This window comes from Diadema antillarum, unplaced genomic scaffold (genome assembly GCF_040938485.1).
Source record: "Diadema antillarum isolate AM-2024a unplaced genomic scaffold, OU_Dant_1.0 scf00000039, whole genome shotgun sequence".
Taxonomy (NCBI): Eukaryota; Metazoa; Echinodermata; class Echinoidea; order Diadematoida; family Diadematidae; genus Diadema; species Diadema antillarum.
The window spans coordinates 745018-817106 of record NW_027270928.1 but is presented as its reverse complement, the minus strand read 5'-3'; the positions used below and the strand labels follow the sequence as shown (position 1 = coordinate 817106).

The 72089-nt window shown below is 36.4% G+C and overlaps 3 protein-coding genes across 3 annotated transcripts in view; 1 reads left to right on the top strand and 2 right to left on the bottom strand.

Moving 5' to 3' along the window:
* The window catches only part of LOC139710836 (uncharacterized), a 3940-nt gene extending 3078 nt beyond the window's left edge, over nt 1-862 (bottom strand). Inside the window, exons 1-2 of the mRNA XM_071622758.1 lie at nt 838-862; nt 26-280 (exon numbers count right to left, since the gene is read on the bottom strand). Coding sequence (XP_071478859.1) covers nt 26-280; nt 838-862 — 280 coding nt within the window. The remainder of the gene's footprint in view (nt 1-25; nt 281-837) is intronic.
* A 34208-nt stretch (nt 863-35070) lies between these two features.
* Nucleotides 35071-51690, top strand: LOC139710612 (uncharacterized). Its single transcript, XM_071622539.1, has 9 exons — nt 35071-35156; nt 38897-38955; nt 41747-41783; nt 44071-44169; nt 45339-45521; nt 47371-47583; nt 48480-48523; nt 48726-48783; nt 49784-51690. Exons 2-9 carry the CDS (start codon nt 38933-38935, stop codon nt 49799-49801), a joined length of 675 nt encoding a protein of 224 aa, XP_071478640.1. The 5' UTR covers nt 35071-35156; nt 38897-38932; the 3' UTR covers nt 49802-51690.
* Nucleotides 51691-58948: 7258 nt separating this feature from the next.
* Nucleotides 58949-63089, bottom strand: LOC139710777 (apoptosis regulator BAX-like). The gene is made up of 5 exons (XM_071622692.1): nt 63047-63089; nt 61662-61902; nt 60821-60956; nt 59887-60003; nt 58949-59078 (listed from the first exon to the last, which is right to left on the bottom strand). Exons 1-5 carry the CDS (start codon nt 63087-63089, stop codon nt 58974-58976), a joined length of 642 nt encoding a protein of 213 aa, XP_071478793.1. The 3' UTR covers nt 58949-58973.
* Between the last annotated feature and the right edge of the window lie 9000 nt (nt 63090-72089).

Below are 72089 nucleotides of genomic sequence, written 5' to 3'. Positions count from 1 at the left end.
CTGGTAGGACAATATCTACGTGTACGCGTTGTCAGTCCCTGGCCGTTGTTTCCGATACAAGTTATATTCGCGCACGTGTCGGGCCGAGGTGAAAGGACCACAGTTTTCGAGGCAGACACCGATTCTTCATCCTTCTTGATAGCGTACGTGTGGATGGGGGGAAAAGGTTGGTCCTCCGGACTGACGTTACATGTTACATTGAGGTCGATTTGCCCCTCTCCTTGTACGCGATCCCCAAGCTCCTCGAGAACGACTGATATAGCATCTGTCGCTGGATGCGCTGTTGACAACAATGTATCAAGAGAGAACTATTTGTATCAGGACTGGTGTTAAATACATGTAGAAGAACAAAAAGAAACGTGCAGATTTTAATATTGTTGGCATGGTACACTATCAAATTTCATGTCATATCAAGATGACCGTCAACAATATCTCGAGCCGGCCTTGACTGAATGAAATTAATTTTTTTTAACGCTTGATTTCATTAGATCCCAACACTAATGTGTCATTCTTTTTGAACTGAGAAAAAAAGCAATCATAATTATCATCATTCATAGCAAGTTATTGATATAATTATTAATCTTAAATATTCTAAAACTGGAGTTCACGTGGCTAAATTACCGACAAAAATTATTGTTACATCATCACATGCATGGACAAGAAGTTGAAAAGAATATGATTGTATGAGCTGTGTAACATCGATCTTACTTCAATTTCATCATGGTTTGAGTAGATGTGTAAGAATTTACGTCAACAAAGAAGAGAGATAAAGAATTCACTGCTACCTTTGGGACAGTAGATGGCGCCACTCGTTGTATCTCCAAGTCCGTTGCTCACCGTACATAAAACTTCGATGCACCATCGAGGCCTCGGGGAAAGCCGAGCACGCGAAGAAGAAGACTGGGAGAGTGTGACGTTATCAGCTTTGATAATGTAAGAATTGATTGCCGGATACGGTTGCTCGCGAGTAGTCACGTGACATTCAATCTCCACAGCAGTACTGTGGTCATGGAACTTGATGGATATGATATCATCCTCAGGACCATCTGTGTTGGATGTCGGAATCAGAACATTTCTCAACGTATTGCATGTTTTTAATTCTCTCTAACTTTATGACAACTGCATTAAGACAAATCATGTGGCCTGAATAAACATTCAATCTCCGAAAAGGTTGTCCTCGACAGTTATCCTTTAAACAGCACAAACTGTTCATATCTTAAATAACGCGCAAAACGTGGATATAAAGTATGTGTATATATAATTTAAGTGCACGTTGTTTCATAAGGCACTTGAAAAAAAAAATAAATGGAAGGATGCTATTAAAGTTGTATGATGCAGGTTTCTCAACTGCGGTACATTTTTTTTTCTACTTTTTTTAATTCAAAGTAAATACACATAAAGCAAAAAAAAAATGCCAAAAGACACAACTCTGGTGACATGACGAGCGCATACTCACGCACAGACATACACACACACGCACATACAGACACATTAGAACAGAAAAAAAAAGAAACACACCTGTTCCTGTCACCTATCAAAGAACAGTCCGGTGTGTGAAGGAAAGGAAGCGAAGAGCGAGAGAGGGAGAGGGAGAGGGAGAGAGAGAGAGAGAGAGAGAGAGAGAGAAAGAAAGGGGGGGGGGTAGAAAAAGTCAGTATATCCGGGATGCACGAACAGTTCAGAGTCAGAGAGACTCAAGTATATAAAATTATAAGAAAATTTCTCCAAAATTATTTAGAACTAGGAAAGATTTCTTTTTTCCTTTATGGAGGAAATTCTATAATCAGGGCGACTATTAAAAAAAACCAATACGTTGATGAAATAGCGAATATCATAAATAAAATGTATCTATCTGTTTGAAGAGTGGGGTGTTTGTGAACACTTTCATTATTTTTTTCTAAACACGGTTTCAAGAAATGAAGAACGGGAATTGTTATTATAAAGTATACATGAATTGGCCCAGGTAATGATAATAAAAATCCATGTCTTTCAAAATATCATAATTCGATGCAGGAGCATGCAATGTATACCATTGCTATACGGAACAACAGATCGTCAACCCTACAAAGATTCCACAAAATAAAATGCTGTAATTTTGCAGTTCAGGAGTCAGATAAGGACATTTTGAGATGAAAAAAAAAAAACCCAACAACAAACACAAACACAAAAAGCACACACACACACACACACACACACACACATACCAAAACCAAACGAAAAACAAAACAATGCTCGCCAAAAACATCAACCACAAAAGACAAACTAAAAGTCCTTGTCCGCGCGGTCTTCCCTTTAACACTGTTTAGGAGCAAATTGAAAAAGCAATATTTCAGTCTGAAAAAAAAATAACAACCGTAAAAATATATCTCACATTCGAAGTCACTTTGACAACTAAGAAAAATATAGATGCCAAACCCAAACGTACAGGAAAGGTGAAAGAACACGCAATGTGAAGAGTTTGTTCGTAAAAACCGATAAGTCCATTTTTGAAAATGTTGAAGTTTGGTCTCTGTCATAAAGTACAATATAATACCTTTTAAATGATATATTGGTTACTACATTATAAAGGTACATTTTTGAAGTTATGGTCAAAAGAAGCAAAAATTTTCTTATCATTCTCTATATTTTTCTTGACCTTTAATCGAAAATATCTCCATTTGGCAAATATGGACTTATCAGTTTTTGCGAACAAACTCTTCATGTATACTATATCATAATGGTAATTCATGATAGAGTTACAAATGCCAGGAAAAAAGAATAAGCATACGAATTTTAGGTGATTTATGTGATCATTTAACAAAAATCAATACCAGTTATAATCATTTTACTTTGTGACTGGCACAATTACGTTGTGATCAGTGTGATAAATTAAACAACATATACGATAATAACGAACAGCAAAGGCTAAAGGCCCCCCCCCCTCTCTCTCTCTCTCTCTCAGGGTGATTTTAAAGTACATGTACCAAATTATAGATTCTACAAAAGAATACGGGTATTGCAGATTATTCTTTGTGATAATGCAGAACTTGTCATTTCTTTTTGTTTGATATTGGTGAAATATTTCCGACATTGTCCTAGTTTTTTTTTCTTTAGGTAACAACAATTTGCTGATTATTTTGTACGCACGTACACCTTGAAAAGGAAGATCAAAATTCAATCATCAAATGCAATCATCCTAATTTAGGTTGATTTCAAATTGGGTAACAACATAAACGTACTTTAGCAGACTAACCTTTGGGCAGTTTTGTCGATTTCTTTTGTTTAATATGTACCAAAATGCTTGATTTACTTTAAAATACATTTGATTTAAACTGGAATACTGTCCTGTGCTCAAGTTAACCTTTCTCCTGTAACTATTCAAGTTGTATCAAAATACAGACATTGAAGTTGTCATTTTTGTAAGGACAGATGAAATGTAATGAAATTATTGGAGAAAGCGTAGCTTGCATACTTACGCCTGACGTTTAGGACAGATGACTCTGCAGTACCGGAAATCACACACTGGAGAATCTCTCCGTGATTGGTAGAGGAAGGAGTGAAGGTCAAGTCACTTTCGATATCGTAGTATCGGTAATAGATATATGTACGCGAATTACAATACTAGAGAATCCGCCATCACCGCAAGTGAATGTGCCGAGTCGTTGTACATATATATATGGAACGCAGTGAGCGTAGTGGAATCTCAGCCCGAATTTTGTTAAAACCCGAACCATTTCTTCTGTTTTCGATTATTTCCAAAGAAAACATGAAAATACGTTTTATGTAATCTCTACAATTTTTAAACGGCGGGAATTTACCCCTCCATCTGATCTAGTGAAGGTTTGGATTCTATACAAGGACTTGTAAAGTAAATGTTAAAAAAATCCAAAAAGTAATACTTTCAAGGAAAGTATTGCCTTTCAAACGTCAGTGGTTATCGTTATGAGTCTAATGACATAACTTGAACATATCTACCAAGATAACGTAAGTGATTTGAACGTGAACTTCTTATATCTAACTCTCTTAAGAGTCGATTTATGTCACTAATATTCTGACAGTACTCGTCGGACAATTTGTAGTATGTGTTTAATGCAATGAACTGGGAAGAAAATAAGTCAGTGATGCAAAACAGCATTCGATAGTATGCATGACATGCCTAACATGAGAGTGAATTGTACTCCCAAGCTTACATTTCTGTTATCATAATTCAACGACTATAAGGGTAAGAAGTGATTTTTCGATTTCCGTAAATTTTAACGGATTACTTATGTCATAGGTTAGGAAGACCGCTGGGTACGTCTGATCATCTTCCTACCGCTAATGAACTGTTTTTCTATAACTAATTGTATATCCATGGATGTTGCTTCTCAGTGAGTGGAGGTTAGCATGTTTGTGGTCCCAAAGGTGAAAGCTTGACTTTACCTCTCAAACCATTGAAGTAAAACCAGTTAACGAGGATCAAATTCTGCTTTGACGACGGCTATCATTCGCAGGTCCCAGCATGATCAAAGTGTACTTCCGTCGCACTGTTTTTAGAAAGGTGAGAAAATTTAACATTATTTACAATAATTCCTGAGGTAGATTCATTTAGCAAATTTCCTTTGCCCATTATTGTTATACAGCTAAAACAAGTATGTCATACAGGAAGTGCATTTGCCAGAATTTTACTATGAATCACTTTTACACTGTTCCTACAACATGGCAGGAAAGTATCGTGAGGACGATCCAAGTACAGGAGAAATAATACTCGAGAGAACGACCGACATTAAATCATTGTGGTAAAATATTGTTCTTCTGGGCATACGTTAAAAGATGAACACAGGTTGAGGGCACTCACTAGAAGAAGTATATTGGGTGAGGATACGCTACCACAGATAGCGTGGTCGATGAAGGGATCTTGTTGTCTGCCACCTGCTGTCTCTGGTGGAAGATATGCTCCTACGTCCGTCGTTTACCAATGATCACGTTTTGGCTCGTCATTGCAAAGTTTATTTTTCACCTTTTGGGGCATATGACTGTCTGTACGGTCTGCATGTTGTGAAAAGCTGGTTAGACATTGCTTGCTATGCATTTCTTCTTCTTTACTCTAGCTGGTAAAGCGCCGTTTTTATCTCGCTGAAAGGTGACTTCCGTCCATACGCAGGAAATATGGAAGCACTGATTAAAATAAGCTATACTTACCGAAGTCATGTCATTAACAAAAGTTAAAGTTCTTTGTTCTGCAATAGAAATAGTGCAAGAAAGTCACAATTCAGGAATGGTTTGCGCCCAGCTACTGAATTTGTAGGAGGTCGCTGTACAAAGACAGGGGAAGGAACGATCTATTTTGTGTCAATAAGGAATTCGTCGTTGTAATGCAAACTTTATTTTGAAATCATCAAGCATTGTATGAATTAAAAAATAAACGATAAAATGCAATAGCCAGTACACCTTTTGAACGCGCATCACCACAATATATAAATTACATAGACATTCTATTATATGCTTAGAGTGTACGCTGACGTACTTGGTGATGTCTGCCCCTAGGGATGTCGTTTGATTTTGGTGAGTTCTCCACGAAATCACTTCCTTGGGTGGATTTAGAAAATGAGAGGAGTTTGGAAGCTCTGCATTTTTCAAAAGGAATATATTTTCAATTCTGTCCGAGGAGTTGCATGGGAATACTCAGCTAGAAAGATGAGTAATGTGGATGTGTATCAACCAATGTTCTTTTTACGATCAAAGGTCATTTCCGTCTCTTGAACTTTTCTGGCATTAAGCATGATCAGCGACTGCACTGCACATGACTACAGGAAATGAACATTTTTATTCAAAATACAGGAAAAACAAAGACTGTCTAGTACGACAGTGACGTTACTTTTCATTCTTTCTCTAAAATGTACAAAGACATGATATGCGACGTATCCTTAAGAAACATTGAGTATTTCATTTACCAGGACTAGTGTTATCAAGTGTTGTATGTCGTCCTTGTGACATGTGGAAGAAATTGTTGCATTTTGAGCGTTGCTTTTGGCCATTTTTCCACGTGGACCGTATTGCACTCGCTGAATTGCATTAGTGAGGTTATTTTGAAGTGTTTCACTCTGCCGTTCTTGCATGATTGAATGTTCTAGTGTTTGCATTATAATGTTGTGGTCACACTATCAATAAGAAGAATATGCTGTCCCGTCACAGCCCCATCTCTTGTCTTGTCTGTCTTGTGTACTCGTTGTATCAACTCCGCTCGTAATCTGGACTCCATCCAAGTACCATTTCGCTGTCTGAGTGTTATACACAGCGTCAGCGGTACACCTCGCAGTGATTTCCTGACCGGCGGTCAGTTCACTCGGTACAGTCAGAGTCACGGCATCTGGGGATAAGAAGATGGAAGAGAAGAAACGTAATCAATTAGATGTATGCACAATCACAACAACATCTGAACAGGCTAGTTCAACATAAAGAGCAAAATAAAGCGAAGGAAAAAAAGAACAACAGTATAGATCATCTCTTTGTAACAATGACATTTCTGATATTACCTGAAGTTTTGTCAATATCTAGCAAGATGAAAACATGATTCTGTAATGTTTTGAATACAGAATAACATGTAGAATTATATACTGATATTTCACATTGCATAGTGGGATTTCGTTTTAAGATTAAATGCATCATAATGAAATAACGGCAAAACTGACGAACTTTTTATTCCTGACTCATAGAACAGTGACCTTTTAATTGATAGAGCTTTTTCGCTTTTGTAAGTTTTTGTTTGTTTGTTTGTGTTTTTGTTTGTGTGTGTGCTTTTTTTTTTGCTTGCTGGTTTGTTTCTTTTGTTTAATCGCAGATAAAAAGGCTGCTTTTAGCTACCGTTGCTGGTTTCCTGCAAGACCGTGAACATTTATAACAAATTTGTTTTCAAGCTATTTTGTATTTTCAAGCTTCCTAGATCGACAATGGAATTATGGATGAGGGATATTAAAAGGAAAACTCACCAGAGACACGCAAGGACACCATGAAGACTGCAACTATGCATACTGGTAAGTTCATCATGGTTGCAATATAAAGCGACGATCCGGAAGAAAAGCCCTTACTCCTGCAAAGGATCGAAAAGATTACAACACACATAATGATAATGATATTGCAATATGCAAGGGAGACATTTCTCTACGGCCTTGCAGTCATGTCGGTAGTACTTAGTAAGTTGTATACCAACACACTCCTCAAACGAATTTAACTTTATCAGGTCAAATCGTAACACATTTATCATTAAGATACGGGGATAATCTTATATTTACGACTGTCGAATAATGCAGTAAATACGTAAACAATTGACTAGTTACTGTGAATTCAGAAGAAGATGAACGTCATGTGTCCACGTGCTTGGCAACAAATGATTTGCAGTGGCCAGTCAATTTTATAGAGAATGCATGCCAAAGCAACTGCACGTCCCTCTGCGTGATTGTAACGCATGCGCAGCAGTGTGAAAAAGGCGCGGCTTATGAGAAACGGAAATTTGAGAGCTGGAATGAGCTGAAATTACACTACAGGCTTCGTCAAATGATCTTTAGTAGTGTCCTTCCTCAATTTAACATCTGATAGGTTTTGGTGTCTCTTACTATCATTTCAAATACATCGTTACAACGTCTATTGTGTACACCAGCAACACTTGCATCTATCTGTTCAACTTGGGAAAGTCGAAAAAATATTCATATATAAAACGATAATAGAATGATAGGGAATATTCATAGATGTGCACGAGACGATGTGCATATACGCAAACACACACACACACACACACACACACGCACACACGCACACGCGCGCACACACACACACACACACACACGCACACACACACACACATAAGTACATACATCTTCAAATTCATGAATTTCTTCCGTCGAGATGTTTTCATTGCAACTGATTGACAAATTGCCCTACATCGACGTAAATAAATCCTGCAAAGGATCGAAAAGATTACAACACACATAATGATAATGATATTGCAATATGCAAGGGAGACATTTCTCTACGGCCGTTTCTCATAAGCCGCGCCTTTTTCACACTGCTGCGCATGCGTTACAATCACGCAGAGGGACGTGCAGTTGCTTTGGCATGCATTCTCTATAAAATTGACTGGCCACTGCAAATCATTTGTTGCCAAGCACGTGGACACATGACGTTCATCTTCTTCTGAATTCACAGTAATCAGGAGGTCGTAGGAGGTCGTAGGTTCAGTGATCAGGAGGTCGTAGGTTCGAATCCTGCTCGAGTATGTACGCCCATGATTTTTTATCATGGCTACTACTAAACACTGATCAATTCATTTATTTACGTCGATGTAGGGCAATTTGTCAATCAGTTGCAATACATACATCTTGTTTGAGTTCGTCTTAATATCAGTAGGTGCGTTGGAATTATCCATTCAGATTTGTGCAAGACTTTCAAAAATTTTGAACGGCCAAACTCTGCTGTTTTTCAGTGCCCATGTCACCGTCAGAAATTTATGCATACATCGAGCTAATGAAGACATGAAAGGTAACATGAGGATTTGGTCTCTCGTCTTTAAAAGACAAGCAAAGTGTGTTTGTATTGGCTCGGATCATTGTTTCTCTTCCCGTTTCCTCATGGCTCTCTTATCATTCGGTCTCACGAAAACATCTCAACAGTGACATGTTAACAGGAATCAAATTCATAAATTACTTTAGAATAAATCAAAGCAGATGCGTCATGAAATTTCGGACCAGTATCCACCAGTGAGCTTTAGATCTGCGACAGGGGAACGCTAGGATGATGACGCCTCCTTCCGGGTTGGACAGTGGAAACGGCTGTCTCGCGCATGAGCACAACAACATTTTGGGCTTAATAGCGTCGTCTTAGCGTTCGTATCACAGATCTATTCAAGCTCGAGTCTTAATAACGAGAACTCCTGTGTGTGAATATATTTCAATTTTCACATTGTGAACGTACCAGATCGTGAATGTGTAGTGTTACTACAGACGAAATCATTCTAACTGTACGTACCATACATGAAGTGAAAATAAGGTTCATTCGCACAATCGCTTCAACTCAGAAAAAAAAACACAAGTGAGAAATAACAAACAATCTGTCGTTCTACTCATCTACGTAGCGTGTAATTATATTTAGAGTAGCCAAGCTGTATGAAGGGCAGTATCGTTTCATATGGATATACGGAGCATATGCAATTATGCTCGAGATTTTAGACACAAATTCCCGCACTGTTTCTTCACAGACGATTCTACCGAGGCCAATATAGGACTCTCTAGAAAAAGAAAAAAAAAAAACATCAACAACAAATCTTTCGTGTACCAGCAAAACCCATTAAAGTGTGATTTAAAGGGCGAATCCATCTATTCTTCAAATTTAGAACTAGATTAAAAATGATGATACTGACAGAGATATCACTGAATCAAAATTGGTCTTTTAATGATTCAGAAATTTAAAGTTTCATAATGGTCGAAACATCACTTGGAAATAACTAACGTGGTGATATCATGAAGTCACAAGTCCCCTATATCTCTGGTTCGTAAACACAAATGCCATAAAAAGGAGAGTTTGAGGTTGGTAAATTAAGGAAGTATATCACTTATATCTTATTTTGTCTTTAAGGTCTCGTTTTATGCACTTATTACAAAGAGACACTCTGACCTTTCATTGCCTTTGCACCCATTCACTTGAGTAGGACGCACTTGTAACACGTTCGGACGATATGCTGAATTAACACTGTTAATTATTTGAAGAGTTTGTTTGCAAAAACCGATAAGTCCATTTTTGAAGATTTTGAAGTACGGTCTCTGTCATAAAGTACAAAATAATACCTTTTAAATGATATATTGGTCACTACATAATAAGGTACATTTTTGAAGTTATGGTCAAAAGAAGCAAAAATGTTCTTATTATTTTCTTTATTTTTCTTGACCTTTAATCGCAAATATCTTCATTTGGCAAATATGGACTTATCGGTTTTTGCAAACAAACACTTCATTTGTAGATTTACAGTCCAATGAAGTATAGGAGTCATAGTGTTTGATTATATAGATTAAAAAGAAAATCTTTTACCCGAACATTTCTGTTTCATGTGGAATCTTTGTTCGTCCATCTGTCCAGTAATATACAGTAGGAGATCTCTCACTGTCTCATTGGAACTTTATTTTCTCATTCAGTTCGTCGAAAGAGACCAAGCCGTTTGAGGAACCAGCCATCCAGCCCCATAACTCCGCCCCATCTGCCTTCAGGAAGGTCCAGGAATAAGATGTGTAATACACCACTCAAGGTGTCATGTCCTGCTAAACTTGTGTGTGGATATAGGTTCAGATTGAAAACTGTACTAACGTTGTTCGCAGCTGCTGCGATGGTAGATTTCATACATTAGCTCCCAGCCGGAGACTTTCTCAGATTGTGAGATGATTGATAAAAGCAAATAAAAAGGGCTTCTAAAAATGTAACGTTTTTCTTTTTTTTTTTGTTAGACATAATGTGTAAAATGATAGTGAAGAATAATCACACATGTTATAGAGTCATCGTCTCAACACAGTGTACTGTTTTGTAAAATATGTACAACATTAAGTTTTTTTAAAATTATTTTCATAATTGTATTGATATATAATCATCCCATTTTTGGTGATAGCAATATAATCAATATGATAGGTTATGGAAAGATCACGGATGAATGGATTAATGGTAACAATCATATTTTCAGCACTGATTTTACTGGATTTCCGCTTATATAAAGAATTTGTGATCACGTTGCTTCGTATCATCTTAATCATAGAGGCAACAAAACTGTCTTAGTAGTTGGCAGATTAGAGAAAAGAAGTAAAGAAAAAAAATATTCCGACCCAACAGGTGTGAAAAGAATATTTCATTTTCCCACTAGTGCAATATCAGATTCGTTTACCCTAAGCTTCATATTGCAAAGATCAATCGTTAGAAAAAAAGATTTTCAGAGAATGTAATAAATGTTTGGGATGGATATACAATGTAGTATGGTTATGAAACAATACACTTTTAAGGAAACCGTGATGAAAGTTATGTTTGGTTAATCAAATAATGATTGGAAGTGCGTATATCGTTGGCGATCTTAAAAATAATTAAGTTTTTTTGTGTCCTTACCTGTGACTTCCAACAGCCATACACACACGCACACACACACACACACACACACATAATACACACACACACATAATACACACACACATATATATATATATATATATATATTATGTGTAATTATTATGTATATTTGAAATGTGTAATTATTCCGTCTGTAATTAATCAGAACCGACATTAAACTTAAACAACCATCATTCACATGGTTGTTCAAGTTGAATGTCGGTTCTGATTCATTACAGAGGGAATATTAATACATGTCAAGCAGGCAAGTTTGTTATTGGCTACACACTAATGAAGTATAAACAAAATACCACAGTGCAAGTTTAATGTTTTCAATATTTATTGATATTCTTCAATTCCTCTTCCGGAAGTTGTACATTCAAGAGAAATAAATTCATTTTTTTATTCTATGAGAAGAGCTGTCAAAGCCTAATTACATTTGCGTATATTCAACTCAAACAAACAAACAAACAAACAAACAAAGCGTTTGAGGTTTCGTCAAACTTCTGAAATTAGAAAGTTATTGAATGTATTACTTTGAAGTGCTCGCAAAACACTGAAAACAGTTGGAACCAATTCAGGCAACTTCAAAAAGAGGTGATGTTGATCACATCTTACCTTATTACACATTCAGAAGCATTCCTCTGACATCAAATTCAAAAGACAAAGCAGTAATTTCGCGCTGGATTGTTGGCCTGCGTTGTTCAATCGACAATGGCGACTTTGAGGCCGCAATGGTAAGGTCGGGGTTTCTTAATTATTGGCTGATAATATTTACTTTGTGGATCACTGGAGATATTTGCAGTACAGATATCATTACGACCAATCACTACGATACCGCAGACATGGCAGAGGGCAATATGAAATGATACGGCCGAGAAAATATAAACTAATATAAAGTAATATCTTGCTTAGTTTCGAAGTTTATGAATGTTTAGAATTCTCTAATGTATACAGTGTTTGGAAAGCTTTAAAATCAGCCAAAAAAAGTAAATTGCAAGTGCAAGATAAAAATGTCTTGTCGCTTTATCAGCTTGCGCATGCTGGCGGGCAACAGCAATGAATAAAATACAGTACGTTATCGTGATATAACTGACGATCGAGACTTGATTTCTCACGGGTAACAATAGTCCAGAGCCACTTTAGGTTCAGACAAAAACAGCAACAGAATTTAATGATTTTGAACTTGATGAAACAGGCTTTTATTTAGAACAAATGTTAATACCTCTTTTGTTCAAGATACCCATCATTATGCATCAATCATCAACATTGTTCCTCCAAGGTGTTGATTACTATCATGACTATATTGTAAATAATGCATAACGGACCTGCGTATTACGCTGAATAGATTACATTGGAGCAGCAGAAAATAAAAGAACCAATGGAGTCGCTTGGCTTTCTGTTTCATAACCATCATGCAAACACGCAGAGACGCACCCACACATACAATACAAACGGGAAATTAAGTGGCGTATGTTTTCATTAGTATAAACACAGAAGATGAAGCCTCGAAAATTGTGCCCGTTGACAAAATGTTACAGCACAAACTAGAAACATCTTTGAATCCCCTTGGAAGCAATTCGTGTCCGTTTAGCGGCTGAAACTGTGCAACTGTACAAACAGATTACGAAAGAAAGAAAATGATTAAAATTATGTCGTTTGTCAAATAATCAAGAAAGTACGACAAAAAGATAGTTAATGCAAATCTTCGATTACAACTGAAGTGAAAAGACGTACCCGAAGTCTTTCCATATTTCAGATGTCAATTCATGCCGTCTTCAAAAGCAATGGTCCCGAACATGCAAAGTACCGAATTACCTCATCGCTACGGAGTTCACAAATGTATGTAACCGGTGCCTTTGATTGAATATTCCGACGTTAACATCGCATGATATAATCTTAGACATTGAGCATCAAAGACGATTAACTTGCAACCATTAAAAAAAAATGTTGTTTAGAAGGAATAGAGTTCCATCTTTGTTCCTACATATCCTGAAGATGAATGTAACTAAAATAATTGTGTACAGATAAGAATTAATCAATTTGATAACTTCTCCTTTTTACTTGATAAGATCACAAATTTGTGTGTGTGTGTGTGTTTTTTTATATTTAATGTGGGGTTTTTTTCACTCAAAATACCTCTTCTCCGAGTGCAAATTTTCTCCTGTTGACGAAGACGACGCAGAGAATTCCAGACATAACGAATACGACTACCAGCAAGGCGTATGTCGTCGACGACCGATAAAGAGCTCCTTGATGTCGCTGAAATTCTGCAATTATCTCCACTGGTTACGTATCAATAAGACAGACAACAGTACGGGAAAGTTAGTTTGAATGAGAATGATAGAAGAAATGCTTCTGACATATTACGTACAATGTCGTAAACCTTCCCAACTTCCCTACTTAGTAGGTGACAATAGTGAAATCATTTTAACACACTTTTGATCACATATGGTTAGGAGACCTCTATTATCCTTCATGTGCGTTTGAATGCCGATTGACACAAACAGTCTAAAGTCCATGTCGCCAAAATTGTTATTTTTTGAGGGGGGTGGCCAGGGGTGTTCTCTAGAACATTCAGTATTTAAGCAGGACTTTGAACCAATCATGCGTATGAAGCATGTTAACCCGTTTTGTACAGGAACCTTCTGGCCTGCATATCTATGGGTATTTGAAAATTCAGTATGGAACGGGTAAATATAGATTGGCGTACTTGTTGGGTTTATTGCTAATACACAGCCGTGTCGTATCTTACCTGACGGGCAGAAGGTCTTAGTTGAAGTTGTAGAGCCAAAATCGTTCCATCCCGTACATGAGACTTCGGTGCCCCCGTTGGCCCGAGGAGTGAAGGCAGTCGACGGAGAGCGGGAGGATGAGAGCGTGACGTTATCGGCTGTGATGAGGAAGGTATGGATACCTGGAGTGGGTTGGTACCCCTCGTCGATGTCACAGACCACTGTGTAAATTTTCCCGTTGTTCATTCCCACGCGCTCGCTGAACTGAACGTCGATTATGTCCTCTGTTGTGTGCAATAATCAAGCAAGAAGGAAATCGCAAAGAAGTTAAAAAGAATTCAAATTGAGTAGGCCATAGCAGTGAGTTTCTTCACTCAGATTAATCTTTAGAATGCAATTCATTAAAAAGATACAGAACAACCCTCACTATCAATAACCTAGCCTTTTGTCAAGGCCCTCTCGCTGTAATAGGCGAGCGTATCAGCACGAGGGCCTTTTCAGATCTGCTTCACACATTATCATTCATGACACATGAATTACTTTATTGAATACTAATATCAACCGGTTCCGGTCTACCAGTGGAATGGAGTGCTCCCCGCATCCTTCGGCGTGGCGTGTCTGGCCTGTTCGCATGCCACCATGCAGTGGAGGTCTGTGGTATGCATTCGCCGTATGCAAATAGGGCTCGGGCAGACAGACAAGCTGTGGTCGACTTTTGCTCACGAAATCGGGGAACAAAAGTCGGTAATTCAAAGGGCTATTAAACAAAATGATGGGAAGCAGATCTCAAAAGGCCCTCGCGCAACCCCACTCGACTGGGCTCTCTTCACCATACAGCGAAAGGAACTTGACAAAAGGCAACGAATAATCCGACTTCACCTCTTAATAATTCTATGCATGTCTGAGTATGCATATAACATTATTGTTCCTAGTGACAATTTACCTTTGTGACAAATCAGCTCTGTAGCGAAGGTTGAGCCGTGTCTGTTACTTCCTTTACACCTGACATTGATACACCTGTTAGGCCGAGATTCTAGAACCACGGACGGGTTAGCTGACGATGAAATGGTCTGGCCGTCAACCGAGATTTCGAACGTGTCGATTGGAGGAGTCGGCTGGTCACGTGATTCAATGTGGCACGTGATCTCAATGTTTGTGACAGCACCCTCTGTCTGTTCTTCGAATCTAAGTGACATGATATCGTCTCCTGGAGGATCTACAAAATATGGGAAATGAACATTTATTCAATGTTGATATGAAATAAGGATGTTGAACTGAAATTACAAGGAAAACACATAAAACAATATGGAAGTAAAAGACGCACATAGATACCAAGGCATACGACGTTTTCTACATCTTTACTTCTTCTCAGCGATTCTGTAACTGTAAGAGTCCATTAAAGGGGATGGCTAGTAACTGATCAGTGGGAATGCTGGAGATGATTGTTCCAATCCTTGTGGGATTCATTTAAGAGTACATTATATGTCTATTGTGTCAAAATTATTTGCTTCAGAATGGTCTCATATTCAAGTAGTGTGCACTTTAATGTTTCCAGGTTAGCATGCATGTACAGTGACGGGGCGATCGTTAATGTTCGCCCCGTCACTGCACAGGCATGCTAACCTGGAAACATTGAACTGCACATTACTTGAATATGAGACCATTCTGAAGCAAATAATTTTCACACAACAATAGATATATAATGTACTCTTAAATGAATCCCACAAGGATTGGAACAATCATCCCCAGCATTCCCACGAACCATCAACACGGTTCTTGAAGCCTCTCGATTCCTCTTAAAAGTCTTTGGAGCTTTCAGAATCCTGTAGGTAGTAGGATGATACTCATTACTGGATAACTGCCTTGCCTTTATTTTTGTTTGGTTTTGGTTATTGTATTTTGCCTGACATCATCTTTGCATTACCACCTCTGTCCATATTTATTCGCCACAGGTATTCTAGAAGTTATATGGAATGAATAACACCGCGGTTACTTCAAAATGATGGTAGCAACTGATAAAAAGCGTTTAGCTTCACCTGAGGGGCAAAACTCTTCCGTGGTCGAAGTAGAGTCAAGAGTGTTTGATCCGGTACAAGTGACTTCGGTACACCTATCGGGGCGTGTCGAGAGCGTGAATGATGACGAACTCGAGTTCGATGCCGACTCATTTCCAACTTTGATGTCATAATTGTGTAGGGGAGGGAACGGTTGATCTGCATCGTTCACGTGACAAGAAATTATGACAATAGCTCGACCATCGTTGTCCAATCTCTCGTCGAACTCGATGTCGATTATACCATCCCTCGGCGGATCTGGGCGGAAGTCATGCCAAATATTAATCACATCGAATTGGTGAAATGTTACGGGCTATGTAACGTTTGATTTATTCTATTAATGCCTACGATCCAAAATATTTGAACTCGTTAATATCCAATGAGTCATTTGAAAAAGTGCAGGGATTTGTCATAAGTCATTACTTCTCACGTGTAAATTGTGGTTATTGAAGGGAACGACAGTTTGGCAAGAAAGTAGACCAATTGCATTTGGTTCAATTATGTGTCTTTGCTGTCTCTCTGCATGTTCGACAAGATTATTCTAATAAGAAATATATTACATTGTACATAACACATAATACATACAGTGTTACAATGAATGTGGTAATTCAGAAGAACATTCATTTTTCTTTTTCACAGAATTCACTGCAGAATTAAATATTCTAGTAGTTGAGAGGTCACTTCTCTACTTGTTTACAGTCGATGGTACGAACTTCAGGATGCAATCTGTATTATGTTCATGTGTCTCTGCCTAATATTAGTGCAATTCAATGATGAGACCTACTAACGGCTATTATGAATGTCAATCCTTCAAGAATTAATTGCCGAGTTCAAATGTTGCTTTCACCATACCCCTGCAACAGGTCATTTTAACATATAAATGGATTTAGAGAGAGCGGTAACGAAAAGGTTAATAATTGTAGAATGTAAATTAGTCATTGAAAGGATTTTCACAAAATGTTACCAACAATCATGAACGGTTAGATAGAGATCGTTTACTCACTTGTAGGACAGTATCTATGTGTACGCGTTGTCAGTCCCTGGCCGTTGTTTCCGATACAAGTTATATTCGCGCACGTGTCGGGCCGCGGTGAAAGGACCACAGTTTTCGAGGCAGACACCGATTCTTCATCCTTCGTGATAGCGTACGTGTGGATGGGGGGAAAAGGTTGGTCCTCCGGACTGACGTTACATGTTACATTGAGGTCGATTTGCCCCTCGCCTTGTACGCGATCCCCAAGCTCCTCGAGAACGACTGATATGGCATCTCTCGCGGGAGGGGCTGTTAACAACAATATATAAAAAGTGTATTGCTTGTATCAGATTTTCATTACATGCAGAAGAACAAAATGAAACGTGCAGATTTGAATATTGTAAGTATTCTACCCAATCAAATCTCATGCAATGTTGCGATTACCGTTAACAATTCCTCGCGCAGGAGAATGTAATGAGATATTTGTTATGGGGTTTGAAATTTCATGCAGATCATCTTTGCAGATCTCATAAGAAAAGACCATTAACAAATCCTGCTAGTGCATGTTGTGTTGAAAAAAATGCAGACTTTGAAAGCTAATTCCAATCTGTGAACTGTGTTGAGTAATTTTCAGAAAACAGAATTATCGGTCTACTCGTCCATTAAAAAGTTGATTTTTCTCCAATATTTTGATTATTTTTTAATGAACAATGATGTTGCCAACATTGACCACATCACAGTCAGTCATGTTTAATGATATTATGACACTCCGTTCAAAGTTACATTCTATTCTGTCGTATACGTTACCTTAAGTTCATAGGAAGCAGTGAAACAACAAAAAATCCCACTCAGATCTATTGTGAAAATCAGGAATTTACCATTTTTATTTGAAACACTTCAGTAATATGGTTCACATTTACGATGTATATCATGTGTTGTAGTGATGATGTAATCAGGTCACCACACTAAATTTGCCATTCATTTTGATGAGAAAAAAAAGCAATCATAACAATTGTCGTAATCGTTATTGATCTGTTCATCATAAATATTTAAACTGGGAGTTTACGGGGCTGATTTACCTACAAAAAATTATTGTGAAATCATCACATGCATGAACAAGAAGCTGAATGGGATGTTAGTTTAGGAGAGTTTGCAACATCGATGTCTCATCCAAGTTTCCTTAAGTTTTGAGTAGATGTTAAAGAATTTACGTCAACAAAGAAGAGAAATTTTTTCACACTTCTTTCACACTTCTTTTGTAAGCCAGTGGAGGGTAACACTTGACCGAGAAGGTTGTTAATCTACCTTGATTCACGCAAGTTCACCCATCCTGTAAGAATTGGATTGTATATCAGGGAGGTGGGACTGTGTTTAATCAGCCTCAGCATTTTACATGCTGATTTTTTTTTTTTTTCGACACATGCCTAGTATGAAATATTTGTCTATAACTCCTCCGCCCTCATCACCCTCCTCAGCAAAACACTTTGTTTGTATGATTTTTTTTTTTGCTCTTTTTACAAGTGAGCGCCTACAATTCCACTGTTTTTTTCCCACGTTGTCAAACAAAAGAAGCTATACTGTAGTTTCCATATGATATATGCAACCAATGCGATGAACTCCGGGAGGGTTGAATCAGGAGCGAAGGTAGGATACACAGTACACCTTTTTTTTTCGAACAATAGCCCGGTTTATTCGTGCATCCAAACAATAAATGACGCTTTCCCTAGGATTTTGGAATGAAGTGTTCTTTTTTTTTTCTTCTTATTTCCTTGTCACCTTTTGTAAGCATGGTATCTAGTTCACATAGAGCTGTTGCCCCGTCTGCCACTGCGAGGGCTGTCAGTGTTACTATGTTGTTCACTCATTTCAGCAGTTGTCCGACATGCGTAATGTCAGCAGATTATTTTAATTAGTTATGCCCCTTGTGTATGATGTATAATGAATGTTAGACTTCCGGGCCTTGATGATATTATGATAATACATAACGATCCAAGAAATGAAAGGGGTTTTATTTTTTTTCACACATTTACTAAGCATTCATTATATTTTCATCCTATAAATCAATCACTATTTCCTATAAACAATGAATAATTTTTCCAAATTCGGGAGCTATCTCTATCTCCATGTCCGTTTATATGCTTTACACCGGTTCTGTCAAAGTTCTTTTACAGGCTTTGACTATTTGTGTGTATGCTTTCTTCCTGTGTTGTTTATGTATTCTATGTTCTTTGATTATGTTGCCTAAAGTCTATGTTTTCGTGAATTTGCCTACTCGCTGTACTATCCGTGAACCCGGAATTGTTCGTGCATCTTTTGTGCCAAAATTTTTCATTCCTCTAACTCGTCAGTTGACATGCCTTCATATACGTTATGCCTCTTATGGCTTATCGATTTAATGTAGCATTTGATTCCCTTGATGATGATGATGATGAACTCTTTGATTTGTTTAGACGTTCCCCTTCGGAATTAAGTCGGAATAAGTCACAATCGTCTGATTTTTTTGACGATCTTATTGCAAATAATGTAAATTCATTTTCACAAGATATATATAATGATTTTGATTTTGAATATGACTCCCCTCAAAGTCCTTCTAAATATGTAACTGTTGATCAATTTAAAGATTATGCAAAAAGTTTTTCACAAAGTTTATTTCCCATGTTACATTTAAATATAAGGAGTATTAATAAACATTTATTACAGATATTATTAGATAATCAAAATAAACAACAAATTTCAGTAATAGGTGTAACTGAAACATGGTTATCATTTGACGTTAATTTGCCGTATGCATTAATTGTTATGATTTTATTTTTAATAATAGAGTAAACAGGATGGGTGGTGGAGTCGCTTTTTATTTATCCCCAAAAAATGAATTTAATGTTTGTGATGAATTAAATGTAATGAATGAAATTGTAGAGACTTTGTTCTTGGAAATTTGCATTCCGCAAAGTAAGAATATAATAATTTGTATTGTTTATAGACCCCTAAGTTCAAGTTCCAAAGATTTTTTGAATTGTATGACAAATTTATCAAAAAGTCCTCTATTCATCAATAAAAGCATTTTCATAATGGTTGATTTTAATATTGATTGGATTAAGAATGATGATAACACATCTCAAGAATTTCTTGAATTTTTTTTTGTCAGCCTCTTTCTTGCCATTAATTTCGAAGTCAATTTGTGTTACAGATCACTCCGCAACCCTCCTTGATAATATTTTTCTAATTCTGTGCAGATTTTAAATTCTGCTATAATTTTATCTGATATAACTGACCATTTTCCTATTATAACATGTTTTGATCTTAAACATTTGGTTAATAAGTTCCTTTTTTTTCATTTAGACGTAGAGCTTCACCGCAAAATTAGGCTAGCCTTGGTGCTTGCTTAGATAGGGCTGACTGGTCTAGTGTTTATGATAATAATGACGTAAATGCATCATTTGAAAATCTTTCAGGGATTATGAATAAATGTCTAGATGAATATGTTCCTAAGTTAAGAGATAAGTCAGTTAATTATAAAACGTCTCCTAAGCTTCCATGGATTTCAAAATCTGTTCTTCGTTCAATAAATGGGAAAAATAGGTTATACTATAAATTCAAAATGAAAAAAACTGAGAAGTTAAAAAATAAATACACTTCGTATAAAAATATTTTAACGATGATTATACGGTTGGAAAAGAGAAGATATTATATGATCCAGTTAGAAAAATATAAACATAATATAAAGAATACATGGAAGGTATTGAAAGCAGGCTATGAATATGTAAAAAAAAAAGAAATCAAATATTACAAAGTTAAGATATGATAATAAAATTGTTGAAGATCCTAATAATATAGATAATATTTTTAATTCTTATTTTTCTATGATTGGGGGAAATCTGGTAGAAAAAGTACCACAGTCAAATACGCATTTTTCTACATTCTTAGGTCAACCTAATTCTATTTCTATTGTTTTTTTGTTCCAACTACCAAATATGAAATAATAGATATTGTTACTGCAATGAATAATAAGCGAAGTGCTGGTTGTGATGATATAAGTAATTTTATTTTAAAGGGAATTATATCATCAATTGCTGACCAACTTTCACATATTTTCAATAGATCTATACTAAGTACTGTTTTTCCTGAATTTATGAAAATAGCTAAGGTTTTTCCTTTATTCAAAAAAGGAGATGAATTTGATGTAAGTAATTATAAAACCATTTCTTTGCTTTCATCCTTATCTAAAATTTTGGAAAAATTGGTGTTTGTAAGAACTATTAATTTTCTTAATTTTCATAATGTTTTTTACAAATTCTCAATTTGGGTTTCGTCAGAAACACAGTACCATTCATGCCCTTTTGAAGTTTATTGACCATGCCGCGCATACTATTGATAATCATTCTCATCTTATTGGTATCTTCCTGGACTTCTCCAAGGCCTTCGATACGATAAATAATGACATTTTATTATATAGATTGTCTCATTATGGAATACGGGGGAAGGCCTTGGAGTGGTTCAGGAGTTACCTACAAAATCGAAAACAATATGTATCTCTGAACGAGAATGACTCAAATCTAGAATTTATTAAATGTGGCGTCCCACAGGGTAGCTTATTAGGACCTTTACTTTTTATTATTTATATTAATTGCTTTTGTAGATCATCTGATATACTCTCATTTATACTTTTTGCTGATGATTCCAAAGTTTTCTTTTCTCACCGAAATCCAGATACTCTCGTACGCATTGTTAATTCCGAATTGAAAAAATTACGCAGTGGATAAGAGCTAATGAATTATCACTTAATCTCCAAAAAACTAAGTATATGCTTTTTAGCAATTCCGTAGGAGCCTTGCGAAAAAATATCATTTTTGATGACACTCTGCTAGAACGTGTATCTCATATAAAATTCCTTGGTATCACAGTGGACGATAAACTTTCATGGAGACCGCACATTATTAACAATAGTACCATAATTTCACGTAATATTGGTATCATAAATAGACTCACGTCTCATATTCCAATGTCCTCTTTGTTGACCTTGTATTTTTCTCTAATTCTACCGTATCTTAATTACGGACTCCTAGCATGGGGGTAGTGCCCATCAAATTTTATTAGATAAACTACTGTTACTGCAAAAAAAAGGCACTTCGTATTATTTGCGGCTTCCCGCCGAGTTCCCATTCAGAGCCATTGTTTACTAAAATATAAGATTTTGAAAATTAAAGATTTGTATTTCTTTTTCAGCTTGGTCAGTTTATGTTTAATTACAATGCGGCAAATGCACTTCCCACTATTTTCAATTCAATGTTTCCACGGAATCAGTTTTTTCATAATTATCCAACTAGACAATCTAATAAGTTTCATTTGGCCCTCCTGAGTACTTTATTAGCTCAGAGTACATTATATACACCGGTCCTAGATTTTGGAATTCATTAAGCTGTGAAATAAAAAATCCCCCTTTTTTTGCGTTCTTTTAAGCGCAAGTTGAAATCATTTCCGTTATTAAAATCCTCTCTGATACATTTCTTTATTAGTTAGATCTCATCAACCTCAGGGTACATCATCCATCGACCAATCTTTCGATCACTGACTTCATTATTACGTAATAGATTACGTGGATTATTATGTAATAGCCATCAAATCCTTGCACAGCTGCGTGCAGTATCAGCCCTTTGAAGCACATTCTCAATCACCTCCTGTTTCATTTCCCTAGTTCAGCGTGTAGGTATTCTCTGTTTTTCTTTTCCTTTCTCTCTCTCCATTCTTTCCATCTTTTTTGTCACGTCGTGTCATGTCTTTTGCATTTCTCCTGTCTTGTTCTGTTCTTTCGTAAATCATATCTGTGATAAGTATTTGTAAATAAGTAATTCATAAGTTTGTTCATTTTTTTTTAGTGGTTCACAACATACAAGCTTGCTTTTTAGTGGACCTCTCAGTTCTCTTTTTCTCAACTTTTTTTTTGCCGGTATGCATTCTTTTGTTTATCTGTATCATTTATCTTTTGCAAAGTCGAATGTTTATGTTAATGAAGTAATTCCAAATTTATTATGCTTTATGTTTTGTTGGAAAAGGAAGAATGAAAAATAAATGAATTGAATTGAATTGAGATAAAGAAACTACTGCTACCTTTGGGACAGTAGATGGCGCCACTCGTTGTATCTGCAAGTCCGTTGCTCGCCGTACATGAAACTTCGATGCACCACCGAGGCCTCGGGGAAAGCCGAGCACGCGAAGAAGAAGACTGGGAGAGTGTGACGTTATCAGCTTTGATAATGTACGAATTGATGGCCGGATACGGTTGCTCGCGAGAAGTCACGTGACATTCTATCTCCACAGCAGTACTCTGGTCGTGGAACTTGATTGATATGATATCATCCTCAGGACCATCTGTGTTGAATGTCGGAATCCAAACAATTCTTTACGTATTGCCTGGTGTTTTTTGATTTTTGATTTTTGCTTTTTGTAAAAAGTCTAACATTATGACAACTGCATTAAGACAAATCCTGTGGCCTGAATAAAAGTGACATTCAATCGCCAAAAAGTTTGATCTCGACAGTGATCCTTTAAACGACACAAACTGTTGATGCATTAAACGTGACATTATAATCATTGTGTATATCTATATGTGATTTAAACGCACTTTGTTTCATAGAGCACTTGAAATGAAAATGGAAGGATGCGAAATTAGATTTTGATTTTATTTCTGAATTTCTTTTCCATACATATAGGAAAGCCCTCATACATATATGAAAGCCCTCATGTGTGATGCAGGCTCCTCAATTACGGTACATTTCTACAATACATAATTTATACAGAACCTTTTTTTTCTACTTTTTTTATTCAAAGTAAATACACATGAAGTAAAAGAGTACGAAAAGACACAACTCTGGTGACATGACGAGTGCACACTCAAGCGCAGAGACATTAGAACAGAAAAAAAAGAAACACAACTGTGCTGCCCCCAGTATAGAACAGTATGGAGTGTGAGGAAAAGGAAGCGAAGAGGGAGATAATTTGAGAGAGAGAGAGTGCATGGGGGTAGAAAAAGGCAGTACATCCGCGATGCAGACCGGAACACGAACAGTCCAGAGTCTGAGAGACTCATGAATATAAGATTATAAGAAAATTTCTACAAAATTATTTAGAACTGGGAACGATTTTCTTTTTCCTTTTTGGAGGAAATTCCATAATCAGGGTGAATATGAAAAAAACAACAACCACTGAACAATACTTTGATGAAATAGCGAATACAATAAATAGATGTATCCATCTGTTTGAAGAATGGTGTGTTTATGAACACTTTCATTTTTTTAACACGGTTTCAAACAATGAAGAACTGGAATTGTTATCATAAAGTATACGTGAATTGGCCCATGTAATGATAACAAAAATCCCTGACTTTCAAAATATCATAACTCAATAACACGCTAAAACTGTTAAGCAGCTGCATTAGATATCATTCGAATTGTCTCTCTCTGGAGAGAGGAGAATTATTTAATCTAATCAAGTCTAACGTGTGCTATATCCCATGCTATAACTATATAAGAGAAGTAAAGATTAAAGCAGAGTTTATTCTAACATACTTAACTTTTTAACAAGGAAACAAAATGTTACTTAATTTATCAGGCATTTCCAGTAGGTACACGACATAATACATTACACAATCTAGGTGTTGTTTCCAAGAAATGCTGTTAATCGGAGAAATTTAACAAAATTAACCTGCTTTCCCGGTACACGTGGTTCAGTGAAGAGTGTCCGGGCATTAGCATTGGTATTCTATTTTTATTTTTTGATTTTTCCCGACCTGTGTATCTCAAAATAACTAAATGTATATTTTTATAAATGACTTAAATAGCCTTTATTAAATACAATAGCGATAAAAAAACCCTCGAATAATATACCATTTACTCATTATTTATCTAGCGATCCACGTTCGACAAGCTTTGCTTTTTTTTTAGTGGATCACTATTTTCCATATCGAATTTATTTTCCGCTCGCCCACGAAGTATATATATACATTGTTCCTCCTAATTATTGTATATATATGTTGTTTGAAACTATGATTGAATTAAAAAAAAAATGACAATAATTACACACACACAAAAAAAAAAAAAAACAGGACGGGCAAAAGTGAAATGGGTCTACAGTTTTAGACATTTTCATAGCATATGGTACCCCTCCTAACGTCATTGATAAGATTTAGCATATAAATTACAGAGATTCGACAATATGAATATATTACATTCTTGACATTATATTAATTTTATGTCATTTTATTTCCGACGAAAGTATATAGTGTGATAATTCATATTGTCATATTGTATACAATATTGTCTACAATATCATATACAATAAACAAAGTAAAATACAATGTAACTTTTCCATATCCAAATGAGATTTAAATTCACGTCATTTGTTAACAATGAGACAATAATACTTTAGATGAGGAAAAATATGAACTAAATGTGACTGAATCATAAAGAACGAGTCGGAAATAGAGGGGATTGCTAAAAAGCCAAGCTTGTAGAATGCAGTCCTCCCGTGAATAGCAAATTGCAGTAATAATGAAACGAAACAATTAGACATTATGAATTTTATGAATATTATGAATATAATTTCGACCAATTTTTGCGTCTGGCTCTTCAACTACTGTATATTTCTACAATACATATACAGAACCTTCTTTTTTCCTACTTGTTTTCTTCAAAGTTAATACACGGGAAGCAAAAGAGTACGAAAAGGCACAACTCTAGTGACATGACCATTTTTTAAAGAAAGTATAGTGCATGTATATAATATCATGAACAAAAGTAAGATATTCTTGTGTTGATAACGGCTAGTAAAAAGGTGATATTGGTTAAGTTTATGTGAATAATCATGATTCTTTTGTGTAAGTTTATTTCAGTAGTAGGAATATTCATGTAAATAACACTGTAAATGGTAGAGAACTATAATGAATTAAACATTTCTGCTTTCACTAGAAGTATTTTGTTTCTTATTATTTATATTTTATTTCAGAACTTATGTTACTTTCCTTATATGTGCTTATTCAATCTCCAGGTATTGTGCATGTTCTTTTGAAACAAAGTCATCATAGTGATTCTTTTTCTCCGCTTGCAAAGTGAGGCTGTTTTTTATTATGTTCTGCACTAATAATGCGATTGCTCTGTTTGTGTAGCCATATAAGCGTAATGTAAGATTGTCTCGCTTTTCCTTTCTTTTAATTAAATGAATGCAATATATATAGCGACTTTGACATCCACTGTAAGTTAAGTTGGAATTTTTCTATAATTATGTAACTTTCCTCTGACTAATTGGATACAAGCTGTATAAATATTGAACAAAGTCACATTTTTATTTGTAAAAATCTCATAAGATTTATATCTTGCTAAATACAGATAATGAATATAAAAAATGATAACCGTAAAAATACCGGTCAGATTCGAAGCCACTTTAGCAAGTATGAAAAATATAGATGGCCAGCCCAAATGTACAGGAAGTGGGGGAAAAACACAATATAACAAAAATGTAATATATAATTATATTCATATATAAAAAATACTTATACGCAGTTACTTAAAGGAGTTTCAAATGCCAGAAAAAAAATAAACGTAAGAATTTTACGTGATTTATGATATCTATACGAGTAATCAAACACAAGATGCCAAAATGACGAACAACAAATTTCATGACGGCTTCTTTTTTTCTCTCAGGGCGATTTTAAAGTGCCAAACTATAGATTCTACAAAAGAATACTGGTACCAGATTTTTGTCTGTGAGGATGCAGAACTTGCCCTTTCTTTTTGTTTAATATCTTGCAAATATTTTCGACATGGCCCCAGTTTTTTCTTTAGGTAACAGCAATTGCTAATTATTTTGTACGCACGTGCACTTATAAAGAAAGAGCAAAATTTAATCATCGCATGGAATCATCTTATTATAGCTTGATATCAAAGAGGGTGTCAAAATAGGATGAACGTACTTCAGCAGACTCCCTTTTGGGCAGTTTTGACGAAATAGGTTTTTTGGTTTAATCTGTACCAAAAAGCCCAATTTACTTTAACATACACCTAATTTAAAAGTGGAATCCTGCCCTGTGCTCAAGTTAACCTTTCTCTGGTTACTGTTCAAATTGTATCAAAATACATTCATGGAGGTTGTCATTTTTGGAAGAACGGATGAAATGTAATAAAGTGGTATGAAAAAAGTGCGGTTTGCATACTTACGTCTAACGTTTAAAACAGATGACTCGGCAGTACCAGAAATCACGCACTGAAGATTCTTTCCGTGATTGGTAGAGGAAGGAGTGAAGGTCAAGTCACTTTCGATGTCGTAGTATCGGTAATAGATATAACGCCTTTCCCAATAAGAGCTTAGGGGATCCGCTATACCCATGTAAATGTGTCGATTCGTTGTGCATATTTACTTGGAACGCAGTGAACTCGGTGGAATCTCGACCAGAATTTCGTTAAAAACCCTGACTCTTTCGTCTGTTTCAGGTTATTTCCAAAAAAATCATAAGAATGATGTGTTTGCAATTTCTACAGCTTTTAACAAAGTAGGAGATTACCCCTCTATCTGATCTAGTGAAGGTTTGGTTTCCATGCGAGGACGTGAAAGTAAGTGTTAAAAAAAATCAAAACTTAGTACTTTAAATGAAAGTAGTCCTTGTCAAACCTCAGTAGTTATCTTTACTAGTTTAAAGACATAATTTAACGGTAACATAAGTGATTTGAATGCTTAAGTATTCTATCTAACTCTGATAAGAGTCGATTTATGTTATTGATATTGTGACATGTACCTGTCGGACAATCTGTAGTATATGTTTAATGCATTGAACTGGGAAGAAAATAAGTTAGTGATGCTAAACAACATTCGATCATGTGCACGACATGCTTAACGTGTGAGTGAACTGTACTGCTAAGCAATAAATTTTTGTATCATAATTTGACAACTATAATGTTAAAAAGTAATTTATCGATTTCCGTAAATTTTGTCGGATCACTTATGCCACCGTCTAGGAAGACCGCCGGGTACGTCTGATCATCTTCCTACCACTGCCGTCCAATGCTAATGAACTGTTTTTCTATAACTAATTGTATATCCATGGATGTTGCTTCTCACTGAGTGGATATTAGTATGTTTGTGGTCCCCAAAGGTGAAAGTGTGACTCTACCTCTCAAACCGTTGAAGGAAAACAAGTTAACGATGCTCAAAGTCCGCTTTGACGATGGGTATCATGCCAGGTTCCAGCGTGATCAAAGTGTACTTCCGTCTCACTGTTTTTAGAAAGGTGAGAAAATTTAGCATTTATGAGAATATTTCCAGAGTTTGATTCGCATAGCCAATTTCGTTATCCCATCACTCTCACACAACCAAAACAAGTATGCCATACAGAAGGTACTTTTGTCAGAAGTTTGCTATGAATCCCTTTTACAATGTTCCTGCAAAATGGCAGAAAAGTATTGTGAAGCTGATCAAGGTAAAGAAGAGATAATACTCGGAAGAACGACGGACATTAAATCATCGTGGTAAAATATTGTTCTTATGGGCATAGGTCAAATGATGAACACAAGATGAGGGCACTCACTGGAAGAATTAGATTTGGTAAGGATACGCTATACCACAGATAGAGTGGTCGATGAAGGGATCTTGTTGTCTGCCACCTGCTGCCTCTGGTGGAAGACGTGCTCCTACGTCCGTCGTTTACCGATGATCACGTTTTGACCCGTCATTGCCAAGTTTATTTTTCACCTTTTGGGGTATGTGACTGTCTGTACCGTCTGCATGCTGTGAAAAGCTTGTTAAACATTGCTTTTTATGCATTTCTTCTCCTTTACTCTAGCTGGTAAAGCGTTGTTTTTATCTCGCTGAAAGGTGACTTCCGTCCATACGCAGGAAATATGGAAGCACTGATTAAAATAAGCTACTACTTACTGAATTCACGTCATCTACAAAAGTTAAAGTTCTTTGTTCTGCAATAGAAATAGTGCAAGAAAGTCACAAATCAGGTATAGTTTGCGCACAGCTACTTAATTTGTAGGAGGTCACTGTACAAAGACAGGGGAAGGAACGATCTATTTTGTGTCAATAAGGAATTCGTCGTTGTTATGCAAACTTTATTTTGAAATCATCAAGCATTGTATGAATTAAAAAATAAACGATGTAATGCATTAGCCAGTGCAGCTTTTGAACGCGCATCACCACAATATATAAATTACATAGACATTCTATTATATACTTATAGTGTACGCTGACGTACTTGCTGATGTCTGCTCCTGAGGGATGTCGGTCGTTTTTGGCGAGTTCTCCACGAAATCGCTTCTTTGGGTGGATTTAGAAAATGACACTAGTTTGGAATCTCTGCAGTTTGCAAAAGGAATATATTCTCAATTCTGTCCAAGGAGTTGCATAGGAATGCTCAACTAGAAAGTTGAGTAATATGGATGTGTATCAACCAATGTACTTTTTACGATCAAAGGTCATTTCCGTCTCATGAAGTTTTCTGGCATCAAGCATGAACAGCGACTGCACTGCACATGACTACAGGAAATGAGCATTTTTATTCAAAATACAGGAAAAACAAAGACTGTCTAGTACGACAGTGACATTATTTCTTATTCTGCCTCTAAAATCTACAAAGATATTATTTGCCACGTAATCTCAAGAAACATCAAATATTTCATTAACCAGAACTAGTGTCATAACGTGTCGTATGTCCGCCTTGTGACATGTGGAATAAATTGTTACATTTTGAGCGTTGTTTTTGGCCAATTTTCTACATAAACCGTATTGCACTCGCTGAATGGCATTAGTGTGGTTGTTTTGAAGTGTTTCACTCTGCCATTCTTGCATGATTGAATGCTCTAGTGTTTGCATTATAATGTTGTGGTCACGCTATTAATAAGTGTACGCTGACCCGTCACAGCCCCATCGCTTTTCTTGTCTATCTAGTGTACTCGTTGTATCAACCCCGTTTGTAATCTGGACTCCATCCAAGTACCATTTTGCTGTCTGAGTGTTATACACAGCATCAGCGGTACATCTTGCAGTGATTTCCTGACCAGATGTCAGTTCACTCGGTATAGTCAGAGTCACGGCATCTAGACAGGAAGATTGAACAGAAGACACGTAATCATTACATTAAACGTACACGCACAACCAAAACATGGAAAGGCAAGATAAACAACAAAACAAAATGAGGAAAACAAAATACACACACAAAAAAAAGATTAGACCAACTCTTTGTGACAACAATGGCATTTCTGAAATTACCTATTTTCGTTGTTACTCTTTTGTCAATCATATAGCAAGTTCGTTCAAAACATGATTATGCCATGATTTGAATGCAAAGTAACATGTATTTTATACTAATATTTTGCATGGCATAGTAAGATTCCATTTCAAATTAAATACATCATAAAAAAATAACTGCAATACGGAAGAACCTTTTTAATTTTCTGACTCATAGAAGAGTGACCTTTCAATTGATAACATTCTTTGTTTCTTTTTTCACTTTTGTCTTGTATTTGTTTGCTCATTTGGTTGTTTATTTTTTTTTATCACGGAAAAGAAGCCTGCTTTCGGCTAGTTGCTGGTATCCAGCAAGGCCATGAACATTTTATAACAAATTTGTTTTCAAGTTATTTTGTATTTTCAAGCTTCCTAGATCGGGAATGGAAATATGAATGAGGGATTAAAATGATAACTCACCAGAGACACGCAAGGACACCATGAGGAGTGCAACCAGACGTACTGGTAAGTTCATCATGGTTGCTGCAATATGAAGCGACGATCCGAAAACACGTCTTTATTCCTACACAAGATCGAAAAGGTTATAAACACACATCATGTTAATAATATCGCATTATGCAAGAGAGTAATTGATTTACGGCCTTAAAAAGCTCTGCCATGCAATCATGTCTGTAGTATTTAGCAATTGTATTCCAAAATACTTTTCAAACGGATCTAACTTTAATAGGTTCAATCATAACGCAGCAATCATCAAGATTAGGACATTATATATTCGACTTTGGAATAATGCATTAAATACGCAAACCATTGTCAAATTACCGTGAAATCAGGAGAAGATGAAAATGTGTCCGCGTGCAGGACAACAAATGATTTGTAATGTGGCCAGTCAATTTTATAGAAAATGCATGGCCAAGCAACTGCACGTCCCGCTGCATGATTGTAGCGCATGCGTAGTAGTGTGAAAAAGGCGCACGGAAAGTTGAGAGGTGGAGTGAAATTTCACTACTTGCTTCGTCAAGTGATCTGTAGAAGCTTTCTTCCTCAATCTAACGGCAGAGAGGTTAAGATGTCCATTATTAGCATTTCAAATTAACCATTAACAGGGTACAATTTGCACTTGGTAATGTAACACCGTATCTTTCTGTTCAAATACATTGGTCATAGTGGACAAAAAGTGCAAATGTCTGTAAATTAGAAAGAAACACTTTATTAATCACGAAATATACATAATGATCATAGTGATCATTAATCATGATAATTGATTAACAATAAATACTCAACGTATGTTGATAAATAACATCAATTCGCACAAGAATTGTAAACAGCTGTTCTTCTCACTTATGCTGTTGATTCACATTTTTATTATACATTTGTTTTTGCAAATCAAACCATGTACACAAAAGTGAGTAAAGCTCTGCATCAATCTCAGAAAAAGCTATCTTGATTATACACACACACACACACGCACATATATATATATATATATATATATATATATATATATTTTACACACACACACACACACACACACACATATATATATATATATATATATATATATATATATATTTATATTTAGTATTTAGAAATGTCATTTAATACATATGAGTTTCTATCAGGTGTACAGTATGATTCCGTTATTATTACATATCATTCATTTACTTGCATGCAAGACCTTACGTACGTGAATTTTTGAGAATCCAAATCCTTCTCATAACTAATGCCTATCGTCCCTGTTGAGTTTGCGCAGATACATCGAGTTGCAGCTGAGCGTGACACATCGAAAGTAACCTGGCGATTCGATCTCCCTTCTTTTAAATGCAAACAAAGTGTATTTGTTTTGGCGGGAATCATTGTTTCTCTTCCTGGTTCCTCATAGATCTCTTAATCATCCGGTATCGCGAAAGCAACACAACAAAGATGATATATGTTGACATGGACAAAGGATGATATGTTGACATGGATTACATTTCCTCCAATTACAGCAGGGGAAAAAATGAATATGAAAAGCATTAGTGATATCGAATGACATAAGCCAGAGAGGGTCATGTGACATTGGTATTACCGAAGCTGTATTTTCGTGAGTGTGTTTCTGGTTGCTCGTGTATCTTCTTTCTTATTTTGTTTTCTCATGCGTCATTTCAGATCGGTCAATTTTTATTAACCAATCAATGCATAAGGTAATGATTGACAGACATGAATGTTGATGTAGTATGTAGAATCCGTCAATCACAAGGAAACAAAATCCACCCCTACCACCCGGAAAAAAAGGAGGGAAGATTAGACATAGTGTCAAAAAGGTAATACTTTATACCATCGTTGTTTATACTGCTTGGGTTACAGCAGCTTGGGTATGCAAATCAAGCAATGCTTAAGCTGTAGCCCTTCTGCGTTATTCATTGCATCACTGTTCTATTGTACATTGTACAGGCAATGAAGCAACTGTATTGCTGTATATTCTAAAGGTAATGAAAAAAAACTCATTTTGGTAGCAACTAATATTCATGTATATCAATTCATATGTATGGTACCATCAATGTATATGATATATGTTTATGTATCTGCATGAGCAATGATATAATGCAGGAACCAATAAGATCAAATCAAAGATAACAGATTTATTTTAAGTCAGTCTTTGTCCTCTGATTCGTCAAGGCCAGTGAAAGCGACAAAACATATTTCAACCATGAAAATCCTTGTCCCAACATAGTTTAACTATTCCCCTAGGGAAATAGTAAAAAAAAAAAAGACTATCACGCTGCTGATATTGCGACGTTTTTGCTTCGCGAGAGATTTGACGTACAATACGAATGGGCATCGCGGCGTCTTCACTTAGTGAGAGATTTCACACATAAATAAATGGGTGTCGCGGGGTCTTCGCTTCACGATAAGACAAATTAGTTTTTTTTTACGTATACAACTGCATGGGTATCGCGCACCGCAGACCATGCATACACTTGGCGTGTGTAGTTTTGGGCGCAGGAGGAATGGCTTGTTTAATTGAGGGATCGGTCAACTTAACAGTAATGAAATCCAGTTAATATTCTGTCAGTCTTGAATTTATACTAGGTCATTGTAAGAGGCACCGATTAAGCTATGTGCCTTCCGTGACTTCAAAAGCACTATATAACATATTCAATTCGGGGCTGCGCCACTCAGAAAATAGTGCTATTGAAGACACCTCATGCACATAGTTTTAAACAGAACCTCTCAGGTCTGGTATATTTGCATAAGACATATTTAAAAAAGAAGACAACTTCAGCAACAACATGAAATCATAAGCTGGAAAACATCTATATTCACAAAATTCTGAACTGTTTGAAAAGAATTCAGGACGTACTATTCCACCATGAAAAATGTCCAGAGCTAAATGGATAACAATTATTGTGAACATTTAATATAATCTTACAAAGGCTGAATTTTGTCCTCAAGTTCTCTTCCATCAATGCTTCGATTTGTGTGGTTATTGTCCATGGTAAATCCATTATCAAACACTAGTCTTTACAGGTCGGATATGATTAACATTTGCCGAAGAGAAACCAGTTTTCCATTTAAGAAGGAAGTGAAAAGGAAGTAAATCTAAATTCTAACATATTGGGTTATTACCAAAGACGTCCTACAACATTTGAACAGTCATAAATATTATACACCATAAAGACGTTTTATGTACCTAAAAATTAATGAGAGACAATCCCAATCTTTAAAACATTTTTCTGTATAGTACGTAAGCAAATCTAAGCTTACATGTATGAGCAAACCTCATTTTCCACCGATATATTACTGTCATAATGATGGAATATAATCATACTATTTATTCGCATACAAACAATCACACACACACACACACACACACACACACACACACACACACACACACTTTTTTGTTTATAATTTGCTAATAAGCCCATAATAAAATATCTTGCTAAACATTCCATAAGAAGTAACATCATCCCCCTTAAAGATACAGTGTATCAACATTATTGTGAGTCTAGAGGCCATTTTCATCAAGTTACCTTTGATCATTGATCGCTCGATTTATTGAGCGTAACTTGGCGAATCAAGATTAAAATCATTACTGATCGTAAGCCTGTTTCATAAAGATATTTACGCTAGATTTAAAGCATAAGTTTAATAGCAGATCGATCGATGACACCTATTTGAATTGCATCAATCGTAAGATAAATCTAACTGTCAATCTTTACGAAACAGGCCCCAGTGGTGATATTTCGTTCTTATATACCAGTCGAGCGCCCTCTATTCAGTGTTCTCTATGAAGTTCGCATTTAAATATTGAGAGAGAGAGAGAGAGACAGACAGACAGAGGGAGAGAAAGGGGAGGGGAAGAGAGGGCGATAAAGAAGAATAAACAAAGAAAAAAAGGATGGAGAGGTCACAACAAATATAAGGATAATGAATATCTCCTGAAGCTTCAATTTCGATTTCAATTCAAATTTCACTTCATTTTTCGAAAAGAACATGGACATTTCACTTTCGCTAGACTAAGTAACAGAGAATAAGATTTCAAAAGCAAAACAAAGTAAGCTGAGAAGAGAATGAAATAATCGTGTACCTTGTAGTAATCTTATTTATGTTGTCATGATAAAGATGAACAAATTGACAAAATATGTGAGAAAAGGGTATTCTAGAATGGATATTATTTTGCAACACATGACAGAAAGAGGGGGGAGGAGGGAGAGAGAGAAGAACAGACACAAGCAAACAGGCAGTGTGTGTGTGTGTGTGTGAGAGAGAGAGAGAGAGAGAGAGAGAGAGAGGGAGAGGCGGAGAGAGAAAGAGAGAGGTGGGGGGGGGGGGATACTTTGGAGACCGCGGAAGAAAGGGAGAGAGGAACCGCAGAGCGCTGCGATATTGAGCTTAACTGGAATTTCAGGAATGCGTGGCATCCGTGCATACATTAGCTCTCCCTCTCTTTCTCTCTTTCTCTCTTTCTATCCAGTCTCAACTCTTTGGTGCATCTCTTGGACAGCATCACTCCCGTCGACCAGGAGCGAGTGAGCCTCTTCTCTAGTCCTGGATTATACCATTAGGTTGGCCAAGAAGAATCTTTTTGAGGTAAGATATATATTGATTGAAAACTTTTGTATTGCTTTATATTGATCGATCGGTTATAATGTTGGTCTCATTTGAAATAGCATCTTTGAAGATAGTGATTGTCGCACAGTTTAGTGTTACGTTGATGGCAATGATGGCGACTTGCCACCATAAATCCACTGATATAATCACTATGCTTCTGTGTACATCTTTGAAGAGAGTAGCATTTTCCTTGAATTATTATTGTGCCTAAGGCCGAAATAGATACGTGTTATGATAGTTACATTATTGCTAATTTGTGTTGCTCACGGGTTGTGTTGACTTTACGTCAACATTCCCAGCAACAAAGAATCACACGTACGTGGAGGGGATACGGTAGAAAACAGTTTTGCATCACATGGGCTAGGCTATATACATGTCCAATCATTCTGTTCAAAATATCTCCACCTCTCGGACTCCCTGCTAAGCCCAGTGTATCATTGAGAGATGTTACTCCAGTATATGAATATAACTTCGTTTATTGGTACCTTTTAAAATGTCAAAATTGTATAATGGGGAGAATAAACAAAGAGGTGACTCAAGGTTGTTTCGTGTCACTGCTGTGAGCTGGTTGCATCTGGAGATATCCTGGAGACTCTGGTGTATTAGTAACACAGAGCGAGCATTCAATCTTACTTTCCAAGAATAATCGTGAAAACAAACATCTACTGCTTCAGTATAGTTCAGTTCAGTTCAGTTCAGTTTTTATTTCTGCATTTCAGAATCAATACAAATCATAGTATATTATAACCATGGTTATAATTCGTCTTATTCAAACCCCATAAAACTCAACAGCTCCCTTTTCACACTGTAACTATTATGAATTCAAAACAACATGTCAAAAGCAATTACCATTTTCAAAGTGTAATCTTTCCGCGATTATGTGTATGATGATCTGTCAACGCATTACCTTATTAAACAAAGAAGCAGAAACAGATGCAAAATGAATCTACTTTTACGCGAACATGCAAACTAACACTCTAATATCAGCTAATTCCTGTCCCAATGAATAGGCCGTTATATATTTCGAAATACAAACAATTATTGATTTTTGGAAAATAAAATCTTCTTATCACTTACTGAACGTTGAAACAATATTGAGTCAAACGAGATTACGAAGAAAATTTGAGAAGACAGTTTCTAAGGTAAAGTTGATATGAGCAGTCTTCCTAAATCTAGCATACTGAAAATGTCTGTTACAAAATTGAGCAAGTGAACATTCCATCATGCATTAATATCAAAATTTTCAGATGTGTTAACTCTTTACGAAAAAAATGGCAATGATGAGAAATAGGAGAAAAACAGAAGAACAGTCATATTTTCACATTACTTTCATGACAGCCTTATATTGGTTTCATTATAGATTATACAAATCAGAAAAAAAGAATGGAAAGTCCTGCTTTTTAACCGATACTGAGGAAGGATCTGTCTAACCAATTGAGACAATGCAATGTTTGAATGTTTATATCATAGAATAAGTGTGAATAATAATCTGAAAAGTACAAAAAACAAAAACAATTATGGGTAAACAGCAAAGACGCTTTCTGGCTTTGTATAGAATTTGACTATAACGGATAAGGTATGTTTTCATCAATATAATGCTTATTTGTATTATTAAGAATTTGATCACAAAACGATTTAATCGCCATTTCAAAACATTTCAAAATTTTTATAGTACGCTCAATTCAATTCGATCATAGTTTATTTCCAATCAACGAAGATCATACACATAATGCAAAGTATACATGTCATGAAATGAAATTGTCCAAACGTTTACAAAAGATTCATGTAGTATATGAAATAAATAATACATAACAACATATGTACAATAATTACGAGGAACAATGCATGTATACTTCGTGAGCGTTCGGAAAATAACTTCAATCATGGAAAATAGCGATCCACTAAAAAGCAAAACTATTTCTTAATTTTTGTATTATTCTCTTTGATTTTTAACAGCTTTAATGGCGAAGATTTCAAATGAGCAGGAATAGCATTAACTCGTTACGCAATCCAACTTTTCATACATGTATATGGCAATTGTATGCTCTTCCGATCTCTTTAATCGATCCATAGAGATCGAAATTCATGAGTGTTTTAAAACTTCAGGAATAGAATAGGAAATACGTATCTGGAGGGGGCGGAGGTGGGTAGCATGACATTGAGACTCTAAGACTCTTAAGAGTCTACATTTTCAGAAAGGTAACCCTGGTAGTCACTTTGCATGTCGCACAGCGAATGGGCACAGAATGATGCCCACGAACACACAGTAGAAAGTGCAGATCAAACACTGTGTGCATCACACATACTTTTATTGAATAAAAAGCAGTGTGACTTGCGTCACAAGCGTCACAAGAAACAAACAAAAAAAAAACACGTAAAAGACTTTATTGTTAAGATAGCTATATCACTGTTACGTAGTACTGTCAGCAAAATCAGTTTTAGTTGGGGCACTGAGGGCTGGCTTTGGCAGAATAACTTGTTATAGCCTTTTGCGTTCAAAGCTGTAATGGAAAAATAACAGCCATATTATTCCTGATATTGTGAAGGACCAGCAAATGTAACCAAGTAGGCCTACTGCAAAAAGCAATAATATGGCAGTCCCGACAATTAAAAAAAAAAACAGTTGCATTTAGAATAAAGGTTAATCCAAGTCATTTAATAAATCTTATTTATTGAGTTCGTCGTCATTGTAATCGTCATCATCGTTATTTCTTAATGATACCACCTCTTACTCGAATATTCGAATATACCACTTCAAAGTTTTCTATTCTCCAGTTTATGTCTTAATCATCATTGCATACATGTAGGCCTATATATTGTGCCATAATCTCTACATCGTGGACATCTTTATAAAAAGAAGAGCGTTTAGACCTATTATGACGTACTTTTACATTTGCGTCAGGAATGCATCATTAAACATGCCGATAAAGACTGCTATGTACCCTCCAAATTAGGGCATACTGGAGTACTATACGTATTGTGTGGCCCATAGCTACAGCTGTCAGCGGCATAGATTTCGGAGTCAGTGCAACACTTTCGCATCGCAGGCGAAGAGATTATAAACCTAGTCTGGTTTTGCAGACACGTTGAACTTGATGCTCCAGTTTCCCGCTATTTTGCTTCGTGCATTAGACATAGCTTTGCTGTTGATCCGGGCATCTTTGTACTCGTATTGCACGCATGGGGTCCAAAACGAGATCAATTTCACGTCGAGACTGACTTTGAAAATTAGACAGAAAATCGAGTGAAAAAAAAGAAAAACAAACCCAGGAAGCCTGAAGTTTCTTAAAACTTTGATAGACAAAACAAACTGAAAGTTGGGAAAAGTCATGCTATTTAAAAATGTTACTTTCTTTTTTACATGACCTGATAATGTTATCGAGTCAAGATTATTTGGCTAAATTGCATTGACAAATCTTACTCAACTTTGTTTTATAGGTAATAAACGAAACGAGAAAATGTGTATTCCTTTCCATTAAAAACGTTTTATGTTTTGAATATTGTTATGATATAATATTGTATGGAAAACCTTCTCCAGGGTTACAGGAGACGTGAGATGCATTTTCAAATAACAGAAATTCCGGATTAAAAACATGACTTTCTACTTTCTACTTTCACAAGTATAATACGAGGCTTTTTACGTAAGCATTCCAACTGTGTAACATTTACTATTACCTCTCCCTCTCTTTCCTCTATCTATCTTTCATGATCATTCTCAGATTTACTGGCACTGATTCACCAGCACCATTCCAAATATGTCGGACCACGAAGGCGAAGCGTAAGTTGCTTAATATCTTTTCAATGAGAAAATACTTTCCAGATTTTGCAAAAAAATGATTTCCCACCATTTGCATCGATCCCGAATGTATCTTTCTTGATGGATAGATGTGCATTGCGTACCCTATGCAATGGAAATGATTATAATGTAGGAGCTGTCATTGCTCGTTGATTTTACTTGCTGACAGAAAAGTATTTTTGAGCTCTTTCGTTGGCCAAACTATCTGAATTTCCTCTTTTTGTTTGTGCATTTGATGCATTACCGAAGTTGTTGTTTTTTTTTTTGTTTAAAGTAGAATAAAGCTCAAATAAAATGATTGAATGAATGCAGCAATATTAGTAGAAAATGGCTAGACGAGAAGACTACATCGTCATTACATGACAACAATATAAAGATGATTGAAGAGATTTCAGTATATTTTCTATTTTCTATGGGATAACGAAAGAGCCCTTGGCTTACCTCTTTCAGAAATCACGGAGAATGATACAACCCTTATAGTATCGCTTTGCCCCAAAAAATATTTTTGATATATGACAGAGACACATTTCAGTAGTCCATTGCACTAACTTTCAGAGAAAAGGGGTCATTAATTAGTGAAAAAAAATGCATCTAAAAGTTTCTAAACCCAATGGGTCTGGGAGGCAAGACTACAGCAAACCTATTGTTTGCAGTGGGTTACAGAACCACAGCTGTTCCTGAATCTCCCAGACACGATGTGTTTGGAAACTTTCAGATGCATTATTTCACTAATGAATGACCCATTTACTCTGAAAGATGGTGCATAGGATTACTGAAACGTGTCTCTTTCACATATTAAACATGATTTTTAGGGCAAAGATACACTTTAACATATCTGTAGAAAGTTGAGGGAATGTCTACTTTCGTTAAAAGAAAGAAAGAAAAAAAAAAGAATCTGAAAAACTCTATCTACTTTAGTTGAAGTCGTGCATTGGCGTCGCGAACTATTTTAGTCTTCTCATCCAGTAATGGCAGTACCGAAACTTTGAAAGTTCATAACCTTTGAAAGGATTGTTCGTTTTTCCTCAATCTTCAGCCATGTGAGCTATATTGATATTGCTGCAATCATGAAAACCCCTAGTATTTTGGGTTTCAATTCTCCTTTGAGTTTAAACAGAGCGATTTTGTTTTGACTGCGTATGCCTCCTGTGACCTGGGTCTTATTAACCAGAAATGCGACTGTCTGCAAATTTACCCAATACTTCATCATGTAATGCGATTTTTCAACGTTTAACAGGCCAACACATTATTTTCTTTGTCTTTTTTGTGTGTAATGAGGGTTGGGAATACATAAATTCAAACAGAATGTGACCACGGTGGTTTTGAGTAAACATCTAAAGGATAGTGGTTTTCTCAAGCTTTCTCATTCAACAGAGTAAACACAAAAACAAACAAACAAACAAACAAACAAACAAACAAACAAACAAACAAACAAACAAACAAACAAAACAAAACAATTGTGTAGTTGCATGATTCGCACGAAGAATGCCAATGGTATTCTGACTGACTTACCGTAACTTTGACACGGAGGTTCTGGAATATTCAAAAATAATTATCTTGAATAAATTATTACATCGACAAAGATCGACTGGTCCACGCATAAGTACGATCTATCGTTATAAACTTCATACGTACAGCCATGTTTTTAGCAAGCTTCTTGATGATCAAAATAAGTGCACTTTATTTTTGTCTCGACATACTCTTTTCCCGCGATCTTTGGGCATTCCAAATTTCATTTTGCCACATCTATGAAAACCTGCCCTGGTGAAATAGACCTTAAAAGTGTAATGGGATTCTCAGACGCTATATACATGTAGTTATGAGATATAACGTTCCGCGTATTTCTCCTTTTTTCTCTCTTTTTAAATCGACATAAAAAGATCAATCGTTAAAACCATCGACATTCTTGCAAATATATATACATAAATTATATATATATATACATATATATATAATACATATACCATTATATATATATATATATATATATATATATATATATTAATGTATATACATATATATATATATAGTATTTGGAATCAACTTCTAAGTTTCTTTCGTTCTTTCCTTTGTTTTATATTGCTTTCACAAAATGTGGTATAAAGACGAAAACAAAAAACACACTCAGTGAAAAGTGAAGTTTTGATGATTATCACATGATTATTGCACAATCAAACAAAGAATAAAGTTAGACTTTCTTTACAAAATCAATTTAAAATGTTAGAAAGTCATAAAACTTTAGAATTTCACAAACTGTTTTTCTTTCTGTTGCGATGTTTGTCACAATTACGCATTCAAAATTTGATGGTGTGATGACGTCATGTGGTCATGACCTCACGTCAAGTATCCAATTCGTCCATCGACATGATTAAACAGCAAGACTAGTTAGATTCGTCTTATTAGATCGTTCCAACAGTGTTTTCTTTTGTCTTTGTAGAACTTCGTAAATGGAGGAATTTGCTTATTCTTTTATAAACGAAAAACATTATGTCACCTTCGTCAAAAACTACACATGAGAGAGTAAGTAACTGGATGAAATTATCATCTCAGTTAGATTCACTATGTAATCGTGACCATATTTTATAAAACAAATGTCCTAAATTTTTGGTCTGAGTTTAGAGAAACCAATCTACTTTCTTGAAGTCAACTCAAACGTATAGGGAGGTGATTAAAGCTTAATATCTGTGCATTCTTCGTTCCGAATGTGACTATGGTGTGCTCGTGAAAACAGCACATTCTCACAAGATTATGCTTCTTGTTTCCATGGTAACAGAATGACAGAGGACGAGAAACAGCTGGCGGAGGAGAAGGTTTGAAATATGGTGGAGTGATAATAGATGGATGAATAAATAGATACGTAGATGGCACTTTTAGTGTAGCATAACCCAAATAACATGTCCTGAAAAAAAAAAAGAATAACACCCTTTAACGACTTGACATGCTGTAGCTGGCTTCGTCTGTGCAATGTGTTTGTCGTAGGTTTATGTGTGTTGTGGAAGTGCGTGTGTTTTAAGGACTGCTGACAGAAATAAAGCAGCAATCATCATAATCACTCGTCATTTTATTCCATTTTCAATAATGACTAATGGTGATAGTTTGAAGGAAGATATGGTCCTTGAAACAAGGGTAATCAGTTTATCAAGACTAAAAATGAAGAACCGGCATGTTGCTGGCGAATATAAACATGCTCATTCGAATCAAAGCAATACTCTCATTTCAACTGTATACATTCACAACTAGAATAAGGTAATATTTAGAACGGAGATAGCTTTTTTTTTTCAGCAAACCACCCTCACGATGAACATGCACACACTCTGCGTTAAAACTGCGCGAAACTATTTTTTCATGAATAATGATTTCGGGCCACTGTTTTGAATCTATAATATACGTAAGAGGTTGCCAGGACATCCATTCCCGTGCAAAGCTTCAATACTCTGCTGACAACTTGATACTGTAGGCCTAACTATGGCGCGCAAAATGTCGCATGGCCTTTTTCGTTACGAAATCAGTCATTTCCTCGACGAAATGTTCATGTCGTTACGAAATGGCCATTAAGTTCGTCGATAAAATGACTGTATAAAGTTAAGAAATGAATAAATTTCGTCGACGAATCAATGATCATTACGTAACTAAAGAGACCATGCAACACTTGGCGCCCCATATGTTTAAAAAAGAACCAATTCCGTGCACCATGTTCAGAGACATCGTAGTGAGTGTACTGTGCAATAGGAACACGGTAATGCAAAGTTAATGCAAATGATGACCTTCATGTAAAAATCGATCATTTTTGTTATCAAGACTTGTCTTGTTTATAGTTTACAGAGAGACGTGTGATGCGATGACGTCATCATCCCTGCCAATATGAGTATTTTGAGGACTTGCAACTTGTATCACTGACTTTTAACTCAAAGTTTGAAATAGAATTTATAAATATTCGTCAATTTGATTCCGAGCTTTACGAAACCTCTTGTATATAAGTTTCTTACTTTGTCCATTGTGTGACATAACAACATCATTTTCGACACATTATTTAGTTGCGACACTGACAAAGTTGTTTTTTCTGCATTCCTTCATGTGAAAGGAAAATTTTATGGGAGTCTTTTGGTGATGATAAGTACGCCCTACTGTGTTGTTCTAGTTATATGTCATACCCTGCACATTGCGTCACATAGAACTTGGTTGTCAATGCAACGCAATTGTTGATTAAAACTAATGGAAATGCATGCAGTAACGACATGGAACTGTACTGTTATTATTGTTATGCCTGCTCTCCTACCTGATTATCTAAAAACGTCGTAACAGTGTATGTGTTCGTCGTCTTTAATATACACTAAACTGTAGTTGAAACGCTTTCTACATACAATGTACGTGCTTTGCGACATCTTGGATCTGTAGCTTTGGCTGTAAAGGCTGTATTCAAAGGGCACTGTTGAAGTTGTGCATGCTCAGCTGAATTAAAACGCAAATTTAACGATGTTACCACTGAATATGCATGACGTAATTACGATTTGTTGAGACTGTGATGTTCACCATTCTAACTGTCTGTTTCTTCAATGTGACGAACAGTTTTATATTAGCAACCTGATATTGACCTTTTCTCGTCACAATGCTTTCTTGTTTCTGAAAGATGATAACATCAAATAGAAGCTTTAATTTGATCAGGTTTTATGAATACAACGGTTAGCACACATGACCAGATCGTCAAAGCCAAGAGGGTTTAATGGCAACCGTAAATTTAAAGCTAGAGTTCAAAGTATGACTTATCATGGTATATGATGTTAATGACTATGAAAGCTATGAATGATATGGGAGATAATAAGAAAAACGATTATTATCATCGAAACAATTTATTTGCTTCTATTATGTTCTCGTTAACCATTAATTGCTATTATCATTGATTTTCACTGTGAGTTTTTTTTTTAATCATTATGGCGACTGTCAACATTAGCATCGTTTTACCATCATTCTCACCAGAATCAGCTTTCCTAATCAGGTAAAAAGGGCGACGAAAATCAGAAAAGAATCAAGCAAGTAGAAGATACATACATACATATAATATTTCTGTTTCTCCCCTTCCCCATTCTCTTGGGCAAACAGAGGCTGGAATTCCTGGCGGAGGTGGAGGCTGCTCGAAACGAGATTAAGAAGGTCATCGAGCAATACGACGTGGAGATTAGCACCCTACAAGAGAGACGGGTACGACAGCCATTATACTCACTTTTGCGTGGTCTGCATGGTTGAAAATGATGAGTTTTAGAACGGAACACTCGTCTATGTAAGGCAGATAATGGAGAACTAGGTTACAGCTCGTTATTCCGAAGGTTCGTTATTCCGAAGGCTCTTTATTCCTAAGATTCGTTTTTCCGAAGGTTCATTATTCCGAATTTCATTTTCGGATTAACCAATCTTCGGAAAAACGAACCTTCGGAATAACGACACGAATTTTCTGATTAACGAACCCTTTTTCATTTTCGAATTAACGAACCTGTAGGTATAGGGAATTTGCGTGTTTCGGAATAACGAACCTTCGTAATAGCGAACCTTCGGAATAACGAACAGCACCCGAGAACTATTCGGTAGATGTGAATGAAAATGCGTGTTCGAGAAAGAGAGCAGATGAATAAACTGACCGGTGGATAGATATAATCATGGATTGATATAAATAGATAAATGATGCATACACATACATACATACATACATAAATACATGCATACATGCATAAGATATTACATACGACACACAGATACCCGTGACTCTGAATATATTATTCACGATTAATACTAATTACATTATGCAACAGTTCGTATGTATGATTCTTTACTTGACCTTGATTAGGTCTGAGTTTATTGGAAAGAGAAAATGAAATGACAGAAAATTGATATATTCGTAGTTTTATTGATGTATGCGTAAGTGTCATTAAGGACATGAAGTATTGATAATGATAAGATACAATCTTTTAGTCTACATCATTGATAAGATCAGTCCAAAATATCAAAATATGGTCTGAAAAGAGTCGTAATCTCACGGGTAATGTGTTACAAAAACATGAGGCTTTAAGAAACTAATAAACAAAGAAACAATTGAATATGTTTCAAGTTGGTTTGGAAGAAATTATGTTATTTTACTAGTATAGTATAATATGTGTGTGTAAAAGCTTTTTTTTTTTCTGAATCGCCCTTTTCATCATTGTAACTATCTAGACACGTTTGCATTTCTGCTGGAAAATAGCAAATATTTTTGATAATAGACGTGCTATGAATTTCTAATTATTCGAAATATTTTTCCTGAATGTTATTGCTTGTGGGTTGTTTTCTTTTTTTTCCCCCTCCCGGTTTTGTGCTAAATTTCTTGTTCCACGTCGAAGGCGAGCCGCAAAGCCGAGCAGGCGATGTGGTTGGAGAAGATCAAGAAAAACGAGGAGGAGCGCCGCCAACGTCAAGAAGAGGAGAACCGGCGCCTGCGCGAAGCTGCTGAGCAGAAGAAACGCGAGCGGGAAGAAAGACGTCGGGCCATGCAGAACCCGAACAAATTCCAGCCGGTTATCCAGGTAAAAAAGAAAAGAAAATAAGATCATATTTCTGCCTTCCTTAGTTCCCCCTCTCTCTTCCTTTTGTCATTTTTGATGTAATAAGCGGCCCGACAACTCGATAGTTATATCGATACATTGATGAATACAGCTATTATAAAATGGCCCTTTCTTAATCAATAGCGTATAAAGATCTTCTGTTGCATTATCTGCTCTGGCTTGGTCGATCAAGTTCCGGGGAAAGGTTCCTAAAGAAACATCATTTTTGCGTCATTACATGTGCATATTTGAATTAAATTACATTTCCAATGGTGAGTAAAGTTTATATAGAACTGACTGAATTCATTTAATCTGTCCAAAACGAAAAAAAAGTGCAAGAAAAATAATAACTTTAATCTTCTGAAATGTTTTTCTAATTGAGGAGCCAGTTATACATTTAGAAATTAACATGCTTTTAAAACTAAATAAACCATGGCAAGTCAGTGTGACGAAAAAAAAAATGTTCAAATGAAAAATGAGGCCTACTAATAAACTATACAAAAATTGAAATATAAGACAATCAACCCAGAAAAATGTTGTAGTATTCAAACTCTTGCAGGCTTAATTACATCAAACAATTATCATCTGCACTGTTCGGGCCTCAGATTTGTCAGACCGAAACTAAAGATTCCCAGGAGAGGAGGTAAAAAGGAAACGTTCGAAGGTACAATCAGCTTCAGTTCAAACTGGTCCAATATGTCGACATTAAGAAACAGGCTAGGTGATATATTTTTTTCAATTCAATTCAATTCAATTCAAACTTTATTTCATTTTTCGAAAAGAACATAAACATTTCACTTTCATTGGTAACAGAGAATAAGGTTACATAATCAAAACAAAGTAAAATTGAAAAAAAAAGAACATAATTGTGGAACCTTGGGGTAATAAATAATGTTGTAATGAAAATTGACTGAAGTGATATAGACGATATAACATTACACAAAATATCGAAAAATGGAGGGACCCATTAAAAAGGCAATGCTTGTATGGAATGTGGGCCCCTCAGGTACAGAATGTCAATAGAAAATGAACTGATGCAAAAAGGGGAAAAAAGATCGGGAATAAAGTCAGATTTAAAAAAAAAAGGTCTGGAAGCCCAATAAGAAGACAGAGTAACGGACGGACACAGATACACAGGCGAATGAACATTAAACGAGACTGAGAGGACAATACTTATGAAAGGGGACTTCAATACAAGACAGAACGAGACAAGGTTGACATAATAGGACGACAATACAGCGGACAGAAAGGAAAAACAGATCCAGCGATCCTCGACAGAACTATGTCGAAAAAATATTGGGATGCGAGGAAGGGATACATAAATATGGAAAAATAGAGAGAAATAGATGCGGAGGTACTACAAGTAGAATTGAATCTACTCAGTAAGAGTCTCAGGACAACAGGGACGAGAAAATATGTGAGAGTATATTATTGGTAATCAAAATTCTTCGGAAAAAATTAAAATGAACTTAAAAAGAACTTAAAATTTAAAAATTAAAATAAGATATTTCATCAAATGATTAATTCTAAGTGGGTTTATGACCTGCTAAATGGATATTTATTGAACCGTAGAATTGTCATATGACACTGATAAACTGAAAACACACACACACACACACACACACACACACACAAACCACCCCATCAAACATAGCGAAAGAAATAGTGACCTATTTATACATCACGTAAAACAAGTAGGTGAAGAAATAAACAGCAAATCATTGTTACAAACTCCATGAAGATTGAAAAAGAAGTAGATAATCTTTAAAGAACAGCAACAAATCTTAATAACGGTTTCATTTTCTTTTTCTTTTTCTTCCGTTTGTTCAAGGATGAGCGCGTGCGCTTCGCCAAGATGACGCCTGCCGAACTCGCCAAGGAGAAGGAAGAAACGCTCGCCAAGCGCGTGCCGACACTCGACCCCGAGGCGATGACGTCGGACGAGGTCATGCGAGAGATCGCTCGGGAACTCCACGCAAAGATCATGAAGGCCTTCGGAGCCCTCTTCGACCTCCAGGAGAAGGAGAAGCGCCAGAAGTATGACGTGAGTTATTACCATGGCAACTCGCCACTCCTAGAGTCAGAGAGCAAGTAATATAAGGCCATCACACTCTGAAATGCCCTGTACGAATAAGTGAAAGGTAAATCGATACTCGATGGTGATGATGAAAAAGTATGCTTCGGCATATTGAAAAAAATAATATACGTACTTTCCATCAGTAAGGGATGTCTGCAAAAAGCCTGTCTGTGCAGTAGTAATATACCAGTCAGTATTTACTTATTTGTCTGTTTATCTATTTTATTTCATTTTATTTTATTTTATTTTATTTTATTTTATTTTATTTTATTCTATTCATCTATCTATCTATTTCACTTTATTTTTTGTTTTGTTTTGGAACGGTCCCAGATCCTAGAGTAAAACGATTTTCTATTTCTTGTAGACAACTGGAAAACTGTACTGGCCAACAGCGCTCATAAATGTGCATCTAACGCACCGTTTCCGGTAAAGAAGAACTTTGTTATTACAGTTTAATATCCGCTGAAGTAATCACATATTCAGTACTACACTTTAGAGTTATTTTTGTCGACCTTAGCTCTTTTTGTCCCAGGAACTTTGCACAGTGCGAACAACACTACCAGGCTTTCTGGGCTAATCGACGCTCAAAACACATTGGTTAGGAGATTGCGTCTTTGTTCGATTCAACGCTGTCAATCATGAGTCAATATGATTTGAATTTATTCGAAACTTGCGGTCAACAACATCATAGTTTCATGATGTCAAATCCATATCCAGAGTAAAAAAAAGTGTCACTTTCACAAGAATGATTAAATCTATAAGTTGATAATATTTTGATCTTGTCGCCTAATCACGCGTACGGGTATGTAGTCTGATTCACTCAGCACATCACGATGACTATATCTCTGTAATTTCTCACACAGATCAATGAACTGACTTCTAGGATCGATGCCATCCAAAAGGACAAGTAAGTCACAATACTATATCAGAATTGACTGGCGTTGCCTTTTCTTCATTTTACCTTTTTTCTCTATAATTCTTTCTTCTTGTATTTGTTGTGCTTCTTCGGTCACATGAATTTGAATATTGCTCATTTCAAAATACATATACGACGGTATGATATTGATACCTGCTTGATAGTCACATACTATTGTATCTTTTACTTTCAGGCTCAAAGCCTCACTCAATGCAGAAGGGAAGATCCAGAAACTCAATATCCCCTTCGGGGTGAGTAAAAATTGCCTCATCGCATGTCAACACCCTAACACCCACACTCATCAAGGAATACTATACAACATGATATGATATGATATGTGATATGATATGATATGATATGATATATGATATGATATGATATGATATGATATGATATGATATATCACTAGTATAATATAATATAATACAATATAATATGATATAATATATCCGATATATCATAATGTAATATAACATGATACCATATGATTTGATATGATTTAAGATTATAATAATAATTATAAAATATAAAATGTACTATGATGTTATGTAATAGAATAATAATAATGAATTAATGTAATTTACTAGTAGGTCCTATAACATAAAGTACATCTCCAGGGCTGCAAAAAAAAAAAAAAAAAAAAATCAGTAGTAACTGGAGTGCTATCTCATAGGTAATGATTGTTCCCGTATCAGGGATAATTTTGTATTCTTTTGCTTGGACTAAAAAACAGGTAATTTTTCAGACATGCCAGCTCTCCTTTTCACAAGATAACATGGCTCTAAGCTATGATGGCAGGGCTTCAAGAAAAACAAGGGATACTATTGTATATCTTTGACTGCCATCGTAAAGATCACTGAAGAATGAACTACAGCACTTATTTTCAAATCCATACCGTCTCCGTATCGTGCTGCAATGAATCGACACAACCGTGGCATTGATAATTAGTTGAAATCCAAATAAATTTTGTTACTCCTCGTCACCAGTACAGTTGACACCTCTCCCTCCTCGCTCTTCTGAATTTGTTTTGTTCCTCCCTTCTCGTCCTCCTTATCCTCCTCTTTCCCCTCCTTCTTTATATTTTTGTTACTCATTTCGTTTCTTTCTTTTTTTATTTTGCTCCTTCACAATTACCCATTTTCCTCCAATTTCTCCTCCTCTCCTGACCCCCTCTCCCGCATCATTTTCTTCTTCTTCCTCTTTCTCTTCCTCCTACTTTTTCTCCACCTGTATCTAACTTCTGGTATCCAGGAGGCAGCTGCCGAATAGGGGCTGAAGTAACCTCACCAGTGAGACTGGGACCCGAACAAAAATGTGCGTCACTTTTTGTTCGGCGAGTCGTGATCGTTGACATCGCTCCTCAGCAGCAAAGAGGCGATCGACGTCCCTGTCGAGGTCGCGTCCCTTCTATACCCGTTACTGCACCAGTATCAACAGCTACGAGAAAGCGAAACTTGCCATTCTTCACAAAATAAAACAGAGCAAAACAAACTCTCTTGTGTTAGACGTAGATTGTCAACCGTATAGGCAGCAAAGTACATTACTATGTCATCATTATGATATCCAATTATTGAAAACAACGATCATTACAATTTCAATGAGGAAAAAGGGTCTAAGAAGCTGTATGAAAAAAGACAGAATCTATTCAAACTTGTAGTGCATAAATATCATTAACATATTGGATCTTAATGATAAAAAATATTTGCAATGAAGTGGTTTCTTTTAAGGTTTGGCATGTTCGGGGTGGGGATGATCTCTTTTCCCATACTTTTCTGTGCAAGTGTGTCATTACTCAGAAAAAAAAAATACTCCTAAAGAATAAGATGAGCTGATTATTGAATGAATCTAGTGAACCTATTTGTATTTTGTTTTCATCTCCTTCCGATCATTAAGTAAGGATAATTCATTTGATTTCGTCATTCATTGAATGTACAGGGCATTTTGTCTTTCCCGTGATCTGTTTAAGTTGGAAGTATCAACATTGTTATTTTTGTTGTTTTGTATGTATTGTTTAGGAATGTGTATCAGTTTGTACTTATACATGATAACCCTTGAATTTTTCACACTTTGAGGTTTTTTATTGTTTGTAGAATAACCGTTTTCTTTTGTAAACGTAGTGAAATAAATGAATCGTGTGACACTACACATGCTTATCAATGTCTCCGTTGTAAATACCACACTAGCTGATAAGAGTTCGTATCTGAAAATTGTTTCTGTTATTTCTCATTCTCTTCTGTAGAGAGGCAGAGCGCAACATTAGCAGCACTTAACGCCATAAGTTGTACAGAGGCAAGACGTTTTTGGTTGGTGAGCAAAAAAAAAAAAAGAAAATGTGTCGAAAGTTATCAAAACCCGTTGAGGACGAGTCCCGAGTATTCTCGTGTCCATGGGAATGCATGTTGTAGCAAAATCAGTCCGTCCTCAACGGGTTGGGAATGGAGTAAGTGGGTTACACCGATACAAGAGAGGCACACAAACTGTATAACTTTACTGTATAATACCCAAGTGAAAAGTGTCATTGTTTCGACGTCTGCAGAAGTGGCAAGGTTTGCGAGTAGACGGCCGCAGAAAGCAAAATCGTCATTCTCAATTCCAGTCTTCGAAATCTGTTCTCGTTCCGATTGAAGACTAGGATTCAATATTGACGATTCGGCAGAGAAAAGGTGAAGACATATTCAAATAAATTCGATATTTTACTCGACTTGGCAATAATGACAATAGCAGGGTGTAGATGATGATGTTGGGGCACGCGCAGTAGTTTCCGTAAAAATTACGTGAATAATTGTAGTAATAAAGGACTTTTAAAGAAACGACATTTCTCATAAAACAGCTTCGTCCCTTTTCACCGGCAAAACGTTACATTGGGTTCTTGTTTGTTATGTATTATACCTACTGACAACAAACAAAATTAACCAATGGTACTAAGGTGTATTCAAATTTTGATTCCAATGTATTTCTTTTACAACCCGTAAAAGAAATGTATGCTTTTTGACGCCCTATTGCACGCATTATAGGTACCAACGAATATGTGACTATCATCATTATTAACCTCACTTGCACTGACAGCTCACTGAAAAAGTATCAGATCGATGTTGCATTACGATACAAGACGAAAGAAGCCATTTCATTTTGAGTAAATTGTATAATACGTGAGACAATACATCCGTCGTTGTTTATAGTTGTCATTATGTTGATGAATTGCCAACTTGTTGATAATGCTCATACTCCACTATTATATACTGCAAAACCACAAACAATAGATTATTGTACTTCTTCCACAGCTGTCAATATTGACTTAATAACAAAGAATCGGATACTAATGAATAATAAATAATAATAAAAGATTTCAAATAATGATACTAATTATTATCATCATGATCGTTATTATTATCATCATCATAACGATAAAAGAAATCTAAAAAATGATATATTTTGCTAGGTTTCTTGGCTTTAATAAGTTTACATAATGTACCACACCACGCGAATTATTTGAGACTATACACTTTGTCACCATGGAGCACACGAGTGTCCTCTAAGCACCTCTTGCCTGGCTGTTAAAGTCTCGAATAAGAACCGCTGTGCGGATTATCATAATCCTATTAAAAAATAAAGCCAGATCACTGTCGGTGAGGGGCTTTAGCTATTACAGGCTAATCCGGATATTCATTCTTGTAACGTGGATATAGGGAGGGACGTTTTGGGGTATTAACGTCTTGCTCAAAGACCTCACGTGCCACGGCGGGATTCGAACCCTGAAGCTTTTCTTCTCATTATTATTTCCTCTTTGAAGCCACAATGGGCGTTCACAGGACACCAACACCTCCTCATCACGTGACAATTGGCAGAACTATGGAAGCTTACATTTCTATAATATCTCATTGATGACATCATTCTCACAAGGCTATTTAAAACAATGTTAGTAAGTGACCGAAAAAAGAAGAAGAGAGAATTGTATAGGGCTCTATTTGTGCTCGTGAATGTGTGACTTCCATGCATGGAAATTATCAGCAACGCTTCGATTGGAGGTCCATATCATTACGCAGTTGACCCTTGTATTTATCTGTGTGTGTGTGTGTGTGTGTGTGTGTGTGTGTTACCCCACATATCTATTACACAAATGTATTCAAACTCTAATGAAAATCATTACCGCCTTACTGTATTCTGACAATCTGACAGTTTCACTGAGCCTTGCCCGATATAGCAACAAGTTAAACATGAGAAAGTGAATCTATGTTTTCAACAAGCTATGAGATATACTACATGGTACTTGCCCGACTGCCCAGAGCAAGTGAAAATAAAAGTCAGGCAATTTTTTTGGAACAATGAAAAAAAAAAATGCTTGCCGAAACTAGGCCAACAAAAAGTTTTGAAGCCACCTCTTTTCCTCCTCCCCCCCCCCCCCCCTTTTCCACCCCAACCCACAGTAATCCATACAGAAGCCCAAAAATAATGACGGCTTAATGATGCAAAGCACTTCGATTTCATTTCACCAATTTTCCAGCACTTTCGTGAAGAAGTCCCAATGCAATGTAACGTCAACACTCGATCCAAATCGATTCAGGTTTGTTACATCTATCAATTATGTGTTTAAGCATGTGTGCTGTGTTATTCAAATGATTTTGTTCTATTAAGTTCTCGACTTACAAAGTGATTTTCTATATCATTTTCATACATTTTGGGACTTTCTGTTGAGGCGAGTAAAATTCATTCTCACAGACGTGTCCTGCAACAATTTGAAAATCTGTTTACCGACTGGGTAAGTGGTGAAAAAAAAAAGAAAAGAAAGGAAAAGAAAAGAATAGAATAGAAAAAAAAAAAGACTTATGTAGCACCCTGGTTCTCAAGCGTAGGAAATGAATGGATTAAAGTAAATTGTTAAATCAAAATCAGTGGGGGATATAAAAAGCAGTTCACACAACCACCACAAATAGCTTATGATTGCATTTTGAAGCGTAAATTTAAGATTTGGAAGAGGAAAAGAGAGTGAGCAGGTTCATTAAGGACACTGGTATACAATATGTTTGATGAAAAGTTATACAGTGTACAACCGTGGAAACACATAATTATTGTATAATGTACTCTTGAAACTGGATGCATGACAAAGTGTAAGAAGCAATTCAATTAGTCGTATCTTTTAATCAATGATGATACCAATTCTGGCAAACTATAAAATCCCATATTGATAAAATACAATGATTGGCATGAGTTGCAACATATATGGCAACCTCAGTTCCAGTACAGACAGCACAAGAACAAAATAGTACTCATGAAATACCAAGAAATCATCCAAAAACAAGTACACTCAACTCAACCCTACATAAATACACCACCACGTGCTCAAACACCCGCATATATGAGGATTTCTGAAATACTATAAATTGGCTGGCAGCGTTTTTTCTTTTCCTCCCATGATGAATAAACTGATGAACCACTCATGAAGTCCTATGGCATGACAAAAACAGATCCATTTCACTGACCAAACAAATAGATGCCCATGATTTCAGCTGTACAGTCTTGACATGTTTACATAATATATACAAATAAATTTACATTACGCAAGTTTAGATGACACCATGATAGTACAGCCTACTTGTTATGCATAATGATGAATGAAATTAATACCATCATCACTTTGTCCAGAGAATAAAATACGGTTGGGTAATTGCACAACGCAAACAGAGTTCATGAAGTCTTTCATATGTACTACACCATCATAAGACATGATTAGCGGCCTGTTTTTTTGAAGTAATGAATAAAAATTGTAGTGGAGGTGTCATCGTCACAAGAAAATTTCAAGAAAATCAGTGCTTTTCCAATTCTGCATGATTGCTTTTGTTTGATATGGGGAAACATCTGGTAGGTCATTAAACAAACATGCCAACCGTTAACAAAAATAACAACAAAAAGCTCAAAACAGCAACACTCAGAAAGATTATTTTACAGTTACATGTAAGGGCTGTATTTCATTGCTGTCTGTTATTGGTCTTTTAGTAGTCTTGGTCAGAAATCCCACCGCAAATAAAAGACACAGCAAATTACCTCTTAATGAAACAAATAGGTCACTTTGCAGTTCTCTAAAATATTTGCAGATCCTTTAACTTCTGAAGTTACATAAAAAAATGTATCACTTATCACACATCTACATTTTGTAAGGGGGTTGGGGTATGGAGAGTGCTGGTTTACTTCACTTCAACATGCTACTGAATTTCCTAAACTACTCCTAATAAACTACTCCTAAGAACAATGCACAGGGTAAATGGAATGGCAGTTTGTGGAAAGTGTCAACATAGATTAAACAAATGAAGTAAGGTGACACCTTGCAAGAAACCTGCTATATCTCAACGACGGCAAAACTTTACTCCCATCCTAACACAGCACACCCTATTTCAGTGGTTTTTGCTCTGAATCCCAGCATTTTGGTAGGCGAATCCTTCTGAACCACACCTAATGGCAACAAGATCCCTCCCCTCTATTTTTTTTTTTTTTTTTTTGGGGGGGGGGGTTAACTTTCATTAAAATTGCCTCGCTCTTCAGTAGTTGTCATGAAAATATTATGGTGTTGGTTTCAGCTACATGACTGTCATTCAACAAAAGTTATAAACAAGACTGATTGTTCGTGGCATTTCCTTTCATAACTTTGAAACATTACCAGTTCCCTCTCAGAAAACAATAACCAATCATAGTGAACACACTAATCTACAAGCATCAAACAATACTTTTTTTTTTCACTTAATCTTAAGCTCATGATAAGAAATAAGAAGAGAAAAATGGTTTTGCTTGAAATTTGATATCAACCGATAACATGAATATCAAAGTGCAGTAAGTGACTTTTCATTTTTCTGGTAATTGGACAACATGCTGCAGATGTGGTCCATCACTATGGCAATAGACCCAGTTGGCCACTTAATAGCTAACGGGCCACTGGTTGACCAGGCGACTGGGGTACCTAGAAGAACTTCGGCCAGAGGGCAGTCGGCAATATCAACTTGTAACTGAAGTAAACAAAACAGCTCAAAGATTTCTGCAGCATTCTGACTGTAGCAGCATAATAATATCCTCAAAATGACTGTAAATTGTGGCTCAATGGTAATACCTCATTTCATAATCATAGTACAGATGAGCACATCCCATCTTGAAAGTGGACAACCATTACATAAAGATCAACAACTTCACATGAAAATTATCCACGCAAGTTCTGCATGCAATTAAATACATTTATTGATAAAAATGTATGATGTACACACATCCCAAGTCCCGTTGTCTAGTCAGGTATGTCTTCATAATTACAAGACCCCAACTGTCATGGATTGGCTGCATGAATATGATGCCTTGAGCATTTCAATGAAAACCCTGAACAAAACACAAAATAACAGTTGCCTTCATTAAAAGGCAAATTCCATAACATGTTCTTGTTCCAAATTCACATGTATGATAATGCCCAATATCTGTATTTTTTTTTTTGAAGAAAGTTTTTGTTTTGAGTATACCACAACTTTAACATTTTCCGCCCATTTCAAATACAACTCAGGCACAACTAATTTGCAAATTCAGAAGATCTTTATACTCTTTTGTAAAGAAAAAAGAGATACAAAAAGTTTTCATGAAGCTTCCTTCAAAATTAGGGAGATTCAGCAGCTGTGCCAAAGTATGGAGTTGAATGCAAATTTGAATGCCAAAGTTGAAATGAATTCAAAGCTGAATGCCAAAGTTGAAATGAATTCAAAGCTGAATGCCAAAGCTGAAATGAATTGAAAGTTGAATGCCAAAGTTGAAATGAATTCAAAGCTGAATGCCAAAGTTGAAATGAATACAAAGCTGAATGCCAAAGTTGAAATGAATTCAAAGTTGAATGCCAAAGTTGAAATGATTGCAAAGTTGAATGCCAGAGTTGAAATCAATACAAAGTTAATGACAAAGTTGAAATCAATGCAAAGTTGAATGCCAAAGTTAGAATTGATACAAAATTGAATGCGCAGTGGAATTTCAGTTTACCAACGCTGTGCTTTGTTCGTCGATTGGCACACAGATCAGAGATCGTCACTCGCCAATTAGCTCAGATGATGAGAAAATAACTTGTCAATGAATAAAGATTAACTAACCCCCTAATCCCCATTGTGTCACCCTGGCCTTCCTGTTGGACTGAAGCACATTGCCATGGTGTACACTTGATTGGTTTTGCTAACTTTACAACTGGGTCAAATTTAGGTGGAATTTACTGATGGAAAAAGCTTGATGCTGATGAAAAAGCTTGGGCACAACAAGAGTTAGAGGGGTATTATATTTAATCTAGATGATGCTTAGCTTTCAATACTATGATAAAACTGAGATGGACTTATAATTTTTTTTTCTCCAAAGAATTTCAAATTTGTAAAAACATCACTTAAAGGGATGATGCAGTATTGGTGGAGATGAGAATTGGGCTTTTAAATTTTTGCGAGATACCAAGAAAACACTTATGATATAGTACAGAGCATACCATTTTAAGAGGAATTAAACATTTATTAGATGAAAATCAGGTTTGGAATGACTGAAACATTCCAGCAAACAACAAAGCGATCATAATAAAGTGTGGTTCCCACACTTCATCAGAATTGCTCTTTTTTTAATATCTCATCCATTTCACCAATTTTCATTTCAATCAAATACAATAAATGTTGAATTCGTCATAGAATTACATGCTCTTTCATATTTCATAAAAGGTTTCTCATTATCTCACAAAAAAATGTTAGAAATCTGAAATTAGGTCTCAACCAAAACTATACAATCCCTTTAACCTCTGTTAAAATTTGCACCAATCACGCCCGAACTGAGAGTGAATTGATTGTGAATGAAGACAAATTTTTTAACGAATTTTTTAATGAAGACAGAAGAAAAAAATTGATAACACCAAGTAATTTTTACAAAATGATGGATCCAAATGGCACTGCCTCTTCCATGACATTTTAGTGAATGCTGGTTTCTTCAGTTCTTCAGTGGAGGCATACTGTAGGTGTAAAAGCTTGTCAAACAGAGCAGTCGGAGTCAAGAGACAAACTCTCTATTCTGTCTTTCTCATCTTCTTCATCCTGCTCCTGACTTCCTTACTTTTCTGCTCCATTCCTCATTGGCAAACACCTCTTTCATGAACTTTACATCTACATATGTGACCTGCTACAACAAAAGGATCCTAAAGTCGCTGACGGCTGAGCCGAAAAAAATTGAGCTTGAAGTTGCATCATCAAAATTGGTCACAACAATCAAATTTCTGTTTTTGGCATGATTTTGTAATCTAATGTTTTGTCTATCATCTGCCAAAATTTCGAAGCTAAATGATCAAAAGAAAGGCAAGAAATTGATGTTTTTCTAGGCTATGATTTTCCGACTTTCAGCGTAAAAGAAACCTGTCCGAAGATTTGAATTTAGTGCCACAGCTAGATTCCGCCCCTAGCAACGAGGGAGTGATCTAATTGGTCAGTGCGTGGCATCCTGATCACTGATTGGTCGTGCGTAGACCGCTGGCGCTAAGCTTGAATGAACATCGCGGAGGTCACTAGGAGCATGCCTTCTATTGTCAAGAGGTGAAAACTGTCTCTCCTCCCCTTGATCATGATAGCGTCATGATAGCGTTGGAAGGAAAACTTTGAAGGCGTTTTCCCGAAACTCTGATTTTATTAACCACTTGACATGCACTATTAAAATCATTGATATCTCCGCAACCCAGTACTTTTATGAGTTGTGCTACATATGAAATTAAAGTAGAAGAGTAAGGGAATAATGTCATGCCATTTTCAGAAAATTTTCTATGCCGACTTTCGCATCCTTTTGTTGTGGCGGGCCACATATGTTCAAGATTCTAACGTCCAAAAGTTACCATGTACATGTACACAGGGTAGGAAATATGTGACCAGTGATGTAGTCACATCATAACGCACTTGCCAATGAAGACTTATACAGTCATTTATTAGAAATACTGAGCATGCAAACAGAAATGCAAGTGTGAAGGGATAATGAATAGTACCTTTTTTTTTGGGGGGGGGGGGGGGGGGGAGGAGGTGGAGAGGAAGAGGAGGTGGGGGAAATTGGGAATTCAAAGTAGCTGATATGGTGTATGGAAACAGTCACAGTGTTCCCGCGAAACAGTTCCCGCAAAACACAACAACGAATGAAATACACTCTTACACCACTGGTTCACATCCATATTTCACAGGACTGGTGATGTTCAGTAGCCTCCAGTTCAGAACACTGTATTTTTGTGTCACCCAGTTCTGCTTTCGCTCCATCATGCCATTCTTTCGCTTCCTGCGAACAGAACATCTCTACAAAAGAGCACATACCAGTCACTCTTTCCTTTGTGTGAATGCATGTCCTGGATGGAACCTCTGTATGCATGAGTCATCAGAGTCACTTGAGGAGAAAAAAAAAAAAACTTTCTCCCTGGGAACAAGACTAGCACATTGTTCGATCATTTCCTGAGCTGGTAGAGGGACAGCATCACGAGGCTCCCCGAAAGGGTCAGCAACAAACCCCAGATCCACGTTGGGGAGCCAAAGTACTCCCGGATGGCCAACTGGTAGGACAAGGAAACCAATAGAAAACAGATGAATAATTTACCTCATTGTTGTCTATTCATTCATAAAACGCACATTAGTAATATGAATCTTGACGCAAGATGTAAGAGTTCGACGAACTTAATATGGATCCAAGTTGCAGCTCTCTAGCCTTCCTCTCCCATGTTTCCATCCCATTATCAACTAGTCTTAATTCAGATTCTTTACATATTTTCTAAAAATAGTAACCACACCACTAATCATGTATCAACTGAAGTAGTTGGAGTGGAAGGAGGAAGATAAAATGAAAATAGCAAAGAAAGAGAAGTAGAGAAGAACAAAAAGAGGTAAACAAAAGTCGTCAAAAAATGATACAAGTAGTAATACACGAGAAAGAAAAGAAAAAAACGAAGGAGAATGTCAACAAGGAATAAAGAAGAAGAGAAGATGGAGAAGAAGAATGTATTTTTTCAACTAGTATGTTTATTGAGTCATGTAAACAAATGACGTGTATCTAAATTTCATTTGGAAATGTAATAGTTACATTGTACTTAATTTGTTTATATGAAATTGTCATATTATATGTTTTGGCCGCAAATGAAATAAAAATGAAAATGAAAATGAAAAAGAAGAAAAAAGAGAAGATCGAGAAGAAGACCACAGCGAATCACAGAAGTCATCAGTTGAGGAAGAACAGCGAGATGCTGAATGAGATGAAAAATAAAAGCACGTAGAAGGAAAAGATGAGAAAGCTAAAGGAAATGTTGAGGACCTGAAAGTAAAAGCACACTGCATCATAGTGAGTGATCTTGCATTTATAGCACTTACCCAGCCTCCCCTGTTGATGATCCAGTGCGCAAATTTGACGACCAGAAATTTGACGACCTCCTTGATAAGCCTGTTAATCCATTCCGGGAAGTTATTCCTCAACATGGAATCTATTGCCTGCATGGAGGTGTACCACACATTGACTCAGACTGAATTGCTGTGAAAGGAACCGTGTTCAACGGACTTGAAAGATTACAGTCAATATTTTGAAGTATATGTCTTCCATTGGACACACAGAACTCATTTTTACAGGAGTGCCATGTATTCTGTAACTTTATAGAGCATGCCAAGTCAAGACAATGGTATGATTCACTGTATCATGAATTCAAATAAATCCAACTGTGCAATGCTATTTCATGTTCAAATTGCCATATGTTCAAATGTCTTCAAAGGTGACTTCTCTTTTCATATACCGCTTGGATACCTGTTCCCTACTTCCAAATTAACCTTAAGCTTTGATACAAATACAAGGACAAACTCACATATAAACTTTAAGATATCAAGAAGATTAAAATAAAACTGTAAGGACATTGAGGGTTCTCCATAAGTTAATGTCCTGAGAGTTTTGGCAATCGAATCACGACATGAGTATAGCTCAAGATTCTAGGACCTCGTTTACAGTGAGTGAGAAGGCTGGGTTTGGCTCGGGCCAAGTCAGGCCTTCCTTTCACTGTAAACGAGCGAAATGCCAAATGCGGTACCAAATTGCGACCGGAGCACTCCCAGTAACAATAGGTTGTATACAAGCAGAGCACCACTACCACAAAATATTGAAGGTTTGAATAAAAGCCAGGACCGAGCCCACCGCTGTAAATGGAGAGAATTGCAGGGTCGAGTACCACAATTGAGGCCGGGCTCAGCCTGGGCTCAGCCTGGGCTCGGCCCATTTCTGCAATGTAAACAGGGTCATAGACATAATCATGTATGCACTTACCCTAGCACACATCCTGTAGGCGAAGTAGAAGAGGCCAACGATCCTGCCCCAGGATATCTCGCCGTCGCTGAAGATGACGTGGGCCACCGCCATGATGGCCTCTATCGGTGAGTCGCTTGGAACAGAGTCAATCATCCTGAAGAGTACAGGTTGGAGATGCAGACGATTCTTAGATCACTTAAGATACCTATTAAGCTGCAAATCACAAGTTTTCCTCCATGGACAATTTTCAGTTAGTTTTCAATTATTTTCAGTCCTGATAGAAAAATATTTAAAGCGTGAAGCTTCACATTTGAAGAAAAGAAATATGATAATATACAGACATGCAAATATTGCATAATATTATGTATCATTGAAGATTACAAATGAAGCAATAACATACAAAAAAGGCTGAAACTAATATTGAAACTTTGTTTGTGATTGTTTTTGCTTTCTACAGGGTTCAGAGTTGCAATTTCAAACAAAAAACACCAATGTAATAAATATGTTCATGTTCATGCTGTCTTGATGAAAGCTTCCATTCAATGAAAGTACAATAGTAATAAACTTTACAGTTACCTTTCTATCGAAACTTTATTCATTCCATTTCCTTCATTGTCTTTTTCTACTGACGTTGGCTCTGTGATCATTTTTGAAGGTGGTTGGTGCCCCTGGTATGGACTTCATGTACCCATGGTATAGTAGAGGTTGAAAGAAACACAATCTCAACTTTGACTGTGTGAGCACAAGCAATACTGTACTGTACTTTACTCTTTCTAGCAAATCTGGAATCACACCTGCCCATATAAATCTGTGATATTCATGGTCTGCTACCTAGACTGGGATTCTTGAAAGGTCTTACCGTTGCAGCTCCCGATCCCTGTCCAGCGTGTCTCCAATCTCCCGCAGCATGGAACCGACCTCGTTCCACATGACGTCCTGGCCCTGGTGCACGGCCACCTCACCGCGGAGGTCCTCCAGCCGCGGTGCTTCTTCGAAGCCATCCTGCTGGAAGCGCTCCACGATGAAGTGCTGGAGGAGCACAGTCGCCTGGGCGCCCACATCCTCCTCGCTGACCTGACGCTGTACGATGACCAGACTGGCTGTCAATTGGGGGTAGATCACATGGTGCAACCGTTTAACAATCCCTTACGGTGCCAACATGAGCAGAGCTTCCCTGGTCATAATTGCTTAGTGTTGTGAAGTGTAATTCAGCAAACTGAGGTACAGCTGACTAACATTATAACAAAGTCCTAGGGACCGGCAGTTTTCTTTCGTTATATTGAAATTTTGTTATAACCAAACAAATAAGCAATAATATTTAAAAAAAAAAAAACATAGAGTAGATAATGCTGCAGCATGCATTTTTACTTCGTTGTAACCGGAATTTCCTTTCCGGGGAGTGCAATGTACTGAATGTATGTGACCACCCACTCATAACTCACAAAAGAAAGGCCAAAATGAATCTCCAAGATTCCGCAAAGTTTCAAATGTGAAAGTTTACACTAAGACTAAGCATGAAAAATATATCTTATCTGAATGGGACCATCCTATCTCATTCAAAAAAGGGTTCAAATACGCATGTGTTGGAAGGTGTAGTTTCATCAGAATTCTGAATTCATTATTCTGAGACAGCAATGTAGTCATGCTTCACGGAAATATTTTGTTTTTCAAATCTATGTAACTTTAAGAGATTTCTGTTACCCTGGACATGTAGTTAGCAAAGTTATAAAGAAAATACCAAGCTTTGCTTTGATGTAAACAATAAAACAAATCTATGACTGTTCTTTCTTTCTTTTTTCAAAGGCCAGTAGCTACGGTATTGTATAGATGCATTACTTTTGCACACAAAACAGTGGCAGAGACTCAGAATTTACTTGCGAATCCAGTAGGGAATACTGCTTGGTAGTCAATCATCGAACAAAATACAAGTTACATGCGAAAGAAATGGAATCACGAGAAACACTTTCATTGTATTGTTGCATTTGGTGATTTATAGATTGGTTTGGCTGGATTTGTGCATTTGAGCAGAATATACGACAACTTGTGGCATGCTGTCGACTGAGTCGGGCGTGCAAACATGGCACACAATGAGTTAATTCACCAATGACAATGAACAAAACATCCTTTAATAATTTAAAATTCCTCAAGAGACTACCCTGGCCTGGATGAATAAGACCTCCTCCTTCTCACTTTTTTTTTTTTTTTTTTTTTACTTTCTATCATTCTTCTTCTTAGTAATCTTACCATCTGTGTCATCACAAGCACTGTCAGACCCGCCTTCAGCCATAGTTCAGGGACCTGTGACTGTACAGAGATTTATCTGCAGCAAATGAAAAAAGAAAAAAAAAAGAAAAAAAAAAGCTCTACAGAAGACATTGACACTCGTTCCGTGGTATTCTACATGTAGATCGCTCTTTCTACATGTTGCATGGAGCCAAATGACAGAATGTGATCCACAAAAAAAAAAAAAAAAAAAATGGAATCCTCCTAGACGGTCTATGAATTCATGATTTAGAATAGATCTAGATAGGGTCCTAGCCGTTAGATGATGGATCTACTGGGTACGGCCTACAAGAATACTAGCAATTAATGTATATATGTCATGTCATGTTAATTTCAAAAGTGAGATTACGATAGAAATTCTAACGTTTCACTTAAATTTTGGGTGGCAATCATGCATTGCAGGCTTGAGTGCCGACTGAGTACAAAACTGCATTTAATCGCCGATGTAATGTAAAGCTTAGCATAAATTTACAGTGATACACACTTGCACACAGTGCCATGCCCACCATAGCCAAGGACTACTGTAAAAGTGGATATTTTCGTGCGGCTAATTTTTCGCGCTTGGCCGGGTCAGAGGAGTTTCGCGTATTTTTAATTCCGCGGATCAAAACATCACGCACAGGACCGTATGGCAAGCAAAAATATTTGCGTGCTTTTATTTTCGCACAAGTTTCTGGTTGCGTGAAATGCGCAAAAATTTCAACACCGCGAAAATTTCCACTTTTACAGTAGTTTTAGGAGATCTGTCTGTAGTAGCCCGACCAGACGCTGTAAGTACGCCGTGCGAATGTACCTACGTACAGCAACTGGGCTGTGTACTGGCCAATTCTGTGACGCGCTATGTGTATTTTTGGCATGGGCAGCGCCATTACGCGGTGTCCCAGCCGACCCCCCCTCCCCTCTCCCCCACCCCTCTCCCTACATTAGCACACATGCAGAATGAAAAACTGATGCATGGTTGCTTTAGCCAATGGGCGTGTCGTACTGAGTGCGCGAAAGCTTGCTTAGTGCGCGAACCTTTTACAAGTGCGCGATAAACATGTTGCCCGTAGGGTGGGGGAGAGGGGGGGGGGTCGGCTGGGACACCGCAGAATGAGCTCATGGCTGCGCCCAGTGCCACAAATTGTCTGCTGCCCTCAACCAAACCGAATTGGTCAATAGTTACGTCTGTAGCTGTCCGGAGGAGCTAGGTAAAAGGAGTCTAAATTAAAGGTTTGTTAGGCCCTATATTTTGATCAAATGTTATTGTAATATTGCTCTCCTCCGTAGACATACGGGGAGGGGATTACGTGAAGCCAGACGCAGTCTCCGTGGAACATATCCCCGACAACCAGATCAGAAACAGACCGATCTTTCGGTCAAACAGTGCCACTATGGCACTAAGCCTAGGCTATAAGGCACTCAGTAGCAGTCTACACAGTACGAACAAGGCAACGGTTTGGTAATCTTGACACGCATTGCAATAAGTGGGACTGCGATATCACGAGTACGTCTCTAATGCATACAAATACGTCTGAAACTGACTCTATATCTTTATAATGATGCAGTTCACTGAAACAACGAACATGTATTTGTATTTTTTATGTGTAAAATATAATAAAAGTTGACAAAAGGCTTGAATCTATACTTACATCCGCGCTGCTCGAATGGTGCCTCGACGACTGTCGTCTGAATGATTCATCGACAATACGATTGCACTGTAGAGGGCGTCTGACTCTTGTCAATAAATAATTCTCTGGAAAAAAAAAAAAAAAAAAAAAAAAAAAATCTGTAAAATAGCAGCTGCCGTAGGGAGAATGAGGTGTTTCATCTTCACTAGCCTGGATAAATGAAATATACTAATCATACACATATCATACAAATTTTACAAAATTTTACATACAAAAATTCTACAAATTTCCAAGGCGGGTTCTTCAGCTCAAACTCTGTCCAAGGGTCCGCAAATACGAGTTCTTCTCACTCAATAAATCTTTTCTGTACCATTATGCACCCAATGAAATACTTGATTGTTTATAGTCCCTTCACATTTCATAAGAAAAGCTTTCATCTTCCAACCAAAATACAGTTTGTAGAGGAACTCTTACTCAATATCTGCAGCTATTCATTTTTATTTTTATTTTTTTAATTTTTTTTTTTGCCAAACTGCATTATTGATTTTTAATTATTTTTTCTTCATTTATTTGGGGTCTGATATCACATTCCATTTTATTTACAGGTGTGACGACTGAAGTTGATGGTTTTTGCCCAACACTGAAGCGTGTTCAGTGCCAACTAAGAGGTCCCGAACGAGGAACTTGTAATATTGATAGTCGGGGCATTAAGTTGTTTTCACCCTTTCTGTCACTCTTTCTTTCTTCTTTCCTTCCTTTCTTTAAATGAAGAGTTTGTTCGCAAAAACCGATAAGTCCATATTTGCCAAATGGAGATGTTTGCGATTAAAGATCAAGAAAAATAAGGAGAATAATAAGAAAATGTTTGCTTCTTTTGACCATAACTTAAAAAATGTACCTTTATACGTAATGACCAATATATCATTTAAAAGGTATTATTTTGTACTTTGTGACAGAGGCCGTACTTCAAAATCTAAAAAAAAAATGGACTTGTCGATTTTTGCGAACAAACTCTTCAAATCTTTCTTCCTTCTTTTTCTTTTTCTTTCTTTCTTTCTTTCTTTCTTTCTTTCTTTCTTTCTTTCTTTCTTTCTTTCTCTGTGACCGTCTTCGCGACATTCGCCGATATCAACCAATGATGATTCGTTCGTTCGTATTCATTTTTCTTCTCAAATCTATTCAAATAGAAAATAAATCTTTGTAAAACATTGATACTTTACATATAGTACACATAAGGCAGTACATTTGATTAAATAAGGAAGCAGGAAACCGTCAGCATAAGCATAGCTTGACTGGGCTGATGGCCTCATTGGGAAATATAACTCAGGTTTGCCTCTCACAGAACATTTTTCTTCTTTTTTTTTTGTTCTGCATTACAATTGTATGCTTTAGATGTGATTTAATGTTGAATTTATTTCGAATTTTGTTCACAAGCGTATGAAACAAACATAACAGTGTGAAATGATCACGACACTAATTACTATGCAATGACATTATATCAATTTGTACATACAGTTGCAAAATAAATACTAGAAATTATGAATGATACTAAATTAACATCGCTACAAATGGTAGTTGTCGTAACCGTTATGTTACAGACTAAGGGAGGTCGAAATGATATTTTGATGAATTCATTGGAATTGAATACTGACTTTTTTCTCGGCAATGTGTCATTTTTTGTTTTAATATATAAAATCCCTATTGTATGTGTGGCGGTCTACCCCCCCCCCCCCCCCCCCCCGGAAGAGGAGGTGATTTGCGACCAGGTTGTTACCGCCTGCTGGATGAATGATTATTTCAATCCTTTAAAAGGTCAAAGCCCGAGATTTTTTTTTTTTTTTTTTTTGTGCGTATGTGTGTGCTAAGGTACAGCGACACTCTTTGGCTTGCCTATTGTGTGATGATAGAATAGACTGGAGATGCACTCCTCAGTATAATCCCCATTAATATGATAGAAATTAGTGTAATGTAAGAATCATTATGGAGTTTCTGGCAACGTCCACGTTGCCTGTGACACCATAGCCACTGTTAGCTGCCACCTTGTAAATTCATCCGTGACTGTTACTTTTCTTGAAAATGCACCCAATAATTGTTTGTGTATATGTGTGTGTGTGGCATACCGTCTCCCTTTCGACCACGGGTGTCCTCTTGATGCAATTTAACAGCTTGCATTGCTTTTCCCGCCAAAATTGAGACAAATATAATGATGGCTTTCCCAGTCAAATGAATGGATTGAAAGGCTGTTGTAAATTTGATGGCTCATGGTATTGTTGACTGAGACGCACACATCCTAACTTCCTCTTATCTCTAGATGAGAGATTTGGAATTTCTTAGAATTGTGTTTTCATCTAAAGTAACTCCATACCCCTTCAGAGGATGAGCCCAGATGTTAGAGGTTTGCAGTTTACATAACCCCATTCTTTTGTTCTAAAAAATGCACTCCTTGAAGTGGATGCACTCTATGGTACATCCAACTTAATTCATGGCTATCGTGTGTCTTAACACTGGAGTTGAGACACGCCCATCATGAATATCCAGCCCCCCCCCCCCCCCTCCCGTGTGATTTGGGATTCATTAGCCCCTATCCGATAATGAGGCCAAATGTGACAGGTTTACGCACTAAGCGTAACCCCATTCTTTGTAAAACTGCAGCATTGTTCCGCATGCACCCTGTGATATTTGGTCTCTAAGGAATTTTCTAACAATGTATAGCAAATTCTCGCACTTATAAGTGAAGTGCTAATGCGCTTTTATCTCGTGTCATTACCCTCTCCTCCTTGCATTTACAAATGAGTTGAAAGTACGCTTTTATCTTATGTCATTACCCTTCTTTTTTGTATTTACAAGTGAAGTGAAAAAACACACTTTCATCTTATGCCATCACCCTTTGCCATGACGCCTGTATTTGTTATTATGTGTCAATCCCTTCTGTTCATTTATCGTGAAAACATTCCCTGGATCCCTTGAACTAAAGTAATTTATGTAAAGTACATAATTATCCCACACTGGTTTGCTCCGGTTTGTAGAGTACCAAAAGAGTCTGTAAACATACAGAGAGGTTTTATTACCAATACCCAATCTGTCCTTCCCGTTCTATCCTGCCACCGCGATTCTTTGGCTATATCTTAGAAGTTGCATACTCTTTGTCATACAGTGCAATGCACAAGGTTTTAATGTGTTCCGTAAATATTGAGCACTATAAATGTACATTATTTTGTAGTAATGGAAGTTTTGAAATGTTTTTGAAACATTATAATACGCTCTGGACCTTAAAACTACTCCAGATGTTTTATGTATTCAACACACAGGTGACGTGCCTTGAACTAAATATCACGCGAATGTCTATTGTGTATGGTCTAACCGTGGTACTTTGTTAGTTTTCTTTTCCTTTTTTATCCTTCTCCTCCTCTTCTTTTCTTCTTCTCTCTCTTCCTGCTACCACAGATCCGTCTTGCAGACAAGTGCACAATAAATTGTCCCACTTGTATATTCAAAAGCCTTTATTCATACTGTTCATTATACTCATAGCCACCAGGTGGCAGATTTCGGGTGTCTCGCTGGGACAGTGTGAGGTTTCCGGGGGTCCCTCGGGAATTATCATTTCCTTAATTTTGTCTACAGCCTTATTCTCATTTTGTTCCTATAACCTGAAGTCATGAGGTACAATTTTGCACTATCCTGTTTGATGCCTGTATTTTTCCCCCTTTCTTGTGCGGATATTACTTCCCATGTTCATAGTATACATGTTGTCTATTTCAAAATGCATTTTATGTGCACTGTATAGTTCTTCTCCCCTTTCACTTATATGTTGGCTTACACTTAGTCTCAACAATGTTGATGTAACACGATAGGGACGCTAGCTTCCGGCCTGCTCTATGCCGCCCTCTCTCGCTTACACTGGCGTTCCCTCTGATTTCCTGCACACATGGTATACTGCATACTCTTTGCATCCTCAGCATACCGTCCAGTACATATCTCTGTTACCTTTCTGTCTGATGGCCATTATTATAAAACGTTTTCGCCTCATTGATTACATTGTTATATTGTACAATTCTTGATTACCATGTACAATACTTTAATCCTAAATCTTGAACTCATTTGTTTTTTGGATGTTAAATATGAATGTAATTATTTTTTTTCTTTTTTTTCTTTCTTTCATTAATCGTTCCGAAATGTTATATCCGAAACTCAAGAAAGATGTATTCAAACCTCCTTACATATTCTCTTATGCAGTTAAATTGTCGTGTTATCATTGAAGGATTATTATTCATTACAATTTAATTTCATCTAATGTTTCCCCATCGTATTTTCCGTATCTGGCGGGAGCCCTCCCCCAAACACACTACAACATGGCTTTGTTATCCCACCGTCTTCGCTCTAGCATATCGGCATATCGGCTTGCCTCTCACAATCCTCTTTATCCTTTCCAATGCATGTATGTCTTCTCGGAAGCCCACTGAGACACTGGATTTATTCTTGTTATTGTGTTGTGTGTGTTCTATGTCCTTTTCTGTCGATTCTTCTCACTGCTCTTACTTACCTCATTCTTCCCCTTCTCGTTTCACGTTCTACGTCTCCTCAGCGATCTTCTGCTTATCATGATTTTGACGTCACCCATGTTCGTAACTTACTCCAGTGTCTTGCCACATTACGGCGACTGGGTATTTTTTTGTATTGTCCACTCGTTCATTACATCCTAGTCTCGTTGATGACGCAGACTTTAAAAGATTCGTCTTGTATTCGTAATTATGGCTAATTTTTTGAATGCTCCATTTTATTCCTTATCGAACGATGATTTTTTTGAATTGTTTAGGGACACAGGCTTAGACTCTGACCCAGTGAGTGGGTCAACCAGTATACGAACCACCCCTTACGATAATTTTGTTACCGATAGCCTGAACACTGCTGCAAATGAATTGCCTTTTGATTTTAGTAATGATCATATCACCCAAAATAAGTTGTGCAATTATATTACAGTGAATCAATACAAAAATATAATTCAGAATTTTTCTGAGGATACATTTTCTTTTTTGCATCTAAATATAAGGAGTTTGAATAAACATTTTGATGATTTAAAATTTTTATTAGAATCTGATGCAAGTCAGTCGCTATCCGTTATCGGATTAAGTGAGACATGGTTAGCTTCCAATGCAGAAAATTATTTCGCAATCGAGGGTTATAATTTATTTGTTAACAATAGGTCTGATAAGAATGGAGGGGGGGGGGTTGCATTGTATGTAGCACGTTCCTATGATACTATTATTCATGAAGATATCTCTAGAATGGACAATATTGTTGAATCTTTGTTTATAGAAATTTTCATCCCAGGATGTAGAAATCTTATGGTAGGCGTTATATACAGACCCCCTAATTCAAATTCTAATGATTTTTTAGATTATTTTTCAGATCTGGCTAATTCACACGTTTTTAAAAATAAGGATTGCTTTTTACTCGGCGATTTTAATATTGATTTGCTGAAGTCTGAGCATGATAATATCTCTAGTGAGTTTCTCCATACACTTCTGTCCTCGTCTTTTCTTCCGCTTATTTCTAAACCCACACGTGTTACAGATCGCTCTGCCACCCTCATTGACAACTTGTTTTGTAATATTTTACCCCTCCCCGATTCTTTTATAATTCTTTCAGATATGACCGATCATTTTCCAATAATGACTTGTTTTACACCTAAAACACCAGCTAATACTAAACCTGTTTCATCTTTTTTGTTCAGACGTAGAGTTTCACCTGAAAAGTTAGCAAGTTTTGATGCGGCTCTCGAGAATGCTGACTGGTCAGGAGTATTTGGCAGCGATGACGTTAATATATCTTTTCATAACTTTATGGAAATTTTCAATCATCATTTAGATGATGTAATTCCAAAACAAAGAAATAGAACCGAGTATAAAAAAAAAAACACCCAGGTTACCTTGGATTTCAAGATCCATTCTTCGTTCAATTAATAGGAAAAATCGTTTGTATTATAAGTACAAAATTGAAAAAACTGAGCGATCGAAGAATAGATATACATCATACAAAAATACTTTGACAATGATTTTACGTTCTGAAAAGAAAAGATATTATTCTAAGCAATTATCGAGATATAAGTTTGATATGAAAAATACCTGGAAAGTTTTAAAACAGGCCATGAATGTTCCGAGTAAAAACTCTGACATTGATAGAGTTAAAGTGAATGATGAATTGATTAATGATCCCCTTTATATTGCAAATACTTTTAATACTTATTTTTCAAAAATAGGCGAAAATTATGCTCATAATATTCCTGCAACAGAGACTCATTTTACTGAATTTTTAGGTCATCGTAACTCTGATTCCATATTTTTCACACCAACTAACAGATTTGAAATTATTGATATAGTTTCCTCTTTTGAAAATAAACGTAGTTCTGGTTATGATGAGATAGATAATTTTGTACTTAAGGGTGTTATTTCCTCGATTGCTGATCCACTTGCTCATATATTCAATTTGTCAATTCTTAACGGTGTGTTTCCCGATAAAATGAAATTAGCTAAAGTAATCCCAATATTTAAGGCAGGTGATAAGTTTGAAATCAGCAATTATCGCCCAATTTCATTATTATCGTCATTGTCCAAGGTCTTAGAAAAACTCATTTATAAGAGAATGATTAATTTTTTGAAGGCACATGAGGTTATTACGAATTATCAGTTTGGTTTTCGCGAGAAACATAGTACTACGCATGCTCTTTTGCATTTTGTTGATAGAGTTGTTCATGCAATTGATAACCCTTCTCATTTAGTTAGTATTTTCTTGGACTTCTCCAAGGCCTTCGACACTATCAATCATGATATTTTACTTTATAAGTTATCGCATTATGGAATACGTGGGAAGGCCTTGGAGTGGTTCAGGAGTTATTTAGTTGATAGAAAACAATTTGTAACAATTAAAAACTATGATTCAGATGTCAGAGAAGTCAAATGCGGCGTCCCACAGGGAAGTCTTTTAGGGCCGTTATTGTTCATTATTTATATCAATGATTTTTGTCGCGTATCCGACAGCCTCTCTTTTATTCATTTTGCAGATGACACAAATGTATTTTTTGCCCATAATGATATTGATTTTCTTGTTCATAAAATCAACATTGAGTTGAAGAAAGTGACAAATTGGGTCAGGGCCAATAGGCTATCACTCAATGCTCAAAAAACGAAATATATGCTCTTTAGTAACACTGTTGACAGTTTAAGTATGAATATAGTATTAGATGACTCTCATCTACAAAGAGTCTCACATACCAAATTTTTGGGTGTCATTGTGGATGACAAACTTTCCTGGAAATCACATGTTGATAATGTTTGTAATATAGTATCACGTAATATAGGTATAATAAATAGATTGAAATTTTATATTTCACAAAAATC

Coding starts and splice junctions, on each gene's coding strand:
- LOC139710612 (XM_071622539.1), top strand. CDS start 38,933: ATGTCGGACCACGAAGGCGAAGC. Junction 38,956..41,746: donor TCGGACCACGAAGGCGAAGC/GTAAGTTGCTTA, acceptor CCATGGTAACAG/AATGACAGAGGACGAGAAAC. Junction 47,584..48,479: donor AGAAGCGCCAGAAGTATGAC/GTGAGTTATTAC, acceptor TTTCTCACACAG/ATCAATGAACTGACTTCTAG.
- LOC139710777 (XM_071622692.1), bottom strand. CDS start 63,089: ATGGCTGAAGGCGGGTCTGACAGTGCTTGTGATGACACAGATG. Junction 61,903..63,046: donor TGCTTGTGATGACACAGATG/GTAAGATTACTA, acceptor CCCAATTGACAG/CCAGTCTGGTCATCGTACAG. Junction 60,004..60,820: donor CCTACAGGATGTGTGCTAGG/GTAAGTGCATAC, acceptor ACCTCCATGCAG/GCAATAGATTCCATGTTGAG.